Source organism: Saimiri boliviensis, chromosome 9 (genome assembly GCF_048565385.1).
Source record: "Saimiri boliviensis isolate mSaiBol1 chromosome 9, mSaiBol1.pri, whole genome shotgun sequence".
NCBI classification, from domain to species: Eukaryota; Metazoa; Chordata; class Mammalia; order Primates; family Cebidae; genus Saimiri; species Saimiri boliviensis.
Genome location: NC_133457.1, coordinates 122,282,577 through 122,343,524, shown reverse-complemented (window position 1 = coordinate 122,343,524; position 60,948 = coordinate 122,282,577). Strand labels below are relative to the sequence as shown.

Below are 60,948 nucleotides of genomic sequence, written 5' to 3'. Positions count from 1 at the left end.
CCAGCACTTTGGGAGGCCGAGGCGGGTGGATCACGAGGTCGAGAGATCGAGACCATCCTGGTCAACATGGTGAAACCCCGTCTCTACTAAAAATACAAAACATTAGCCGGGCATGGTGGCTCGTGCCTGTAATCCCAGCTACTCAGGAGGCTGAGGCAGGAGAATTGCCTGAACCCAGGAGGCGGAGGTTGCGGTGAGCCGAGATTGCGCCATTGCACTCCAGCCTGGGTAACAAGAGGGAAAATCCGTCAAAAAAAAAAAAAAAAAAAAAAAAAAGAGGTGGTCTAGGCTGAAAGTATAAACTGTTCCAAGAACCTGGATGTTTGGGGACAGACCATAGATAGATGGATAACCGCAGTGAGCTATTATGGGAAGGTGTGGCCAGTGGGCAGCGCAGCCTTCTGTGGTCCAGCTCCTGAAAGGAGCCCCTGTTGGCCACAGACCACTTCGCTGCAGGGACCACTGGGCTGGGCCGGGCACTTCTGCTCTGCCTGTGTTCGTTCTTCAGCATGTGAGCAGGATCCGGGGTGCAGGGTCCTCTGCCCAGCCTCCACTCTGCGGCACATTCCCCGTGGCCATCTCAGCTTGCTTAAGGAGGGGAAAAAGCCAGGTTTCCAGATGGGTGCTTAAAGGTTTTTCTGTTAATGGGGCAGTTGGCAAAAAGGGGGAAAAAGAGAGAAGCCCTGTTTGCTTTGATTCCTGTATCGCCAGCTGTGTTTATTCAGGCCCAGCGAGTGCTGAGCTTTGGACGCTGGGCTGTGAGAGGGTGAGGGGCAGAGTGGCAGCTCTACCCCCAGGGGACCAACTCCTCCCTAGACCTGAATTTTTTTCTTTTCTTTTCTTTTTTTTTTTTTTTGAGATGGAGTCTTGCTCTATCACCCAGGCTGGAGTGCAGTGACATGATCTTAGCCTACTGCAACCTCTGCCTCCCGGCTTCAAGCAATTCGCCTGCCTCAGCCTCCCAAGCAGCTGAGACTACAAGCACACACCACCATGCCTGGCTAATTTATAGTAGAGATAGGGTTTCACCATATTCATATTAGCCATCTGGTCTCGAACTCCTGACCTGGTGATCCACCTGCCTCAGCCTCCCAAAGTACTGGGATTATAGGTATGAGCCACTGCGCCTGGCCGACCTGAATCTTTTCATGTGAAAAATGAAATAGCAGTCCCCATATCACAAGTCAGTGTGAGGACTGAGCCTGCCAGGGCTGACCCCCAGCTCGGAGCTGCCAGTGGTGTTTTTCAAGTGGGCTTTGCAGGGTGGGAGGAGGAGATGCGGCTCTTGGTGCAGACAGATCCATGAGTTCCACACCTAAGGACGGGGCACCTACCAGGCAGCAGGCATGGCACGGCTGTGTGCACTGGGGCTGTCTCCATTTAGGAGAGAAAGGCAGCAGATCTGGAAAGCAGTCTCAGCTCCTGTCCCAGCTCTCTTGTCCTGGTTTATTTTTCTTTTTTTTCTTTTTTGAGACTTAGTCTCCCTTTGTCACCAGGCTGGAGTGCAGCGGTGCACTCTTGGCTCACTGCAACCTCCATGCCCCGAGTTCAACGATCCTCCTACCTCAGCCTCCCAAGCAGCTGGGACTACAGGCATGCACCACCATGCCCAGCTAATTTTTGTATTCTTGCCCTTGTTTCTGAAGGTACCTGCTCCCCAGAGGAAACAGCTCTCCTCCGGTTGGCACCTTAATGCCAGCAGTGAGGTGGGGAATACAGACTGCCTTGCCCTCAGACTGGCAGGAGTGGCCCCTGTGCAGGACACGTGTGAGCAATGACCCTGGAGACGCCAGCACGCCCCCAAGGTCTGTTTTGCCAGGCTGAAGGTGAACCCCTGGTCCTGAACTTCAGCAAGTGAGTGAACAGTGGCCACTGTGATGAATGAGAGTCATTTTCTGCCCCCCACAAAGGGCTGTGACCAAGGCAGGTTAGCAGTGACTGCATTTAAGTAAGGAGATCAGCAAGCTTTGCCTCAGAGGGCAGAGGGCAGGAGCTTCCTTCTAGCAAGTGTGGCCAGGACTCCCACAGCCCCCGACACAGATTCCCAACCGGGGCCAGTCCAGCCCTGAACCTGAAACCCTCTCCTCCCCTGGCCTGACACCATTCGCAGCCCACAGAAGGCTCTGTGGCAGCAAAACTCTTCCTGCATGACACTTGGGTCTATTACAGGAATAGAACCAGGAAGATAAGAAAAACCAGTGTCACCCAGAAACCCCAAATCGGCTGCTTCCAGACTTCCCCCAAGAGTTGTCCCCCAGTGGTCAGGTGGAGCTGCCCCCACCCTCCATTTGGCAAATGGAACATAATTGGGAGAAAAACAGAGCACTCAGAGCATTCATTGATTTCATCTACCCCGATCTTCCACTTCTGAGCGCATTGAAGTTCCTTGAATAACTCAAAGAAGATTGTTGAATTATAGTGTTTGCGTGTGATTCAGAAGCAGAAATTTTTCCAAATGTCTTAGCAAGAAAATGACATCTGAGGGACCATTATGAGTGACTCAGCGGGTGTGGGCAGGCCGCCAGAGGAGCTGAGCTCCACTTTCTTGTACTCTGCCTTGGTGTGTGTTCTCTTACTGGAAAAGAAAGTTCTAGGAGGATGAATAACTACAAGAGGAGAAGGACCAGGAGAACATTGCTGGTTTCCACTTTGCCAGAAGTGTTCATCTTCTCCCCCCACAGCTGAGATGCTCATGGTCCTGAACCAGGCGGACTGGCTGCTCCTCATGCCTGTCTGGCCTCCAAGCCCAGAGAGCAGAAACACCTGGCTGTCCCTCTGGGTACACTGGTAACCAGCAAGCAGGCTGTGGCATCTCTGATTTATAGAAGGAAACACACACACATACACACACCTACCACCACCACCACTTCTCCTGAACTTCTGCAAAGATCTAAAAGGGCTAGACAGGTGGACCTTCTCAGCTGCTGCTTTCCCGTCGCCAAGGTGTGCAGCTAGTGATAAGCAGTGTTCTGTGGCGTGCACAGAGGTAAGCATCAAATGGGTCAGGACCTGGAGCTGAAATCGAACAAAAATATATACTTCTTCAAGCCCAATGTTTGTCCAAGAAATCTCTGATGTATGAGTTTTGAGGGAACTCTGAAAAGCAGAAAATATGGGCCCTGCCCTCCAGGGACTTAGAGGGTGAACGCAGCACTAGCCTCCTGCTCTGTGGGTCTTTACCAGTTGCTCTGCCACCACCAGCTCCCACATGCCCCCCCGTTTAGCCTGCATGACACAACCACCTTCAAGCTGAGTGATGGTTCCCACCACAATGTAGAAGAAGAAACTAAGGCTCAGAGAGGAATTGACATGTTCAAGTCTCAGGATAATGTGGCAGAAGCAGAAACAGATTGCAGGTCTTCAGACACCTATACCCAGGGGTATAATTCAAGGTGTCAAGAGGCAGGCTCGAGGATCCTGGGGTGCTCCTGTCCCCTGTTCCTCACTCAAACTGCATCCTGCAAGCCCTGCTCCCAGATGGGCATCTGCTGCATCTCCTCTCCCCCTTCCCTCCAGCAGCACTCCTCATCCATCACCTATGGCTCTCCCCTCCAGGGCCCTTCCCGTCCCACAGCTGCTCCACTCACATTATCCTTCCCACAGCCACCAGAGGGATCTTACAAACAGAAGTCAGCTCTCATCCACCGCCATCCTGGAAAGCCAGTGGCAACTGGGAGGAAACCCAAACCTCTTACAAAAGGAAAGTCAGTGTGTGCCTTCGGATCTTCTGCAACGCACACACCCCATGATGCAGGGCAGGGAAGCGAGGTCGGGGATGAAGGAGGCCAGCACAGCCCCTGTCAGGTGACAGCAGGGGAGGGCGGGTAGAGGAGGACTTGCCGTGTGAAGCTGGCCTGAGTGCCCACATGGTCCCTGCAGCTTGGAGCCTGAGGCCACCTGTCCGTGGCCTCCGCATGGACTTTCTCTAGTGCATCACACACTTACCGAGCACACTCCCATTCTCAGGCCTCTGCAGACACTCTTCCTTCTGCTGAGTCTCCTTCTAGCACCTTCCATGGTTGTCTCATTATTGAATCCCAGCTCACTGGTCCCAGACCAAACTTCCCCAGAGTCCCTGACCACCACCTTCTCTCCTGTTCCCCATTTTATCTGTTTCCAAGCACTTCCTACCTCCTGAGCATTTTACTTTTCCACATGTTCCCTTATGCAGAAAATGTAAGACCCTGCAGACAGAGACTCTGTTCACTGCCAAATCCCTAGGGAAGAAAACAGTAGCCTACACATTCTAGGTGCTCAACAAACATTTGCTGACAGCCTAACTTTAGAGGGCAAACATTCGATTGGGTATAGTCATTGGTGAGTTCATGGTGGGCTGTGTCTGTTACAGGCTGTGCCGCACAGGGTGTGTCCTGAAGGTGATGGTGATCCTGATGGGGCTGCCCTCATGAATGTCAGCCCAAGGAGCCACATCCACACCCAAGCAAGTGTGGGCCACCAGTCACTGTGCAACTGTCAGAGGCATTTCAACCAGAGCGACTCCATCGTGAATAGAGACTGGGTAAAATAAGGCTGAGACCTACTGGGCTGCATTCCTGGGAGGTTCGGCATTCCAGGATGAGATAGGAGGTTGGCACAAGGTACAGGTCACAAAGACCTTGCTGATGGGCTAACGCCTTTAGTCCCAGCACTGTGGGAGGCCGAGGTGGGTGGATCACCTGAGATCAGGAGTTTGAGATAAGCTTGGCCAACATAGTGAAACCCCATTTCTACTAAAAAAATACAAAAAAATTAGCTGGATGTGGTGACAGGCACCTGTAATCCCAGCGACTCTGGAGGCTAAGGCATGAGAATTGCCTGACTCCAGGAGGCAGAGGTTGCAGTGAGCCAAAATTGCACCATTGCACTCCAGCCTGGATAATAAGAGCAAAACTCCTTCTCAAAAAAAAAAAAAAAAAAAAAGACCTTGCTGATAAAAAGTTGTGATAAAGAAGCCAGCCAAAACCCACCAAATCCAAGTGATGAAAGTGACCTCTGGTTGTCCTCACTGCTCATTATAAGCTAATTATAATGCATTAGCATGGTAAGAGACACTCCTACCAGTGCCATGACAGTTTACAGATGCCATGGCAACATCAGGAAGTGGCCCTGTACGGTCTGAAAAGGGGAGGAACCCTCAGTTCCTGGAATTGCCCACCCCTTTCCAAAGAACTCCTGAATAATCTGCCCCTTGTTTAGTGTATAATCAAGAAGTAACGATGAGTATAGTTAGCTGGGCAGCGCATGCCGCTGCTCTGCCTATGGAGTAGCCATTCTTTTCTTCCTTTGCTTCCCTAATAAACTTGCTTTCACTTTATGTACTTTACCGAATTCTTTCTTTCGTGAGGTCCAAGAACCCTCTCTTGGGGTCTGGATCGGGATCCCCTTTCCCATAACACAAGCAGGCCAGGATGTGATGCAAAGTGGTGCCTGGGGATGGTGACAGGTGGACTGCACACCTGACCCACCCCTGAAGGCCTGCCCTGCAGCGGAATCTGGGTGTTAGCGAGTGCCTCTGACCCACTCACCAAGTGGACCAAGAGCAGCTCCTGCAGCTGGTGAGGGACCCGTTGCGCCCTGCAAAACCAGCCTAGCCCAGCAAGCACTGCCGGCATCCACCCAAACAGATGCCAGTGTCCAGGATGCGGCTAAACTCAGGCATGTGGAACAATAGGAGATGTCTGCAGCTTGCCAGGGTGTGAGCCAGACAATATGACACAAAGGAAGGAGGAAAAAAAGAATTTTAAGGCCCTTCCACAGTCAACTAAAACTCACCTGCGTTCTCCTCCAGGTTGGGAAGGTGGGCGAGCCTGGCCTCTGTGCACTGATCTTTATTAGAATGAGGGGAAAGATCAGCCTTATTTGTAGAAATGAATAGGCTTTTGTGTCTGTGGCCCTGGATAATGTGTTTTCCAGGAGACTTTGCAGGATTAAAAAAAGGTGGGGTCTGGATTTAAACCTGCCACCCAGAAGACTTGTGGTGAGCACACCCAGGCAAACCTGCCATCCAGAGGCTCAGTCTTTTCACCAAGAGAATGGAGTCACAGCATCTGCCTCCCAGCCCCCACCCCCACCTTACAGCATTGTGCAAAGGATCAAATGTGGCTGCAGAGTCCCCTAGAATGCCACTGACTCAGCCCTCGGTCCTCAAGCACCACTGGGAGCAGGAATGACTCAGTTACCTCCAGGAAGGAAAAACCAGGACAGGTGCCCAGCTTTCCAGGCAAAGTGGTTTCAAGGGAGATGCCTCGCTCTCAATACCTACTTGATTCTGCCCCAAGCTGGAAGGTGGCGGCACACTACTGTTTATAAAGAGCTGCTAGAAGCAGCCCAATGCTTGGGCAAGCAGGGCCTCGGAGGTACGAAGGTCCAAGTGCCCTGCCCGGGCCTCCTCGGATCTGGGCCCAGATGAGATGAGTCACTATCCACAAAACCACCTTGCAGGCACCTGCAGCCAAGTCAGAAGGAAGCACACCTTTCAGGTTTCCAAGAGTCCCCAGGCTGCTCTGCAGGTGAATCTGCTTTGAAGAGAGAGACACAGCTCTGGGGCTATACTCAACCCCCAGTAAGAAGTTGCCATCAAAAAACGGCTGGGGATGGCCTGTCTAGCAGATTCCCAGAGTGACCCCTCCTCTTTTTCCAGTTCCAGATACCTCCTGGCTTTATCTGCCTGACTTTCAGAGAGCTCCTCCGGCTAAACCTCCTTCTGGAATCTGAGTGTGGGTGAGTTTGTGGCCACTCCAACCCCACCCTTCAAAGGAATCTGTTTAGAATCTTGCATTGAGTTAAGGAAAAAACCAACAAACAAAAACCCCAAACCCCAAAAAAACACAAAAACCGATTTAGGATCCTCTGCTGCACAATTTTAGGAACCCCCAAAATGACATAGCCAGCCAGCTTCTCGGAGCAGTCTGGTAGCGACATGCATCCACTCGACCAGAGCCAGGTTCAGAGATGAGGAGCCCCACATCCACTTGGTTTTCTGTTTGACCCATCAGAAGGGGCTGAAGGGGTAAGTCTCAGCAGGATCCCTTCCTTCCTTCTTGACCTGCAGATGATGACTTCAAGTGGATGGACTCCCTCCCTCTCTCCCTGCCCTGTTCTTCCATCAGATTCTGAGCTTGAGTTACTTCTATGTGAGGGAAACCCAGAAGCCACAGCTTATCATCTTTGGATGTCCTTTTTCTTACCAGCCTAAAAATACGCTTCCCTTTAACCAACTTTCAATAGGGTAAATCCGGACAGTCCCCTCTTTGGAACTCCCCTGATAAATGAGGCCTTGTGCCAGCGTTCAGGGCAGAACTGTGAATGCTTATTGTCCTCCCTGACCTTCTCACCCCTCCTCCTGACCCTTATCTGTGAGTTTGATTAGCCAGAGGCTGTGGACTGAAAGCGAGTGATGTGCAGGACTTGTGACCAAGCAGGTGCGACTGCTGGCAAATGATGTAGACCCAGGTCACAGTGAACCTTGCGGGGCCCCTTGTTCAGCCCCGCCTTACACTTCTAGACTTGGGACCCATGTTACTGCAGGGGTCATGTGCCTGCCTCGCTGGCCCTGCCTGTCGTGATAGCTTTCACAGGCTGAACCTGCTCGGAGAGTCTCAGGCCATCTTCAGAGCACCCAGCTCTCCCCATGCTGCAGGGAAGAAAAGATTACACTTTGGGTGCCTTTCACCCCGATTCAGGGAAGAGGGCCCAGGACATCACAGCTCAGGCATCAGAGGCCAAGCACAGGGGCCCTCCCCTCTCCAGGCTTCTGTTTCTCATGCTGTAGAATGTGCTGCTGGGCTTCATAGCACCGGATCCTGACTGTCTATCGGTACATGGAGAGAGGGGGCACAATGTCTCTTGCCGCACAATTTTGTGCGTTCTTAGCTTTTCCTTTAGAAGAGGCCAAAAACTGGCTGCTTTGGTAGATGCCACCTGATGACCTAGCAGGGGCAACTGTGTCTGGGTTTCTTCCACACAAGGACCCAGTTCCTGTAGTCAGGACGGCCACAGACTTGACCTGGGAGAAAGAACCCCCCCCCAACCACTGGCAATTCTTTTTCTACTCCTTCTGTGCCAGAGGTTGGGAGGCCTGGCTCCCACCCCCACTGCCAGCTCAACCTGGGGTGCCTGTCCCAGGACGGCCACCCCACGCTGCCTTCCGATGACTGATGGACACTAATGTTTTCCATGAGCAACTTGCCGAAAGAATAGACACATCAGCAGACAGAGCTCCGGGGCCACACTCTGATTCGGTGACTGCTTTTTGGGGAACAAGAACTGAAACTTCTGGGATGACAAAGCAGCTTTCAGCCTGGCTCTCCACTCGGACAGTCATGCAGGGATTCCACAGCCACCTCAGCCCTTCCAGGGATGGTCGTGGAAGCTGCTGGAAGTCAAGAGCTGACTTCCCCTTGCCCACGACGCACCCTCAGAATGTGGTGAGCCCCACCGAGGATGGAGAGAGAGCCAAGCAAGCTCATCTGCAGACCCTGTGCCAAAGGCCCCCAGCAAGGGCCTGTAAGCCTGGCCCAGAATGCCAGGCCTGTTCTTACCAGAGCAGGAGGCCATGCGGGGCTGTGACCCGAGGGCCAAGACAGGCACTCAGAGGGGCGGTGGGGAGAGAGGAGCCCTCCTCCAGTTGCAAAACCACGTCCTGAGGGGTGACTTGTGCTTTTGGTTCCTCATTTAACTGAGAAGAGTTTCGGTCTCAGAAAACCTTTCCAGGCAGCTTTGCAAGTCACATTGCAGAACTCCTGATGCACGAGCCCAGCGGAATTTTCCTTTAGGGGCATTTTCTAGAAGGATCCCTCTTTCCTTCTCTGCAAAAGGGAACCGTTCCCCCGAAAGGGCCTGAGCCTTTGAGAAAGAAAGAGTTTGAAAAGCCAGGCGCAGGCATCTTTCTGCGGCCGCTCCCAGGATCTCTTCCTACGGGGGATGTGAGAATGGGGGCCTCTCTCCAGGGCTCAGGGTCTCGGGAATGCAGGCCAAGGCGGCCCCCAACCCCGAGGCCGGGAACCCCGGCAAATGAGTCCGGCCGGACAGTACCGTGCTGAGAAGGCCACGAGCTCGCGGTGGCCGGCGGCGGGGTCAGGGCTGGGGTCTGCCCGGTGGCCTCGCGCCTGGCCCACGAGTTCACGCGCCCCGGAGCCAGGGCGCTGCTACGGGCGGGGCGGGCGAGGTCACCGGGCGGGGCAGGAGCCGCGATGGGACAGCCCCGCCCCGAGGGAGTGTCCCGGCCGGGCCGCCGCCGCCTTAAGGGCAGAGCGGGGCAGGAGCCGAAGCGCGGGGTCGGCCGGGTGCGGGGCGGGATCCAGGGCGGGAGCCGGCGCGGGATCTGGGACCCGGAGCGGGGTCCAGAGCGGGACCTAGAAGCCGGCGCGGGACCCGAGAGCCGGCGCGGGGCCATGGCGGGGCGCGGGCCGGGCTGGCGGCCGCTGCTGCTGCTCGTGCTGCTGGCGGGCGCCGCGCGGGGCGGCCTCTACTTCCGCCCGGGCCAGACCTGCTACCGGCCCCTGCGCGGGGACCCGCTGGCTCCGCGGGGGCGCAGGTGGGCGCCGGCGGGGAGGCGGCCGGGGGGGACGGGAGGCCTAGCTCCCGGGCGGGCGCGCGCTCTGCCTCCTGGGGGCCCTGCCTCGCCACTAGGCCTTGGAAGGTCAGATCCAGCCGCTTCGTTTTGGGGGTCGCACCTTCTCTTCCATATCCAGGGAGAGCCCTGATGTTTGTGGCCAGAAAGCCAGACCAGCGCCACCTCCTCGGCCTCTGGGGATGGCCCCCATGGCGCAGCATGGCTGGGGGAGCACACCGGTTCCCTCGTTTCAGGGGTGCCCTGCCTCCTTCACATTCTGAGGGCCCTGGGGCCTCCTCCTGTGAGGTGGGCCCACACCCGGCTCACACCTGCTGTCTGTGGCCCCGCTCCCATGCCCTCAGGTGTTGGGAAGGGCGGGAGGGCCCTACCCAGAGCTTCTTGGGCCCACGGCCCGGAACCCGGCCTGGCAGCCCCAGGACTCCCAGCACTGATCTGAGTGGGGATGTTCTCTTCCCAGCACATACCCCCGGCCTCATGAGTACCTGTCGCCAGCGGATCTGCCCAAGAGCTGGGATTGGCGCAACGTGGGTGGTGTGAACTATGCCAGCATCACCAGGAACCAGCACATCCCCCAGTACTGCGGCTCCTGCTGGGCCCACGCCAGCACCAGCTCCATGGCGGGTGAGTGGCCCCCCATTGACTGGGCCAGGAAAGCCCATCCAGGCTGCCTCTTTACAGGCCCAGGCGGCTCAGCCCGAGGTTCCAGCGGCCTGTGAGTCAATGCCAGGTCAGCGTGGGCTGGGGTGCTGAGGCCGCGGGACGCGGGCCTTCGCCCTCTGCCGAGGTGATACAAGCTGGGTCATTCTGGGGCCTTTGGGTGACTGGCAGGACTAGGACCGAAGCGCAGTGACAGGTGGCTGTCAGGTGCCCTCACTCCCCTAAAGCTTGTGACCTCAGACACTGGGATAGATAGAATGCAAAATCACTGAGTCCCCAGGCTGTAATTGAGGATTCAGAGTAAACTGCTTCTTAGCACAGATGAAGGCCTGTCCTGCGCTTGGAATATTGGGTGAGGCTGGCTGGCTACAGCCTATGGCCTAACCTGGCCACGGGCCCCAGCCTGGCAGGTTTCTATGGTAGGCTTTTTGCCGCAGTGGGTTAGGAAGGCTCTCAGCAAAGCGGAAGGGGAAGTTGAGGCCCACCCTATTGATGAGGCTCTGTGCCCTGCTGTGGGAGAGAAGGCAGAAGGGACAGCTGCAAACCAGCCCCAGGCCCACCCCACAGCATTTGGGGAGGACCCTGCCATCCCCTCTCCAGTCACAGCACAGGGTCCAAGAGCCTGGATTTTCTGGAGATGGGACTTGCGTGGGCTGGGGGTGTGGCCCCACGAGGGCTGTTGCCTCCTCCCTGGCCTTGGTCCTCATGGGTCGGGCCTGCTGTACACCCAGGTTGAAAGGACTGACCAGTGTGGCTGCTGCTGTGGGCCAAGGCTGGAGCCACGCACTTTTGTGTGCTCCATCTCACCGACACCCCCTCGATGCCATGATCGCTTTCAGTTTGCAGATGAGGAAACAGGCTCTTTGCAGGGAGAGCGGGAGGCTTGGGCAGAGTGTGAGTGACGGCTGAGATTTGAGCCCGGAAGCCTGGGCTTTGTGCCAGGATGTCAGTGGGCTTTGTCTTGTGAATGAGGGGGTTGGGGTTTGTCTTGCTCTAGGGGTGGGGTCAGGACCCCAGAGCCAGCTAACTGAAGCTGTGGCATCTCCCCCCAGGGGCTGGGACACACTTCTGAGCTTTGGTTCAGAGGTCCCTTGGGTGTGGATGGAGCTGGAAGGTCTAGGAGACCTTGGGCGGGCTGCAGGGTGTGGCTGGGCCTAGAGGCAGAGGGCTGGGCAAAGTTCAGGGGGAGTGCCTAGGCCTTGCAGGGTGGGTGAAGGGGAGGGGAGGATGCAAAGATCACCAGGAGCCTGTGGGGAGCTTGAACGCTGAGAGGCGGTCAGGTGACAAGCTGTGCATCTGTGAAGGACTGTGGGTAGGAAGGAGATGGCTTGAGACGGGGGCGGGACCCTGGCGGGGGTCAGCCCTGCCGCATTTCCCCAGGGGACTCGCTCTCCAGGCAGATGATGCTTCACGCCATCTTCTCCTGAAACTGCTATCATGGCACACCCACGCCCTTGCCTCCTCTTTAACTGAGGAAGAGAAGCCACCGGAGGGGACTTCCACGGGGCCCCAGCCATCTGCCAGCAGAGGTGGCGGGTCCTCCGCTTGTCTTTCCTCCTCTACCCCAGGATAGAACGTCTCGGCCCCTCCCCAAGCCCATCCCCTCCCATGCAGGGAAGCTCTCCCACTGGAAACAGAGGAACACAGAGCCCCCGGCCCCACCCGCCCCACTTCTTGGCTCCCTGGGGAAATATCTGGAGTCCCTCCACTTTCTCTTCTCCATCCTTGGACCCGCTCCAGCCTCAGTCCCACCCCTGCCACTCCACCAGCACTGCTCTTCCCACGGTCACCTGCTGTGAAGCAGGGCCAGGGGCAGTCCTCCTATCTCTCCGAAATGCTTCCTTCTCCTGCACCACACTCCCCAGCCGTTCCTTCCCCTCTCCCCAGCTGTCGTCTTAGAGTTCTGAGTGTCACCTGCTCCAGGACCAACTCTTCACCTGAACTCACCTTGACATCCACCCGTGCACTTGCCTGCTGGCCCGGGCACCTGTCGCCGCCAGCCTCAGCCGTTCAGGTTGGATGGCTCCTTCCACCTCTGTCACCCGAGAGCCCATTTCTTCTCCAGTCCTCCTCGGCTGTCCTTCTGGCTATGTGGGCAAAAGCCTGGACTGGTACCCAGCTCCTCTGTTTTCTGTCCCTTGTATAATTCACGCACAAGTCTTGTCAGTTCTACCTTCGAAGCAGATGCAGAAATCACGCGCCGCCACCATCGCTGCCAGGTCTAAGACATACCGCCCTGCCACCCACTGCCCTCACTGGACTCCTGGCCTCTGCCCTGTTGTCTCCTCTCAGGCAGCCACAGTGAGCCTGTGAAAACTCATCAGATCATATGCTTTGGCGGGAAGCCCTCCAGGATTCCACTCAGATAAAAGACAGAACCCTCTAGCCTTCAGGAGCCTTCACCATCTTCACCATCTGGCTCCTCCCGGTCCCCCTCTAGACCCCCCAACTCCTGCCAGGCACCTCCTCTCTCGCCAGGGTCCTCTGGCTCCCTCCCTCCCTCCTTGGATGTCACCTCAGTGGGGTCTTCCTCGGCCATCTATGCGTGTGACACCCCACTTCCTGAGTCCTCTCCCTGTTGTATCTCTTCATGGCACTGTATGCTTTGCACGGTTAACAGATGCTCCTTGGTTTAACTAGGGTAACATCCCGACAACACCATCGTACGTTGAAAATACCGTGAGTGGATAATGCGTCTGATATACCCAACCTCCTGCACACCGTAGCTTGGCCTCATCTGTGTTAAACGTATTCAGGGAGCTTGTGTTAACCCACAGTTGGGTGTGAGTAGTAAGCCCGTTGCTCGATGGGGCTGGCGGGATGAAGGGTTGAGTCTGGCCGTGGGAGAAGCCTGTGCACACCTCAGCGGGCAGGCTAGGCCCGGCTCAGATGCTTCATTCAGGCGTAGACGGAGAGGCCAGACCTGAAACTGCCCACCCACCCTAGCTCTGCCTCTGGCCCGGGACTGCTGTTGCTGAGTTGGGTTGAGCAGAGAAGGGAGGGGCTCCAAGCAGGCCATGGGACGCCCTGCACTGCCAACGGGAACCCCAGAAGCACAGGCAGGAGGTGCTTTTAGAAGGACTGAGCGACTGCTCTGCTGACTGCTGCCCGGGAGGGGTCGGCTCCGATGAAGGTGGAGAGTGACCATTAGCAGAGAGGAGAGGGGCAGTAGGCGTCGGGCACCGTCTCAAACCATTGAGTAAAGCAGAAAACGGTGACAGTCAGTGGGAGGGGCCGGGGGCTCCCGCTGGTGTTGTGAGACGCGAGTGTGGGGAGTGCAGGTCTGCACAGAGGGGGCATGGCTGGCAAGGGGGTGGGGAGGAGGAAGGCTGGAGGGAGCCTAGTCCTTGGGAGGAACCAGGATGGAACCTGGGTTGGTCAAGTGGGAGGGAACAAACAGCCACCCATTGCTCCAGAAAGAGCATTTGTGGTGCAGAGCTTGGCAGGCCCAGTGGCAGCAGGATGGGGGTCTGCTCTGGGACTTTTCAGTGATGTGTGAAGCAAGGTCACCAGAGTAGGGCCAGTTCCAGAAGGTCCCTGGCTGGGCTACCAGGAGGAGGCCAGGTGGAGGAGCACACTGGGGCAGTGTGAGGGAGTCTGGAAGGTGACACAGGAAACGGAGTGGGGTGTGCAGGCTCAGAGTGGGGTGTGCAGGCTCGGAGTGGGGTGTGCAGGCTCGGAGGGGAGTGTGCAGGTTCGGAGGGGAGTGTGCAGGCTCGGAGGGGGATGTGAAGGCTAGAGGGGGGTGTGCAGGCTCGGTGGGGGTGCAGGCTCGGAGATGGGTGTGCAGACTCAGAGGAGGCTGCTGCGGGCAGAGGGACTCCCTGCTCACTTTGCCCCGGAGGATGGAAGGCGAGGCTGCAGGAGCAGTTCTGACTTGGAGGCGGGGACAGGAGATGAGGCGTGAGGCAGGTGCAGGGGTGCAGGGGTTGTCGCTGTGAAGGCAGGGAGGGTGGAGAGTGAGATGACCCTGAACAAGGGCCTGGATTTCCTTCTCGGATCTGTTTTATTGCATTTGCACATGGGAGGGGAAGCAGGCTGGTCAGAGGTCGCCCTCGGCTCTCCCTGGCTGCACTTGGGATATGTGAGCCCAAGCACCTGGGTGGTGAGGGCATGGTCAGCCAGCTGCTGGGAGCCCTCTGCGACCCCCGGGGCCTTCGGGGCAGGGTCCCTGCTGGCCTTCCCCAGCCCTGGGGACTGCATCTGGCCTGTCACTGGGGTGGCACGGCTCCCTGGGCTATACTCGTTCACAGAGCTGACACCTTGGTCCCTTGTCCACGAGGGCAGGGACAGTTTCTCCTAGCTGGACCGGGACTGGGTGGCTGAGTCTCTGTCCATTGAGCCCTTCATTCAGCCAGCACTTCTCAGTGTCTGCAGGGCCAGATGCTGGTGACCACCTGTCCCAGGCCCTGCTCTCATGGCGTCTGTAGTCAGGAGGTGTGGCAGACAGGACAATGTCCAAAGAAGGCCAGGGAAGGCCTCCCTGTAGAGCGACATGCGAGTGGAGACCTCCATGAAGAGGGAGACACGGGCAGCTGGACATGAGCCGAAGGCCGGCCAGGCTAGGCACGCCTGCATCCCGCCCCAGGCGTCCAGGTCTTCTCGGGGAAGTGGGTGGAGGGTGGGTGGGTGCTGAGCAATGGGTGCTGACTGTTGCAGATCGGATCAACATCAAGAGGAAGGGCGCGTGGCCCTCCACCCTCCTGTCTGTGCAGCATGTCATCGACTGTGGTGACGCTGGCTCCTGTGAAGGGGGCAACGACCTGTCTGTGTGGGAGTACGCCCACCGGCATGGCATCCCTGATGAGACCTGCAACAACTACCAGGCCAAGGACCAGGGTAGGCTGCTGCCCTCGCCCCCACTCCACCCTACCACCCTCCACTTCCTCTTCCACAGGCAGTCGTGGCTGAACGCCCATGACCCCGTGCTCCTCACACTGGTGGGTAGCTGGGGTATCACGGGAGGGCAGAGGTTGTAGCTCCCAGGGGCGCTGGTGCTCTTGACCATGAGGGGTAACATTCCCAGTGCTGGCTCCATCCTCTCCCTGTGGAAGCCTCCTGTGCCAGCTAACTTGCACCCACTGGCGCAGGGGAGCAGAAACTGGAGCCCTGCTGAGGAGCCCAGTGAAAAAGCCTGATGCAGGAGTGGTCTGAGGAGCATCCTTGGCCACGCGTGGTGGCTCAAACCTGTAATCCCAGCACTTTGGGAAGCCGAGGCAGGCAGATCACTTGAGGTCAGGAGTTTGAGACCAGCCCGGCCAACATGGTAAAATCCTGTCCCTACTAAAAACAAAAATTAGCCGGTGTGGTGGCGCATGCCTGGAATCCCAGCTACTTGGGAGGCTGAGGCGGCAGAATCGCTTGACCCCAGGAGATGGAGGTTGCAGTGAGCCAAGATCGCGCCACTGCACTGCAGCCTTGGTGACAGAGTGAGACTCTGTCTCAAAAAAAAAAAAAAAGCATCCCCTTCCTGATGGTGTCTCCAGGCCCTGTGGAATGGCCTTGCTCCTGTGCCCCTGTGGCTGGCCCTGGGTGTGGTGTCTGGGTTCTGACATGCTGGCATTTTGGTGGCTTTTTGGGCCTTTGTAGGGGAGAGTTGTAGGGGGCCTTGTGGAAGGAGGAGTCTATTTTCCAGGAGCAGGTGGGGAGGGGAGCAGCCATTGGCTTGGTTCCTGTTCTGGCGCCCCAAGGTCCAGGTCCTGCACATTCAAGTGCAGCTGAGGCCACAGGGATGCTGCGTGGATGAGCAGACCCCAGCTGGCCTGGAATCCCTGTAGCTGCACATTACTTTCAGGCTGCTCCCTTTGGAAACCGAAGGAGAGAAAAGTCCAGACCCTAACCCCATAATTGGTAGTTTAGTTTTGTTTGTTTGAGAGAGAGTTTCACTCTTATTACCCAGGCTGGAGTGCAATGGCATGATCTCAGCTCACTGCAACCTCCACCTCCCAGGTTCAAACAATTCTCATGCCTCAGCCTCCTGAGTAGCTGGGATTACAGGCATGCACCACCATGCCTGGCTAATTTTGTATTTTTAGTAGAGACGGAGTTTCTCCATGTTGGTCAGGTTGGTCTTGAACTCCCAACCTCAGGTGGTCTGCTCACTTCAGCCTCCCAAAGTGCTGGGATTATAGGCATGAGCCACCGCGCCCGGCCAATTGGTGGTAGTTTTTGTTTTTGTTTTTGTTTTTGTTTTTGTTTTTTGTTTGTTTTGTTTTTTGAGACGAGTTTCCCTCTTGTTACCCAGGCTGGAGTGCAATGGTGCGATCTCGGCTCACCGCAACCTCCGCCTCCTGAGTTCAGGCAATTCTCCTGCCTCAGCCTCCTGAGTAGCTGGGATTACAGGCATGTGCCACCATGCCCAGCTAATTTTTGTTTTTTTAGTAGAGACGGGGTTTCACCATGTTGACCAGGATGGTCTCGATCTCTTGACCTCATGATCCACCCGCCTCAGCCTCCCAAAGTGCTGGGATTACAGGCTTGAGCCACTGCGCCCAGCTGGTGGTAGTTTTAAGCCACCTGACTCAAATCTCCCTCACAACCTGAGCAGATAGCTGGGAAAGCTCAAGGCTGCCTGATGGGCTGTCTCCACCCCTCCCCCAGGCTATGTATATATAGCACCCTGTGCGCGCTGACATGGCAGAGGCGCCTCTGGGTACCACTCTCTGCTAGCAGGGCTCCCTTACTTTGCCTCTCTGGCCTTATTGTTCAGCCAGAAAGAATTCTTCTGGACTGGTCTGGTGAGTCCTTTGGGAAGGGGGACAGATGAAGGCACAGAGGGAAGGGCGTTCAGATGGCTCTGGAAGCAAGAAGCAGGTATCAGGTGGTCTCCAGGGCCACACCCACCCCACTCCACCCCAAACTGCTCTGGGCTGGCTGAGGCCAGGCCCCTCTAACCCACCCAGCCTGATGGAGCTGATGGAGCTCATCAGAAACCTGATTGTGTGACTGGTGACCACGGTGGCCCACACCTGTAATCCCAGCACTTTGAGAAGCTAAGGTGGGCAGATCACTTGAGGCCAGGAATTTGAGACTAACCTGGCCAACATGGTGAAACCCTGTCCCTCCTAAAAATACAAAAAATAGCTGAGCGTACTGGCACGCACCTGTAATCCAAGCTACTCAAGAGGCTGAGGCAGGAGAATGGCTTGAACCTGGTAGGCGGAGGTTGCAGTGAGCCAGGATCATACCACTGAGCTCCAGCCTGGGTGACAGAGAGACACTCTGTCTCCAAAAAAAAACACCTTAATGTGATAAATGGTCTTGTCTTTGTAGTGTGAGCAAATGTGGCCACAAATCCACCATCTTCCCTGGCCCTGGGCACTTGGCATGCAAGGAACAAATTGAACCAGCCTCTCAGCCTCAAGGTGCTCATGGTCCTGCAGGAGGAATCCGGACAGATGTGTAACTATGATGGAGACAGGTCACGCCAAAGCAGTGAATGGCAGGCCGAGGGCCGCCACGTGGGTGAAAAGTAGGAACACAGCAACTCTGAGCCATGCAAAACCAAGAGCTGCACTTTTTCTTTTTTAAAAAAAATAATTTTTTATTTTTCTTTTTTTTCTTTATTTTCTTTCTTTCTTTTTAAAGATGGGGTTTCACCATGATGGCCAGGCTGGTCTTGAACTCCTGACCTCAGGTGATCCACCCATCTCAGCCTCCCAAAGTTCTAGGATTACAGGTGTGGGCCACTGCACCCAGCCAATTTTTAATTTTTCTGTAGAGACGGGGTCTCACTCTTGTCCAGGCTGGTCTCAGCCTCTTGACCTCAAGCCATCCTCCTGCCTTGGCCTCCCAAAGTGCTGGGATTACAGGTGTGAGCCACCACGCCTGTCCTCCTTTTTTTCTTTTTTTTTTTTTTTTGAGATGGACTCTTGCTGTGTCACCCAGGCTGGAGTGCAGTGACACAATCTCAGCTCACTGCAACCTCCACCTCCCAGGTTCAAGAAATTCTCCTGCCTCAGCCGCCTGAGTAGCTGGGACTATAGGTACCCACCACTTCGCCTGGCTAATTTTCCTGCTTTTAGTAGAGACGGAATTTCACCATGTTAGCCAGGTTGTTCTCGAACTCCTGACCTCAGGTGATCCGCCCACCTTGGCCTCCTACAGTGCTGGGATTACAGGTGTGAGCCACCATGCCCAGCCCTCTGTGTCTGTGTGTGTATTTAAGCCTAATTCTTGATAACCTCTTAAGTTGAAATAACAAGAAAATTTAAAAAATTTTTTTTGGTCCCCTCAGCGTGGGCACAGAAGAAAATGCTTTTTCTTGTTTTGTTACCCAATGTATTGGCCTATTTATTCGACAGCCAGCAATAGAATCATTTTATTAAGTGCTAATCATTTGATTACACTCCATTTTCAGCTATAAAGTATTATGGAAAAAGGCGAACTCCTGAGTGCCTACTATGTGCTAATTAATGTCTGTTTCGCTTTTCTTCTTTGCCAAGGGGAAGGGCTTTTCATAACTCCCTGGCAGCTGAAAGAAGAGCGCCATTAAGCAGCACCTAATAGCCAGATGATTTCTGTTCTTAGCTAATGAGTGGCAGACTGCGTGAGAAGAGTGGAGGGTGGGCTTGGCGCGCTTGTCAGTGGGTTAATGAGGAGACGGCCTCATGCTGACATTTTTGCTCTCTCCCAGAGTGTGACAAGTTTAACCAATGTGGGACATGCAATGAATTCAAAGAGTGCCATGCCATCCGAAACTACACCCTCTGGAGAGTGGGAGACTACGGCTCTGTCTCCGGGAGGGAGAAGATGATGACGGAAATCTACGCAAACGGTCCCATCAGGTGAGGAGCGGTCCCACGGGTGAGAGGTCCCGCAGGTGACAGCGCCAGCATGCGCTCATGCAGGTGCACATGGCTACATTCTCCACTCTCCTTCTGGCCCGTTTTTTTTTTTTTACTAGGCCGGAGATAGCCAGCCACATCATTTCCTCTCTAAGAACTTCAGTTTTCTCAGAGGTGAAACTGAGCTGATAGCAAGTCTGCCTTCGAGGACCGTTGTGTGGAATGTGGATGAGACACTCCCCAAACTGTACTGAGGGCGGTGGCGTTGGGGGTAGTTTCACCAGGGAAGGCACTCTGTGAATAACAACTGTTGTTGTTGTTGTTGTTGTTGTTGTTGTTGTTGTTTTGAGACAGAGTCTAGCTCTGTTGCCCAGGCTGGAGTACAATGGCTCAATTTCAGCTCACTGCAACCTCTGCCTCCAGGGTTCCAGCGATTCTCCTGCCTCAGCCTCCTGAGTTAGCTGGGATTACAGGCACTCACCACCATGCCCAGCTAATTTTTCTATTTTTAGTAGAGACAGGATTTCACTGTGTTGGCCAGGCTGGTTTTGAACTCATGGCCTTGTGATCAACCCGCCTTGACCTCACAAAGTTCTGGAATTACAAATGTGAGCTACCCCCTGGCCTACAAAAGAAGTTTATCTAGAATAGTCGGATATGCATTATCTAAGTTGGGTTTGCACAACTGTTTTGCGTTTTGCCGTATCAGATTTTTTTTTTTTTTTTGAGACACACTCACTCTTGTCACCCAGGCTGGAGTGCAGTGGTGTGATCTTGGCTCACTGCAGCCTTGACCACCTGGGTTCAAACAATCCTCCTGCCTCAGCTCCCTCCCCCAAGTAGCTGGGACTACTGGCACACACCACCACACCCAGCTCATTTTTGTATTTTTTGTAGAGGTGGGGTTTTGCCATCTTGCTTAGGCTGGTCTTGAACTCCCGGACTCAAGCAATCTGCCTGCCTTGGTCTCCCAAAGTGCTGGGATTACAGGCGTGAGCCACCATGCCTGGCCATATCAGATTATGTCTAATGATGGCAAATTCTCTCAATTTAAAGTAGTAATTATTTACCTGCTTGCTCTCAGCTGTGGAATAATGGCAACAGAAAGGTTGGCTAACTACACCGGAGGCGTCTATGCCGAATACCACGGCACCACCTTCATAAACCATGTCGTTTCCGTGGCTGGGTGGGGTGTCAGCGATGGGACTGAGTACTGGATTGTCCGGAACTCGTGGGGTGAACCCTGGGTAAGATGTTTTCATTTTCTTATGGTCGTTCCTAGAAAAAGCATCCTGGTACTCCTCTCGCTTGAATGGTTCTGTTGACTTTTAGTTAAAAACCGTGGCCTTGACAGAGGGTTCCTTGCTGCAGCTGTCTCAGCCACTGAGTGAGTGGCTTTAGGGGCCAGACCCTTCTCTGTCCTGTACATGTTGGGTGCTCAGCAGCAACCCTGGCCCTCCACCCTAGATGACTCCCCGCAATCCCAGTGTGACCAAAACTGTGTCCAGATGCTGCCTGGTGCCCTGGGGAAGTCCCTGTGAGCTCCGCTGGAGGAGCTCTGCCACCCTCTTCCTTTACAACCAGCTCATTCGTTTTCCTATCATGGCTTTTGGGCCCCCCCTAAGTAATACTGGGTAGGTTTTTCAAAAATACTCTTGAGTTGGGCCAAAAATCCAGGAGAGAGAAATTAACTAGCAGACCTAGTCTTAGTCATTCAGTTTAAGACACAGAAACTCATTATTTCGAAATGGGGGAAAGCGGCTCCTGTGGAAGTGAGGAAATCCCACAGGTTTTACTAGGTGGCTACTAGTAGGGGCAGCAGCAGCTGGAGGAGTCATCGCTCTACAGCCAGCATGTTTTGTTAGATGATTCACTGTTGGCATAGAGGGCCCTCATGTTAAACGTTAACCAAGTGAAATATTTCACAAAAGGTATTTCAGAACAGGGGTCATGGGAAAGCTGAGGGGCAGCTGAGTGGGTTGTCCGGATGCCCCAGGCTGGGCTGAGGAATGGAGGCAGAAAGCAGCAGGCAGGTGGCTGAGAGCAGCAGGGGCAGCAGGGGCAGCAGGGGTCGGGGGAAGGGGATGGCTGCTAACGGGCTGATGGGCAATCACACTTCTCACAGGGCGAGAGAGGCTGGTTGAGGATCGTGACCAGCACCTATAAGGATGGCAAGGGCACCAGTTACAACCTCGGCATTGAGAAGTACTGTACATTTGGGGACCCCATTGTTTAAGGCCATGTCACTGGAAGAGGAGTTTTTTAAAGAGGCATCGTGAGCCATGAGAGGATCCTGTGATTATGTGCGCGAGGCTGGCCGGCAGGAATGGGGACTACCGACTATCGATTTTGGACGGCTGGGATTTAGAAGGAGCGCCTGTCCACATGAGGCCAACGTGGTACTGGCTGAGAGTGCATTCCTGAGCTGAAAACGGGATGACTTGGAACACTGGCACAGGACAGCTCCGCCTCACAGTAGCTGCAGGACAGGAAATGATAGGAGCTCACTTTTCTTCAGTAGAGGGCCTGATATTTTGTGTTTGCCAATTGTGGCCAACGATATGGCATTTAAGAGGTAGAACAGACTTATCACCGGTTCTCATGTCACTTTGGAATCAGTCTACAGCTGAAAAGTACCTTGGTGGGGGAGGGAGGAAGGGAGATGGCGGTTTCAGATCGCCCCAGAAATGAATAAAGTATCTGGCTCCACACAAGACTGAGGCTGACCGTGCCTTATTCACACACAAAACCAAGGTCACATCAGGACCCAATCCATCCCAGCAGAAAGGCTGTTGAAAAATTTATTTATTATTTGTTCTTAGCAAATTGAGACAATTACAATAAAACATCAACTGGGTTCCTGTGAGAAAACTTGAGGTCAGCTTTGAAAGGAGTCCGTGAGTGTCTGAGCTCCCAGCTGCCCGTGGCTGATGACTGGATCCGTCCTGAGGGGTAATGGGAGTCCAGTGCCTGCCTTGAGGGAAATGAACACTGAAACTGGAACTTAGGAGCAGTACTGGATTGACAGCAGAAGAGGGACTGTCCGTAGAGCAGTTTCACACTGAAGCTGCCACCATTTCCCTTTGTGAAGAAGTCATCCACCTCTCCCAGCAGCGCCCATTTCCAAAACGCTGCCCACACTGCTTAAAACAACAGCTTCTTGAACGGGTTTTTCCACAACTGGTTCTGGAATGTTCTGCTTCAGCTCTGGAGGATGCTCTCAATTAGTTCACCATGATGAAGTTAGATTTGCAGTGAGCTTTAACGAGGAAAATATTGACTGCATTAGAAACGGGAAGCAGAACATGACATTTTCTTTTTTCTTTTTTTGAGATGGAGTCTCGGTCTGTGACCCAGGCTGGAGTGCAATGGCACGATCCCAGCTCACTGCAACCTCCACCTCCTGGGTTCAAGCGATTCTCCTGCCTCAGCCTCCCAAGTAGCTGGGATTAGGTATGTGCCACCATACCCAGCTAATTTTGTATTTTTAGTGGAGACAGGGTTTCTCCATGTTGGTCAAGCTGGTCTCAAAATCCCTACCTTATGTGATCTGCCCGCCTCGGCCTCCCAAAGTGCTGGGATTACAGGTGTGAGCCACGGCGCCCAGCTGCCATTTTCTATTGCAGCAAAGGGCTGGGCAGTGGGCCTCACCTATGAACTCCGCCACAGGGTCATGCTCTCCTTCGGTTTTGATGGTGCCTGCGATACTATCGTTCTCCAGGATAGGGAGGAAAAGCTGCACGAAGTCAGAGGTATAAGGAGGAGCAATGACGTCCAGCACCTGCATGGGGGAGCATGGGGTGACTTCTTCCGCACAAGCAGTGCAGGGCGTACGCTGACATAACGGCGAAATGGCAATCAGTTTAGAAAATACCCCTCCCCCTGCCGCCCGGCTTCCCCGGTGACACCACCAGTCTCCAACATTAAGACACCCAGGGTGGTAATGGAGGGAAAGTGTGTAATACAGCTCCTGCAGGCAGGAGGTGCTTTTTGGTAAATGGGTATCTGTCATTGTCACCACCACATCCAAAAGCACAGTTCTCAGTTAGGTACAAAATGAACTAAATTAAGCCAAAGGGCTAGTATAAACAGTAGGAAACATGAAACCAACGGTGCATTGCTGACCTCAGTGACAAAATAGCGAATGAGTGAAATGTCAGTGTCCAGCTTCTCCAGACACTTTCGGATGTAACTGACAACAGGAAGTACATAACCTCGACTCAGCAGGTGAACCATCCTGTCCAGCAGGGTCTTCTTCAACTCAAGCTGCAGAAGAAGGGGGACAGGGAGCTGGGTAGAGGGGTCCTCCCCAGCCCCCTGGTGACCCCACGGGCCCCGCTCACCTGCTCCATCACGTCCAGCTGGGAGTGCTCAGTCTCAAAAAGCTTAATAAGCAGCTGCAGGACCTGGGGGTGCAGGAGCTGGTGGCAGGTGCTGATCTACAAACAGGCCAGAGGGAGCTTCGCTGAGCAGTGTGGTCACGCTCGGCACACCGAGAAACTGGGCACTGTCACAGCCACCAAAAAGAGCTTATCGCTGAGGAGGAAGGTCCTGACACCCAAGCCAGGGCCCTCAGCTTCCAGTAACATTTGATTAAGATATCTCTGCAGTCAATGAATCGAGGTCCTCAAGCGGAAAATCCTCATTTAGGACAGAAATAACTGTTTTTGAAAAGAATATCCCTAAACTCGCCAAATAGATGCAATGTTCATGCCAAAGTAAACAGCATGAGACAGAGCCAGTGTACGCTGTGAACAGCCCCCCGCCCTCTTACCTCATCCAGCAATGCCAGGTGGACAGGGGTGTGGTCAGTCTGCAACTGAAAGTACCTTGGTTCTGATACAGTCCAATCCACCCACTTCAGCACACCCATTGCTACCACTGGAAACCTATAGTTAAGGCAGAATGCTTCCTTTACAAAACAATTTAAGACACAAAATATACTAGAAAAGCATTAAAGGAAGGTTAAAAACAAACTCAAATGACTCCATCATTCACCCTTCAATAAACCCTCCCTCCCTTTTTTTTTTTTTTGAGACAGGGTCTCACTCTGTCACCCAGGCTGGAGTACAGTGGCACACTCAGGGCTCACTGCAGCCTCCCAAGTACCTGGGACTACAGATGTGTGCCACCATGTCTAGCTAATTTTTTGTAGAGAGAAGGTCCCCCATGTTGTTGAGGCTTGTCTCGAATTCCTGGGCTCGAGTGCTTTTCTTGCCTTGGCCTCCCAGAGTGCTGGGATTCCAAGCGAGAGCAACCATGCCAGACCTAGGCTCTGCTTAGTAGCGAACAGTGTGAATGGACTGGCAGCCACTCCAGTGTGCGGTGTGAGAAGCAGAGTTCAATTCCCTGCTCACTTTAAAGCACTTGTTTAAAGGAGACCATTAATGCACAACCCTCAGTGAGTGTGGTGGACTGGGTTAAAGTTTACCTTTATTTAGCAAACTCTTTCTCCATCCTTAGTATAAATTATTAGGGGAAAGACATGCCTAAGAGCTAACACACTATTTCTAGGACACATCTATTTACATAATGGGCATGATCACATAAATCATTTCTCTCGAAGCAATACTTTGTGGGTATAACTTTACCTATAGACCCTTCAAATCAATTTTTGTTAACTCTGGTCTGTCAGTTACTTAGTCAAAGTTGTGAGGATTTACTCAACAGACTTCTGGCAAATAAACACCTGAAAATTACTCATGCTGCTAAAAGTGTTTAAAGTTCCCTACATACTATTTAAAAATGAAAAAATAAATAAAATGATTGGGTCTCTCTGAAGCTTTTGTTACTTCAGCTTTCAATATGAAAACTCCATCCACCTCCTCCCCAAAGGACTGATTTAAGAAGTAAGTTTCGTTTTCCTTACCGAATACACTGATAAAGTGTGCTCAATTCCGCCACTAGTTCAGAGGCCCCTTTGTTCTCGTTGCAACACAGATTGTGAACAGTTTCGACAGCTTTCGACGTTGACTTCAGCTCATCTTTATTGATGCTCACTCGCTTGTTCTGAAAACACACACACACAAGCTGGTGAGCCTGACAGGGCTATCTGCCGGCTGTCGCGGTGTTCTGGTGTCGGCCACTTCTTGCAAATCACTTTCCCGATCTCTCCTTAAGTTGGGAGTCAATTTAACTGTCAAACTTCACAGTCACACAGTGTACAGAAACTTAAAAGCAGTGAGGCTAGTGTCTTGTCTATGTTTTATGGAAATCAGTTTCATTTCTTTAGTCACATTTCAAATTATAGTTTGCAGAGTATTAGAGAAGCATACACATTTTCTTGAGACATTCAGCAGTTTCTCTATGCCGAAACAGAAGAAAAGACGTGCCTGATAATAGAGAGGCCCAAGATTTCTTGCAGCCAAAATTCCCCAATAATATCAAAGCAGAGGAGGACATTTGTCTCCAAAAACAAATTCCACAAATTCCCAGAACTGGTAGTACCTTCTTCCAGGTCTCAACCACGCTTGCTGCATAAGCCAAGATGTGGATGTATTTGTGCTTGTGGTCCTGGTTGATCCGAGCCCCCGGTTTAAAGAGTGACTGCATGAACAGGTCCAGGAAGGCTGGCACGCGGATCTGAGGAGAAGCACACGCCCAGTTCGGGATGGCAGGCGTTGAGGGCACTGCTCGCCCACCTACCCTTAGGGCTCCCTACATGGCAGGAGCCTAACAGGCAGAGAATGTGACTGAGGAAGGACCAGGACAATGATGGATTTGCATTCACAGCCTTCAGAGAATCAGACAAGCATAGACCTTTCAAAGTAACCTGACCAGTTGGCATTAGGGGTCCTTGAGAACAACTTACGAGTTCAACAGGAGGAGGGTCCATGCTCGTGAACATCTTGAACAGGACGGTGATGTCGGCAGGGTTCAGGGCTCCTTTGGACAGCATGGCCCCCAGAGCCTGGCAGGCCCTGGGGTAGGAGGCAGCCGTGCCCAAGGCTAGTGTGATCTGACTGGCATCGTGACCTCTTGATGAGAAAAATCAGAGGCAGCTTACTAACAAGGCAGCTTCTTTTTTCTGTTCATTTTTACGCATTTAATACTTTGCATTGTTGGGGTCTCTGTTTTTCTGTCATTCACGAGTATACTGACTGACAGGAAAACAACATTTACAACACTGGGAAAGTGATTCAAATACAGCTTGCTGACTCTGTAATAAAGGAGTCACTTTAAATACTTATGAAAACTCTAGTGGTAGCAGAAAATGAAGCTAATATGAGCTCATTCTGTACTGTAAGATATGGACTACACCGTAACAACCAGATTGCTGAGCAACTCTTGCAGGACTGATGTTATCTGTTACTTATGAATCCCAGTGTAAGAAAACCCAGGTCCATAAATCCAGCAAAGTGAAGAATAATCAAGTACTTTACAAAACAGTCCTCAAAGTAGCACTTTAGAAAGCCAGCTCTTCATGTATACCAAAAACAACTCTAACTTCTCCAGCTCTGCTGGATAAAAGGAAGGTTTTTTTTTTTTTTTTTTTCTGTTGTTTCATTTTGGTTTTGTTGAGACAGAGTTTTGCTCTTGTTGCCAGGCTGGAGTGCAATGGCACGATCTCGGCTCACCGCAACCTCTCCCTCCCAGGTTCAGGCGATTCTCCTGCCTCAGCCACTCAAGTAACTGGGATTACAGGCATGCGCCACCATACCTGGCTAATTTTTTTTCTTTTTCTTTTTTTTTTCTTTAAATAGAGACATGGTTTGTCCATGTCCATCAGGCTGGCCTTGAACGCCTGACCTCAGGTGATCTGTTGGCATCAGCCTCCCAAAGTGCTGGGATTACAGGTGTGAGCCACTGTGCCTGGCTAAGAGGAAGTGTATCTATATGTTGAACAGAAGGAGCTAGCAGCTTTGACTATGGAACAAGGGCCATGGGAAGGGTTTCATGGGGAGCACTAGGGAGGGAGGGGTGAGCAGAAACAGGGCCTCTCACTTCTCCTGAGCAAAGCGCTGCACTTCCTGGGCGATCCTGCGGACAGCGGAGCCCCCCTGCTCCTCCTGGGCCAGCACGGACATCATGGCCTGGGCAAACAGGTACGTGTGCTCCCCATGGCACACCATCTTCTGAAAGATTGCAGGGAGAGAGGGTGTGGGGTTCACTATTCTAGCACCAACAAGCGGACGAGAGCCAAGCCTCTACTGTGGTCAAGCCTGGGAGTTAGCATCCCGGAAGGTGCCCTCAGAAATGGAGATTCTCTCTAGGGAAGGAGCAACTCGTGCTTGAAAATCAAGACCCAAAGCAGCTTCCTTCTAATCTGCGGTTCATAAAGAAAGAACTTACCGCAAACTCAGGGAGATTTTTTTCAAGGTTTTCTTCTCCTCCATCTAAAATTGTAGCTAGAGAGGTCCGGAGCACTCTCGAGAACACCTCTAGTTGCTGGCATGCTGTGGACACGCTGGTGATCTCCCCCTGGTACCCTGCATCAGAAATAAGCTAGCACACAAAAACAAGAAGTCAAAGGGGCGGCAAGCAGTGGCCTCCACGGGACGCTGGCCTGTCAGTGTCAAGGCGAGGTGGAGTAAGTGTGCGCTGGCCATGGGGCTCAGGCCTTCGCTCCGCCCCCACCTTGCTACCACCTCGGTCTGTGCCCCGGGCTGACCACCTCTCCATCGTTTCTGCGTATGCAAGAGGAAGACCAACCAGGCACGCTTAAAGCTCCTCTCAAAACACAGAACTCTGTGTGTCCCTTTTCTTTTTCAATGTAAGGCTTATGAAAATAAAACAATAAAGATGTTTATCAAAAAAGCAAATATGAACTGCCAAAGGAAACAGACCATCAACCAAAAATAACCCTCATTCATAAACACTTTCCACTTTCTTCAACTCTAGAACTCTTCCTACCTTAACAGTAAAGTTCAGCATCAAACAGTCTGGATGGGCTTCAGCCAGCTTGTAAAAAAGGTCCCGCCAAGTGGTGTGTGCGATCATCTGTTCCAGCCACGCTGGGGTCTGCCAATAAACACACAAACAATAAGATAGGAGGAGGCCCCGCTGTTACTTGGGTGGAGATTCTGCTGTACAAACGATCGCAGGAGATCAGTCCTGAGGGACTCCCCATGGGCATCTAGTTCTGGGGGAAGCAGACCCAGAGCTGGCCACGGCCAAACAGTTGGCCGAGTGACAGGAAGGCCCCTGGATGCCCACTCAGTTTTCAGAAGATCGGACTCTCACAGGAGGGTAGTGAAAATCACTTCTTAGGAGACACTGAAAACTGCGCAGAGCTGACTTGCACACACAGGGTACTCATGCTGCCCCAGCTGTACGCCCTCAGCAAGAGAAAGAGGCCATTTAAATGGCACAGGTGGTCTGGCCCATCACCACATGAAATAGCCAGAAAAACATTTTCTCGGCTCTCCTGTGTGATGGGTGGCCTCAAGGGCTGTGCTCCGAACCTGCCATCCTGTTTGTGCCAAGACCAGCTCCCCAAGCCTGCTCCCAACCACAGACAGAATGCAGCTGGGCCTCAAAAGCAGGCCTGTTCCGGAGATGTGGGCTCCCAGAATGGGCGCCTGTGGCTTGAAGACTCCCCAATGATATGGCTGGAACTTTCCGGAAACTGCATGCAGCCTAACATTCTTCTTACCAACCCTCATTCCTTCTCTTGCCCTCAAGGGTCAGACCTGCATCACAGCTCCCCCAGCCTTACCCCATCTTCCCTCACAGTCACTACCCCATAATCTCCTGCAGGCCTAGCCCTGTCTTGGGCATCTGCTTCTTGGAGGAACCAAACACATTCACCATACCACTCCAAGGGCTATGCCCTGGAGTCAGCCTGAGAAGGGCAGTGGTGGGTACGAGCTGTTCCTTCTCTTGACCTCAGCACCTGTGTGCCTCTCATATGCAAGCATATCATGACCCTGGGTACAAAGGACAATTCTGACTAGATGGGACTTCTGTCTCACACTGATTTTAGTACCCAACTCTGCCATTACTTACATGATATGCCATACTCCAGTGTATACCGGGAATCTGCAAAAGACCCTAAGGCCTAGTTACTGGACAAAGAAAAACAATTTCTCACCTCTCCTTCTTCAGTAAAAATAGAATCTGCTTTGCGGGGGTCAAAATGTTTGATCAACAAACTCTTCAAGTGATTTTCCACAGTTTCCTGAACCTGCACTGGCTCAACACCTGAAAGAGAATGAACTCAACTAGACAATGGCAAGCTCTCAATTCACTGTGCGACTTAGAAAGCAAACGGTCAAAAGTCTCTATGTAAATCAAATACCATAGAATTGCTTCCGACCACTTATGAACGTCAGATTTTGGAACTCTTTAAAAAAGTTATTAATGATATTCAATGATAAGACCTAAAATGCAGCACAGAACAAAATATACAAGGCTGGTCCACCCTTGACTTCATGGAAAGGACAGAACAGTCTGTACAGCCTTGCTAAGGATAAAGACAAATGGCCCCAGCAGACAGGTAGGAGGATGGAAAAACATCCCTTCGCAGTCAGGAGAGAGCAGATGCCAGCCAGGAAAGACACACTTTATCTAATCACCGGGACGGCAGTGCGTCCACGAGGTTCCAGACAGCATGTACCTCGGTGATGTCATCTGCACCTGGCTCCGTGGATTTACAGTAAGGCTCTACTTTGATCATATTAGCTAAAAGCCATAATCATAGCCAGTCCTAAATTATCCATCATTTACTACTTGCTGTAATAGATGTCTTGAAAATGACATACTGAACATACACTGTATAATCCTGTAATTCTACAACATGGTAGGCGAAACAGCTCAATGAGAATCAGTTCACAGCCTACCAGTAAACCTCAATTATTGAATCAAAGATAAGAGGCAAGCAGATAAAAATGAGTAAGATAAAGATAAAAATGAGTAAGAAGTTCCACTCTTTCTTACACAAGTCTCAGAAACCAGGAAAACAAAGAAGGTAACGTATCAGTGTTCTAAGAACACAAAGGTCTATTTTTAAAAAGGTGGGGGTGACTAGGCAGGACAGTGGCCACCCACAAAGCACCTGTCTGAATGAGCCACTCAGCCAGCAGGTTCACAGTCTGGGCCACAGCGGTGTAGTTTTCAGATAAGAGCTGGATAACATTCTCTGGAGACCCTCCTGCCTGAAAATACCTAGGGAAAGGAACAAAGTGGCAGTTACACCACAATGAATGGAAGTGAGCCTGGGCTGGAGAACAGGAAGGGGAGGAAGGAGGAAGAGAATGAGGTTTCAACATTCTTAAAGCGGCAAGGGGGCTGGGTGTGGTGGCGCACACGTGTCATCCCAGCACTCTGGGAGGCCAAGGTGGGAGAATCACATGAGCCTAGGAGTTCAAGACCAGTCTGGACGACCTAAGAAGCTCTATTCAAAAAAATAAAAAATAAAAAAAAGCCAGGCATGATGGCACATGCCTGTGGTGGCCACCTCAAGAGGCTGAGGTGGGAGAACTGCTTGATTTCGGGAGGTTGAAGCTGCAGTAAGTGGTGATTGTGCCACTGAAACAGAGCAAGACTCTATCTCTAAAAAAAAAAAAAGTGGCGGACCCCCCCTTGAAGCCTTTAGTTCCAGTTCACATGACTCTTGCTTTACATAGCACCTTCTGAACGTATTACAAAACTTTCTCCAAATTACCCCCAGCCTTCTCTCAATACAAACACCTTTCTCACATACCTCTTCAGGGTGTTAAAGATGGAGGGTTCCATGATATAATCCCGGGTGGAAAATTTATGCAGGCATTCTTGCTGAACCTCTGCATCATCTTCTCCTTCTCCAGAATCATCCTCCTGCTGTTGGAAAATGCCAGGAGCCAGGATATTTTTTCGTTAATATAAATATCCGAATCTCACCTTAAATCTGTAGAAGGCTGCCCATTTTGAAGGTATTCTACACACATTATTTCATTTGCCTTTCATGACAGTTTCATGAAATGGGCCGGACAGGTAGCGAGTGGCTAAGAAAATGGGATCCAGGATCACACTGAGTAGTTGTGCACAGCTCCTCCCTGGCAAACTGCGTTCCATGGTCACACAAGTTACCCAACCTCTCTAAGCGTTCGTTTCCTCCTCTGTTAAGTGAAGATAATAATAACACCTATTCCCACTTGGCTGCTGTGAGGATTCCATGAGCTAATTTTTGGAAGAGCCCAGCATAATCCCTGACATTCAGTAACGGAACAATAGGTAGTAAACTATTATGATTATTGTTTTCACTCTTATTTCATACATGTCATTTAAGACTAACAACCTGAATTCCTGAAAGCGTGAGCCATCACTTACCATTAGGAAGTAAAGATCACTAACTCGCCTGGTATCAGCACTCCTGGCTGGAATCCGGTCCCAATTCTATGTGGAAGTAACCTCAGGCCTGTCACTCAATCTAAGGGCAAGGCAGGCTTCTTCACCTGCTGATAACCATGGAGGATGGAATGAGTGATCCCAAACCCTGCCCAAACTTTAACACTGCCACCCTAACTAACAAGCAGATGCTGTTTGAACCTTCAGTCTACACTGTGCTCATCAACCAAGGAACCCAAGAAAATATAAGACAAGGCTTTTTCCATCAAAGAAGTTCACAAACTAAGGAGAAACAGACCTCCATGCAACCTACTCTAATATAATGAAGCAAGAACTGGACCAGGGGTCAGCAAATTCGGGTCATGACACAGAGCCAAATCCAGCCCTCTCCTATTTTTGCAAATAGTTTTATGGAACACAACCACACCCACTCTTTTACAGATTGTCTACGATTGCTTTCCCCCAGTAAGGGCAGAGTTGAGTAGTTAAGACAGACATGTACAGCCTAAATTATTTGCTCTCTGGCCTTTTTCAGAAAAGTATGCTCACTCCTGATCTGGACTAAGATCCTAAAAGCAGTACTTTGGGAGCAGACAGAACCCAATGACTTCCCAGTAGAGACTGAAGAGTCTTTTCTCAGACCAGATTTGTGTGGAAAACGCTGAGCCCCTAAGAGTGTGACACAGGCTTCACCCCAGCCTCATTCCCATGTGTCCGTCCTCTTGGGCCTCCATCCTGGGTTCTCACCCGCCTCTTCCGCCACCATCTACCTGCTCATAAATCTAGAATCGGCCTGGATCTCTCTCCATCTCTCCTCCCTTGAGCTCCAGACTCCGGTATCCAACATCCCATTCTCATTTCCATTCAGATATCTCACAAGTACCCAGACTCCACACGTCCAAAACTGACATCTTTTCCCTGGAAACAGATCTTCTTCCTACAACCTATATTTTAGGAAAGGATTCCATTATCTATTTACCTGTTACCCTCAAGCCTGAAAATCATGCTCAGCTTCTCTCCCTCGCCCCACCCCCACATCCTGTCACAAAGACCTGTCAATTCTATCTCCCCATGTCTATCCAAGGTGGTCCTTCTTTCCACATTTGCCTCTGCCCTTCCTTACTTTTTGCATGCTTGCAGTGGCAACATTCCCCTAAAGTCTCAGTCTCATTCCTTCCTTTCAGTCATCTTTCACACGGAAGCCACAGTGATCTCTGTAAGCCACATTTCTCCTCCTTAAAGGTTCCCATCCCCTTCAGGAAAAAACACCCAAGCTCTAGCATGACTGTGCCCTTCCCACCTGCTCCTGTCTGTTCTGACTCCTCGCCACTTCCCATTTACAAATGGCAGCCAGACTAATCTATTTGCATTTCTGTAGCTCTTAGTTTCCATCATCCAGACTGAACATCACAGTGGCCTCCTTTTACACATCTTCCTGCCTTCCACTATGTATGGAACATGGCATCAAGTGAACAGAATTTGAGTCACCAACTATCTTTTTTGTTTTGTTTTGTTTTGTTTTGTTTTTGAGACGGAGTTTCGCTCTTATTACCCAGGCTGGAGTGCAATGGCACGATCTCGGCTCACCGCAACCTCTGCCTCCCGGGTTCAGGCAATTCTCCTGCCTCAGCCTCCTGAGTAGCTGGGATTACAGGCACGCACCACCACGCCCAGCTAGTTTTTTTTTTTTTATTTTTAGTAGAGACGGGGTTTCACCATGTTGACCAGGATGGTCTCGATCTCTCGACCTCGTGATCCACCCGCCTCGGCCTCCCAAAGTGCTGGGATTACAGGCTTGAGCCACCGCGCCCTGCCATCAACTATCTTTTAAAATCCAGTTCTTGCCACCCTCCTAACACCTTTCCTAACTTTCTGTCCCTCGTCCAAGTGGAGTCACAGAATAAAAATGAAATGAACATCTGGTCCACTCTCCTCATCAATGAGAGCCTATTGGTGTCAATGGGATAAATTAGGATCATGATCAAAATTCTCCAAACATGGGACCGAGCGTGGTGGCTCGTGCCTGTAATCCCAGCACTTTGGGAGGCTGAGGCAGGTGGATCATGAGGTCAGAAGTTCAAGACCAGCCTGGCCAATATGGTGAAACCCCATCTCTACTAAAAACTACAAAAATTAGCCAGGCATGGTGGTGCGAGCCTGTAGTCCCAGCTACTAGGGAGGCTGAGGCAGGAGAATCGCTGGAACCTGGGAGATGGAGTTGCAGTGAGCAGAGATTGCGCCACTGTACTCTAGCCTGGGCAAGAGCAAGACTCGTCTCAAAAGAAAAAAAAAAACAAATTCCCCAGACAGGAGACTCCCCAATCTTCCATCAGCAGGGTCTAGGCCTGACTGCGTAAGCTTGGGCAAGTAACTCATGTGCTCAGTCTATACAGTGAAGGCACTGATTAGACGGCCCTTACATGCCCCAGTTCTAACAGTTTTTGACTCAAGGGCTCAAGGTAAGGCTGGGCATGGTGGCTCAAGCCTATATCCCAGCACTTCGGGAGGCTGAGGCAGGCAAACTACTTGAGGCCAGGAGTTTGAGACCAGCCTTGCCAACATGGTGAAAGCCCATCTCTACTGAAAATACAAAAATTAGCCTGTAATCCCAGCTACTCAGAAAATCACTTGAACCCGGGAGGCAGAGGTTTCAGTAAGCCAAGATGACACCACTGCACTCCAGCCTGGGCAACAGAGTGAGAGACTGTCTGAAAAAAAATAAAAAAAGAGAGAGAGAAAAAGGCTTGGTGTGGTGGCTCACGCCTGTAATCCTAGCACTTTGGGAGGCCGAGGCAGGCAGATCACCTGAGGTCAGGAGATCAAGATCAGCCTGGCCAACATGGTGAAACCCTGTCCCTACTAAAATACAGAAATTAGTTGGACATGATGGCGGGTGCCTGTAATCCCAGCTTCTAGGGAGGCTGAGACCAGTGAATCGCTTGAACCCAGTAGACAGTGGCTGCAGTGAGCCGTGATCGTGCCACTGCACTCCAGCCTGGGCAGCCGAGCGAGACTCCATCTCAAAAAAAAAAAAAAAAAAGAAGAAAGAAAGAAGTCTCAAGATGATATACAAGATGCCCCAAACACCAACCCACCACTAAGCTAATTCACACCCTCTCATCTGGACCACTTCGGTGGTCAGCAATTTGATGAAGCCACAATAGAGGCAAATGACATGGGTTTGGGTCCCCTCTCCTTCCTTTATTAGTTTCATGACTTTGGGTAGGTCATTAAGTCTTTCCATCTCACTTTCTTCACTTACCAGATAAGCAGAGTAACACACCCAACTCAGAATCTTGAGTGTGGAAGGTGATAATGCATGAAGCACATGGCCCAGGCTCTCAGCCACATCTGACTCTCTATCCACTCCACCCCAAGCCTCCAACGCTGTGAAATGATCCAACGTGCAAATCTACTCTTATCACCCCCTGCCCCGAACTCCTGAACAAGCCATTCAGCTGCTCTTCAAGGACTGACCTCCTGCCACTGCTTCTACCAGGCAGCTAACCTCGCAGGCCTCCTTTCAGTTCCAGAAACACATGGCCTGTCTTGTTACTTGACACCACAGCTCCGAAGCCGTCATCACACCACCATTCATGTTCATCGAAGTAAGCCCACTGCATCCTTCATTCCCTCAAAATACCAGTTCAAAATGTACCAAATATGCCCATTGTTGATTCTTTTTAAAAAATGCAAGTTCCCGGGCCAGGCACGTGGGTCACACCTGTAATCTCAGCACTTTGGGAGGCCGAGGTGGGTGGATCACGAGGTCAAGAGATCGAGACCATCCTGGTCAACATGGTGAAACCCCGTCTCTACTAAAAATACAAAAAATTAGCTGGGCATGGTGGCACGTGCCTGTAATCCCAGCTACTCAGGAGGCTGAGGCAGGAGAATTGCTTGAACCCAGGAGGCGGAGGTTGCGGTGAGCCGAGATCGCGCCATTGCACTCCAGCCTGGGTAACAAGAGCGAAACTCCGTCTCAAAAAAAAAAAAAAAAAAAAATGCAAGTTCCCGGGCCAGGCACATGGGTCACACCTGTAATCCCAGCACTTTGGGAGGCCGAAGTGGGTGGATCACCTGAGATCCGGACTTCGAGGCCAGCCTGGCCAACATGGTGAAACCCCCTCTCCACTCAAGATTTTAAAAATTAGCTGAGTGTGGTGGTGGGCGCCTGTAATCCCAGCTACTTGGGAGGCTGAGGGAATCGCTGGAACCCGGGAGGCAAAGGTTGCAGTGAGCCGCGATTGCGCCATTACACTCCAGCCTGGGCAACAAGAGTGAAACTCTGCCTCAGAAAAGAAAAATGCAAGTTCCCAGGCTCCCGTGCAGATCAACTGTCTCCAGGGCGGGACCTGAGAAGCTGCATTTCAATAATGCGCCGCAGGTGGGTTTTAAGATTAGAAAAAGGTGGGGACAAACCAGCAGACTAGAACTGCCTTCCCTGGCTCTGCAGGCCCTGTCGTCAGGGGAGAATACAGTGATCCCTCCTGGGCTTCCACTCCAAACTCTGGAAGGTCAAGACCAGAAGATCCTTTTCATTATTTTGCTCAAAGACAGATGAAATCGGCCAGAGGTGCTGAAGAGTAGTTTATAAAACAGTGAAACTTATGTAGAAATGCCCAAAGTTCTACTTTTCCCCCACGATGCTGGTGTGAAGTTTTCCTTTTATTTTTGTTTAAAACTGTCTGGGCTCCGAGCCCAACCCTCCACCTTAGTATTAGTGTCCCGCCCGCCGTGGGGGTCGCAGGGCCGGCGCTGGGCCTGGCCGGAACGAGGGGTCACTGGGGGCTTCGGGCTGCCCCGCTCCAGAGCCACCGCCGCCTCGTCCCCGCCCCCCTGTCCTGCAGGCGAAGACGCGGGAACCCCGGCGGCAGCGCTGCGGGACCCCGGGCTGGCGGGGGCGGGGCGGGCTGTGTAGAACCACACGGTGACCGCGCAGGCTGTGCGCGCGCACACACCCCGCACGCCCGCGGCCTCGCGCCGCTCGGGCTTGTGGGGAGCGGAGCCGGCCCGCGGGCGGCGGAGACGAACGATCCTCTCCGGGGAGCGCCCGATGCTCCGCCTTACCTGGCCGCCGTCAGCCTCGTCGCCCGACTCGGCCGCGCTCCCGAAGTAGTCCTCGTCCATGATGGCTCCCGGCGCGGCCCCCGCCATGCTCTCCCGCGAGCGAGCGTGGCGCATGCGCGAGGCGAGGACGGGCGAGCGGGCGCACGCACGGCCCCGTGGCCCCGCCCCCCGCGGCCGCGCGCGCGGCCCGGGCTGGAGGCGGGGCCCGGAGGAAGGGGCGGGACCTGGAAGAGGGGCCGAGCCGCCGGCGCCCCGCTAGGAACAAAGGGGACCGGGCGAAAGGAACGTCCCCCCAGTCGATTTCTGAGCGCTGCTAGGGTGGGCCGGGGGCTCCTGCAGAGAGGTTTCCTGCTGGACTCTGCACGGTCTCACCCCGGCTGCACCAGCCCTGCCAGCGCTAGTTTCCTCATCGGACAGCTTTTGGGAGTGTCTAGGACCCACGAAAGTCTTTTAATTTCTTGTATTTTTGGAAAAAAGTACTAAACGCGGCAGGGCGTGGGGGCTCACGCCTGTAATCCCAGCCCTTTGGGAGGTCCCGGAGGGCGGATCACTTGAGATCAGGAGTTCGAGACCAGCCTGGCCAACATGGTGAAAGTCCGTCTCTACTCAAAATACAAAAATTAGCCAGGCGTGGTGACGGGCGTCTGCAATCCCAGCTACTCGGGAGACTGAGGCAGGAGAATCGCTTGAACCCGAGAGGCGGAGGTTGCAGTGAGCCAAGATCGCACCGCTGTACTCCAGCCTGGGCAACAGAGTGAAACTGTGTCTCAAAAAAAAAAAAAAAAGAGAGAGAGAGAGAGAAAAGAGAAAGTACTAAATGCAGTGGAAAGTAGCATTTAAATTTTTTTTTAATGGAGGAAAGGCCCACAAAGCAAAAGTGTCCAGAGCCCACAAAAATCTCTGAAGAAAGGACCTCCCTGGTAGTTGCCAAAGGGAGCAGGTGACGCTGTTGTGAAGCCCGCAGCACGATTCCTGTGTGAAGTAGGGAGTAAGAACATGACAGCCTCCTGATAATCACGAAAAGGTTTTTGCTGGCTGTTGGGTGTGCATGTTTTTTAAATTTTAAATTTGGTACATGTGCAGGTTTTGTTACATTGGTATGTTGCGTAATGCTTCTAATAATCCCTTCGCCAAAGTGGTGAACATGGTACCAGATAGGCAGTTTTTCAACCTTTGCCCGCACCCCCCACGCCGCCACCCCGCCCCATCCCCCACACCTTCTGCCTTTTGGAATCCCCTGGGTCTGTTGGTCCCATCTTTGTGTCCAAATCGTGGAAGAATTTAAGCAGGGTGATTAATGCCATCAGATCTGGATACTTTAAAAGATAATCCCCATGGCTGACCGCTGTGGCTCACACCTGTAATCCCAGCACTCTGGGAGGCTAAGGTGGGAGGATTGCCTGAGGCAAGAGTTTGAGAGATGTTGCCTGGGCAACATAGAGAGACATCCCCATCCCCTCAGCCAGGTATGGCGACGCATGCCTGCAGTCCTAGCAGCTCGGGAGGCTGAGGCAGGAAGACAGCTTCCGCCCGAGAGCTTGAGGTTACATTAAGCGATGGTTGTGCCATTTCAGCCTGTGTGACAAAGTAAGACCCTGTCTATAAACAAAAAAAAAAGAAAGGTAAGGCCCATGTCAGCAAGGAAAGGGTATTAAAAGAGCTCCAGAATATTAATAATAGTAAGCATTTATGGAGGGCTTATCAGGGAATATGTTTATTCAGCAAATGTTTATTGAGTGTCCTCTAAGTGCTCGACTCTGTGCTGTTCCCTGGAGCTCAGTGGTGAACAAATCGGACATGATCCTTGCCCGGTAGAGCCTGCATTCTACTGAAGGAGCTGAAAGCGGGGCTAGGGGGACACAAATAAAATAAGGACAGAGGTGATCAGTGCCAGTATTCTGTGATAATAGGAGAGACCTTCCTGGGGAGAACAGAGATGGCCGCTGAGAAACTGACATTTGAACTGAGAGTCATGTGATGAAAGGGCCAAGCAAGCTAAGACCCAGGCGAGAGCATTTCCAGAGAGCAGAACTGCCAGGGCAAAGGCCAGCCATGTGTTCTTGGAACAGAGAGGCCACTGAGACTGGCACCAGGCAAGCCAAGGAGAAATGTAGATGAGGTAGGCAGGGCAGGCAGGGCCAGATCTCAAGAGGGAGTTAGGTCTGTGTTAACTGAGGGCCATCTTTAAGGATTTAATGTAATAAGGTATGCCAAGCGCTGAGCAGAGAGCTTGCACATGGTAGGTGCTCAGCGAGTATGCATCATCATGAGGAGGAGGAAACGTTTGGATTTTTTTTTGGTTTGCTTGCTCTGAGCGTGTGAAGGGACATTTCTGAGTTTTCAAAGCCATTATCTCCTAGCTGAGGAGACCCTACAGAAGGGAGTGAGAAGGTGAGATGGTAAATTAAAAGATATGAGCAGGAGGCTGAGAAGCAGCTGCAGCTAGCTGCTGTGAAGTTGGAGTCAAGTCCAGAGGATAAAACAGCCTTGCAAGTGGGAGCTGGGGACAAGGAGCGGGGGCAGGGAAGATGCTTCTGTAACTCCCAGCTTGTGTGCCTGCACATGGCCCACGGCTGAGACAGGGAACCCAGGAGGAGGGCAGGTTTCTGCAAGGGACGATAATGAGTTCAGATTGGGTGTGCTGAATTAGAGGTGCCAACAGAACACCCATGCGGAGATGTCTTGCAGGTGGTTGGAGGTGGAAGTCTGCAGCTCCGATTCAGTGGATCGAGCTCTAGCTTCTATTCAGAAGATTAAAGTGTATTAAGTTAATGAGTACCCCTGCTGATGGCTTGTTTCAGGGTTCATTTTCACTTGCTTTCTCAAAATGTTGGAAAGAATAGATGGCCGTTAAACTCCTACCTCTCCTCTTAGATTTTTTAAAAAATAGTGCCTGAATTGAAAGCAGACAAATTAATGCATGTATAACTAATTGTGCAGAATTGGGGATTATTCAAGTCACTTCTCCTTCAACTAAAAGGTTGGTTAATCCATTTAATAATAAATGGATTAACAAGCAACCCATAATGAAAGCATTACATTCAGTCTATAAGTTGCAATGATTTGAAAGTAATTGGGTCTATAGGTCTTGCCTCCTGAGATATTGTGAATCTGTTGTTTTTTTCGAAGTCTTGTCTAGATTGTCCAAATCAGCTTGCATTGCTTAAAATAAATACTCCTAAAGTCATTTAATATATTTTCCTGTTTAAGAATTCTCAGCTGGGTGCAGTGGCTCACGCCTATAATCCCAGCACTTTGGGAGGCTGAGGCGGGTGGATCACTTGAGGTCAGGAGTTCGAGACCAGCCCGGCCAACATGGTGAAACCCCATCTCTACTAAAAATACAAAAATTAGCTGGGTGTGGTGGTGAGCATCTGTAGTCCCAGCTACTTGGGAGGCTGAGGCAAGAGAAATGCTTGAACTCAGGAGACAGAGGTTGCAGTGAAGCAATCACACTGCTGCATTCCAGCCTGGGCCACACAGCAAGACTCTCTCTCAAAAAAAAAAAAAAAAGAAAAAAAGAAAAAAAACAGGAAGAATTATTCTGAAGGAGAATTTTTATGAAAATTCAAAGTTGGTTTCACTGACTCCATTGAAGAAATACTCAGTGCCTATGAGGTGTCATGTGCTGGGATATAGCTGAATCAGAGACACAGTTCGTCTGGTACTAACAGCAGAAAAGGAGAAAAGAGAAACTGTCTCCAGTGATTTTTTTTTTTAAATGCAGTGACTTCTGAAGGAGGGCAAGGAATTCCTTTCCAGGGAAATTATGTTTACATTTTAAAAAATTATTATTAGAATCGGGGTCTCACCATGTTGCCCAGGCTGGAGTGCAGTCGCTATTCACAGGCGTGATCCCACTACTGATCAGCACAGGAGTTTTGACCTGCTCCATGTCTGACCTGGGCCAGTTCACCCCTCTGTAGGCAATCTGGTGGTCCCCCGGGACCATACTGATGTCGAACTTAGTGCGGACACCCGACGGCAGAGCGCACTGCAGTGCAGAGCTCCTGGGCTCAAGCGGTCCTCCCACCTCAGCCTCCCGAGTAGCTGGGACTAGAGGCCCGTGCCACCATGCCCGGCGGAGATTATGTTTAAGCTGAGACTCATGAATTGAATCTGGAGAACAAAGAGACTAGGGTACAGTGGAGAAAATAAGAAATGACAGTAAAGAAAATGGCAGGAGCACAGACATCAAAAGGAGAGAGAGAGTAAGTGGGAAAGAGAGAGAGGCCAGGCCAGAGAAAGTAAAGAGAGAGAGGGGGTCCAGAGTTCGGGGAGGAGAGAGAGAGAGAGAGAGAGAGAGAGAGAGGCCAGTCCAGAGACAGTAAGGGAGAGAGAGAGGGGGGCCAGGGTTGGGCGGGAGAGAGAGAGAGAGAGAGAGAGAGAGAGAGAGAGAGAGAGAGAGAATGTGAAGGGGGGGGCACACCAGAGAGCAAGAAAGGGAGAGAGAGATGGGGGCCAAGCCAAAGAGAGAGAGAGAGAGTAAGGGAAAGGAGGGGGCAGGCCAGAGAGAAAGAGAGAGAGAGAGAGAGAGAGAGGCCAGGCCAGAGAGGTAGGCAGGAGCCAGATGGCCTAGAAACATGCAGAGTTTGGACTCTAAGTCTCAGAGTAATGGGTAGCCATAGAAGGCTTTTAAACCCAAGAGTGGCATGGTCAGATGAGTTTGCAGCTCTTTCAGGCTGCCCTATGGAGAAAAGATCTGAGGGGAGCAAAGTAGAGCCTGGGAGAGCAGCTAGGATGCCATTGATGAGACATCCACATCCAGGTGAGACTTGATGGTCACTGCGATGAACTGAACACATTTGGAAGAGGCTTAGAAAGCCAGCTCGATTGCAGTTTGAAAGGTCTTACCCGATGAGTGTATAATGAATACCCCAATCCTTAAATCTTTCATCTTCTATTCCTGTTTCAACCCACTCCTGTCTGTCTTCTGTCTCTTTCAGGCCACTGCCATCATTTCCTCCATAGCCAAAGAGCATTTCTCTGTCTTCATTCTATTTGATCTCTCAGCAGTTACTGACACCAGTGGTAGCTCTGACCCTTTCGAAATGCAGAGCTCTGCTTCCTCTGTACTTCCTCCTTCCTCTGTGGCACAGTGCTCTCCTGGCTTTCCTTCCACCCTGTCACCTGTTTCTTCTTGGACTTCCTTCCTGTTCTCCCTCTTGTTCTGTAGCTATTGCAGTTCCTCAGGACTCAGACCTGGATCTCTTCTCTACTTCCACTCTCTTTCTGAAGGATCTTATTTAGCCCACATCTTTAAAACCATCTGTGTGCTGAGAATTCTTATAGTTATCTCCAGCTCTCATGTCTTCCCTGATTTCCAGACTTGGGTCTTTAACTGATCTAACTGCCCCTTAACCTCATCTTTGGGTGTTCCATGGGCATCTCAAGCATCTCCATGAGCAACACAAATGTCATCTTTTTCTTCTGTCTTCTCCTTGCAGGACCTGGGGCCACCAGCTCCTTAGTTACCAACACCAGACACCTAGAAATCATTAATAACTTCTGTCCCCATGACTCCTATTCAGCCCAAGACAAATTCTGCATCAGATCCACTTGAAAAATCTACTTCCAATCTACCCGCTTGCTCCATCATTATGCCACTGTCTTAGTTCAGGCTTTTACCAGCTCTCACCTGGGTGGCTGTGATAGCCACAGACTGATCTGACTCATCTTTCTTTTTTTATTTTATTTTATTTTATTTTATTGCATTTTAGGTTTTGGGGTACATGTGATGAACATGCAAGATTGTTGCATAGGTACACACTTGGCAGTGTGGTTTGCTGCCTTCCGTCCCCTCACCTGTATCTGTCATTTCTCCCCATGCTATCTCTTCCCACCTCCCCACCCTCCCGCCCCTCCCCCATTTCCCCCCAACGGACCCCAGTGTGTAGTGCTCCCCTCCCTGTGTCCATGTGTTCTCATTGTTCAACACCCACCTATGAGTGAGAATACTGACTCATCTTTCTATTCTCTATTACAGTTTCTTCTCCAAACAGCAGTGTGATGGTTTACAAAATACATCCACAATGTTTTTAATACTCCTGTCTTCAAGAGATGGAGCTTAATGTCCTCCCTCTTGAGTGTGGGCTGCAACTTAGTGATTTACTTCTAATGAATAGAATCAGGCAGTGACAGTGGACCAGCTCACAAAAAGACGCTTTATGGGCCAGGTCGTAAAAAGACACTGAGACTTCCATTTTGGCCACACTCTCTGAGATCACTCGCTTTGGAGGAAGCCAGATGTCACACTGTGAGAAGCCTGATGGAGAAGCCCATGGTGAGGAACTGAGGCCTCCTACAGCAGTTAAGTAAGTGCACTTGGATGTGGATTCTCGTTTCAGTCAAGTCACAGCTGACAAACTGCTTACACCTTCATGAGAGACCCTGAGTCAGAACCACCCAGCTAAATTGCTTCCAAATTTTCTACAGAAACTATGACATAATAAATGTATGTTGTTGTAAGTAAATCAATTTGGGGTAATTTTTTCTGTGCAGCAGTAATGAACTAATAGGAGCATCTAAAGCAGTCTTTTAAAACACAAACCAGATTATGTTTCTCCTCTGCTTAATACAACTCAGTGGCTTCTCATTTCTTCTGAAAAAACAAAAACAAAAACAGAAACATTTTCTCATGTCTGACATGACAACAGACTGAGGTCAACAAATCCTGCCTCTTAAAGGCCACATTGATACTGGACAAAACTATCAAAAATAACCACTGCAGGCCTCTGGAAATAATAGACCAAAGGCGTACAGCAAATGGAGAAGCATTTATTAATTAAAATTACTAAACTTTAAGTAAGAACACTGTGAGTCTGTAACATTTTGGCCTGTGCACTTACTTATTCTTGAAAGCAACAAGGGAAATGCGATTAATGACTTGACTGCTCATCAGAAAAAAATGGAGGCCAAAGGTAGTGCAAGGACATATTCAAAATGCTAGAATAAAGCAAACTGTCAACCAACAATTTTATATCCAGTAAATATCAAAATAAAGGCAAAATAAATACATTCCCAGATAAAGATGGAAAGAATTTGTTGCCAATGACCTGATATTAAATAAAAAGAAATACTAAAGGAAATTCTTCACGCTGAAAGTAACTCTGGATAGTAACTTCAGCTCACAAAAAGAGATAAAGAATATCAGAAACGGTAAATATTAAAGTCTATAAAGAGACTCTAGTTCTCTTGAGTTTTTAAAAATATATAATATTAAATAAAGCAATCATCATAACACTGTACTATTGTATTTATAATAGCAAAAGGATGAGGATGAAGGGGAGTGAGATATAGTGGAGTGAGGTTTCTTTTCTTTCTTTCTTTTTTTTTTTTTTTTTTGAGACTGAGTTTTGCTTTTTTGCCCAAGCTGGAGTGAAGTGGCATGATCTCGGCTCACTACAACCTCTGTCCCACTGGGTTCAAGCTATTCTCCTGCCTCAGACTCCTGAATAGTTGGGATTATAGGTGACTGCCATCACGCCTGGCTAATTTTTCTATTTTCAGTAGAGACGGGGTTTCACCATGTTGGCCAGGCTGCTCTCAAACTCCTGACCTCAGGTGATTCACCCACCTCGGCCTCCCAAGGCGCTGGGATTATAGGCGTAAGCCACCGCACCCAGCTGAGGTTTCTATATTTTACTGAAATTAAGTAAATTTGACAGACTGTGCTAAATTAAGATGTGCATTATAATCCCTAGAACACTTACTAATGAAGAAACTAAAATAAAGTAAAAAATAAAATCAACACACTTAACATAAAATAAGGCAGTAAAGCAGACCAGAAGAGACAGGAGACAAATATAAAACAAATAGCAAAATGGCAGCATACATCCAAGCATATCTGGAATTTTATTAAATGTGAATAGACTAAATACCTCAAAAGACAGAGATAGTCATAGTGGATGAAAAAGCAAGACCCCATCCATATGCTGTCTATAATAGAAACACCATAGATTTAAAGACACAGATAGATGGGAAGCAAACGGAAGGAAAAAATTTATGCCATGAAAACAGTAACCATAAGAGAATTGAAGTTTCTTTCTTTCTTTTTTCTTTCTTTTCTTTTCTTTCTTTCTTTTTTTTTTTTTTTTTTGAGATGATGAGATGAAGTCTCACTCTATCACCAGGCTGGAGTGCAGTGACACGATCTCAGCTCACTGCAACCTCTGCCTCCCAGGTTCAAGCGATTCTCCTGCCTCAGCCTTCTGAGTAGCTGGGCCTACAAGTGCCTGCTACCATACCCAGCTAATTTTGTGTATTTTAGTAGAGATGGGGTTTCATCATGTTGGCCAGGATGGTCTTCATCTCCTGACCTCGTGATCTACCTGCCTCTGCCTCCCAAAGTGCTGGGATTATGGGGGTGAGCCACCGCACCCGACGAGAGTTGAAGTTTCTATATTAATATAAGAGAAAATAGAATTTAAGACTTTGTTTACTTATTATTATTATTTAGAGATGGAGTCTTGCTCTGTTGCCTAGGCTAGAATGCAGTGGTGGCACCATAGCTCACTGCAACCTTCAACTCCTGGACTCAAATGATCCTCTTGTCTCAGTCTCCTGAATAGGTGCGACTACAGGTGCATGTCACTACACCTGGTGAAAATCACTATATTTTTGAGAAGCTTTGCCGCCTTGAAGACAAGTTTGCAGTATCACTTGGGGAACATCTGAATGAAGCTGTTCTTGAACTGTGAAGCTGCTACCAGAGTGGAGAGCAGAGCAAATCCCTCACCAGTGGCTGAGAGCAGCGTGGCTGGGAGCAGCGTGGCTAGAGAAAACAACATCAGGTAGTCGTTTTGAAGTGACCCCAGGGGCAGGCGGGAGGAACAGGAAAGGAAGAAAGCCAACACAAAGGTGCTATGCTGAGCTGGTTACGACTGGGGGCCATATTCTTGCAGGACCTTTGGAGGAACCATTGAAAATATGCCTCAAAATTGCTCACTGAAGGACAGAAGGGGACACATTTACCTACCCCTGGCTTTTGTTCTCTATTGGTCAAGCATTGCCCTAGGGGCATTATCCTCCCCACTCTGCCAGGTTGCCCAAGTGCACGTGTCTTGCAGATTTCTGCAGTTGTCACATATCACAGTGTCCTAGGAGTCCTGGGACAGGAAAGAAAAAGTAAGAGGTGCAGCGGACACAGGAGCAGCCAAGTCTCACTTGAGCAAAGTTGGTGGCTTTAGTAGTGCCTGGAGTGAAAGGTGAGCCAAGAACAGGTGCACTGGTGACAAGAGGTGTCCAGTTCATCACCTTTGGAGCATATAAGGGTTCCAGACTGTTATTTTCATTCATTCATTCATTCATTCATTTTTGAGACAGATTCTCACTCTCTCACCCAGGCTGAGTGCAGTGGTGTGATCATGGCTCACAGCATCCTTGATCTCCCAGGCTCAAGCAATCCTTATACCTCCACACCCCCAAGTAGCTAGAGCTACAGGCATGTACCACCATGCCTGGCTAATTTCTGTATTTTTTGTAGATATGGGGTTTTGGCATGTTGCCCAGGCTGGTCTCAAACTCCTGGACACAAGTGATTCTCCTGCCTCAGCCTTCCAAAGTGGTGGGAATACAGGCATGAGCCTGGCCTCAAACTGTCATCCTGAAATAGAGAACTGAAAAGAAAAGAATCCCACTTCTGTAGTCCATACTTTAAGGCAACCAAGGCTAGATGTGGTGGCTCACACCTATAATCCCAACACTTCGGGAAGCCATGGCGGCTGGATCATGACGTCAGGAGATTGAGACCATCTTGGCTAATATGGTGAAGCCTGTCTCTACTAAAAATACAAAAAGCTAGCCAGGCATTGTGGCACACACCTGTAGTTCCAGCTACTCAGGAGGCTGAGGCAGGAGAATCACTTGAACCTGGGAGGTGGAGGTTGCAATGAGCTGAGATCACGCCACTGCACTCCAGCACTCCAGCCTGGGTGACAGAGTGAGACTCCATCTCTAAAAAGAAAAAAAAAAAAGGCAACCAGATAGTGGATGAGGAAAAGTTCTTTTCTTTTTAGAACAGAAGTTGGCAAACTATGGCCCATGGACCAAATCTGGTTTGCAGCCTGTTTCTGTAGTGCCTACTGTCTAGGAAGATTTTTACATTTTTAAAGGGCAATAAAAAAGAAAAAGATTCAACAGACTATATATGTGGTTCATCCGACCTAAAATATTTACTATCTAGCACTTTACAGAAAAAGTGAGCCCACTCACTTTAGAAAGAATTCTAGCTAATCAATTCAGAAGGAATGACAGATGGATAATGGATACTGAAGAAGAAACAGATCCCAGCAATGGTGATCAATATCTGCTAAAGCCTCAGGCAGGAACCTGACGGGAAGCCCGAAAATGAGGCCCAGGTGAGACACCTGAAATCTTTCTTCAGGATCAGGAAAAGAGAGGCCAGAAGCCTTGCTTTCTCCCATCTTGATGCTGAGGGAATGCCCACCACCTGTGAGGTCGCTCACCTGCACACTCCAGCAGGGGAGAGGAGGTTTCTAGATCTATACCAGCCGACGAGGTCAGACAGAGGAGCCTGTGGAAGGACCCTGCAGAGATGCCACATAAGGTCTGAGATGCGGGGAACTCTAGGCAACACAGGGCTCCATTTCTTAAAATAATAATAATAATAAAAAGCTACAAGGGGGAAAAAAGAGGAGGAATTTCTAGACTGAAGGAGTCTGCAGAGACACAGCCACTGAGTGCAGTGAGTGATGCTTGTTTGGATCCTGATTTGAAGCCAATTTTTCATGGTTTTTTTTTTTTTTTTTTTTTCATTTTTATTGAGGTAAGATATACATATGTAATTTACTCTCTTTACCGTTTTTTAAAATAAATTTTTTTGCTCGTATTCCTTATTAACCCAAATCAAAAATGGTCAATACCCCTTTGCCACATCTAAGTGTACAGTTTAGTGGTGATAAATATATTTCTATTCTTTTTTCCCTTTATTCCTCCGTCCCCGCTCCCTTCCAGCCTCTGGTGACCACCATTCTACTCTCTCTCCATGGGAGCCACACTTTTAGCTCCCACGTCTAAGTGAGAATATGTGATATTTGTCTTTCTGTGACTGGCTTATTTCGCTTTACATAATAGCCTCCAGTTCCATGCATGTTGCTGCAAGTGACAGAATCTTTTATTTTTTTCCCTCCATCTGCTGCCCAGGCTGGAGTGCAGTGGCGCAATCGTGGCTCATTGAAGCCTCGAACTCCCAGGCTCAAGCAGTCCTCCCCCTCAGACTCCAAAGTAGCTGGGACTACAGGCACACACCATCACACCTGGCTTTTTTTTTTTTTTTTTTTTTTTTTTTTTTTTTTTTTTTTTTTTTTTTCCAGTAGAGATGAGGGTCTCCCTATGTTGTCCAGGCTGGTCTTGCCCCAGGAGATCCTCCTGCCTCTGCCTCCCAAAGTGCTGGAATTACAAGTGTAAGCCACCACTTCTGGCTTTTTTTATTCCATTATATATATGTACTACATTCTCTATTCATTGGTTGATGCACACTTCAGTTGATTCCGTATCTTGGCTATCGTGAATAGTGCTGCAATCAACATGGGAGTACAGATATCTCTTTGATATATTGATTTCCTTTCCTTTGAATATATACACAGTAGTGGAATTGTTGGATCACTTGGTAGTTTTATTTTTAGGTTTTTGAGAAACCTTTATACTGTTCCCCATAGGGGTTATACCAGTCAACACTCCTATCAACAGTGTTCAAGGGTTCCCCTTTCTCCACATCCTCACCTGCATCTGTTACTGTTTCTTGCGACACAAGCCATTTTAACTGGGGTAAAATGATACTGCATTATGGTTTTTATTTGCATTTCTCTGGTGATTAGTGATGTTGAACATTTTTTCATATAACTGTTAGCCATTTGTATGGCTTCTGTTGAGCAATGTCTATTCTAATCTTTTGCCCATTTAAAAATCAGATTATTTGTTTTGTTTGTTTGTTTCGCTGTTGAGTTGTTTGAGCTTATATTTTCTGGTTATGAATCTCTTGTCAAGCAGGTAGTCTGCAAATAATTCCTGCCATTCTGTGAGGTGTCTCTTCATTTTGTTATTTCCTTTGCTTTTTAGCTTAATGTAATCCTAGCTGTCTATTTTCACTTGCTTCCGTTGTTTGTACTTTTGAGGTCTTACACACAAAAATCTTTGCTTGCCTGAGACTGATGTCTTGGAGCATTTTCCCAGTGTTCTCTTCTAGTAGTTTCATAACTTCAGGTGTTACATTGAAATCTTAATCCATTTTGATTTGATTTTTTGTGTATGGTGAGTGATGGGGGTTTAGTTTCATTCTTCTTCATATGGTTTATCCAGTTTTCCCAGCAGCTTTTGTTGAAAAGACTATCCTTTTCCCATTGTATGTTCTTGGTAATTTGGTCAAAGATAAATTGGATATGAATGTGTGGACCAATATCTGGGTTCTCTGTTCTATTGGTATGTGTCTGTTTTTATGCCAGTACCATGCTGTTTTGGTTACTATAGCTTTACCAAAACAGAAAATAATATATTTTAAAGTTGGTGGTATGCTGCCTCCAGCTTTGTTCTTTTTGCTCAGGATTGCTTTGGTTATACAGAGTCTTTTGGGGTTCTATACAAATTTTAGGATTTTTTTTTTCTATTTCTGTTAATTTCATTGGTATTTTTGATAGGTATTGCATTGAATCTGTAAATTGCTTTGGATAGTATTGTCATTTTAATACTACTAATTCTTTCAATCCATAAGCATAGAATACCTTTTCACTTTTTTGTGTTCCTTCTTCTATTTTTTTCATCAGAGTTTTATAGTTTTCCTCGTATAGATCTTTCACTTCTTTAGTTAGATTGATTCCTAGATATTTAATATTCATTGTAGCTATTATAAATGGGATTGCTTTCTTGATTTTTTTTTTTACAGATTGTTCACTATTGACATAAGTGCTACCGACTTTTGTATGTTGATGTTGATCCTACAAATTTACTAAATGTGTTTATTAGTTCTAACGGGTGTTTTGGTGGAATCTTTAGGTAATTCTAGGTATAAGATCATGTTGTTTGTCAACAAGGCTAGTTTGAGTCCTTCCTTCCAATTTGGATACCTTTATTTCTTTCTTTTGCCCAATTGTTCTGGTCCAGATTTTCAATTTTTGAGACAACTAGAGGAATATGAACGTTAATTGACGATGTTGATGGTATTAAGGAGTGTTTAGCATGATAATTGGCATTATGATTAAGTTTTTAATACTTCTTTTGATATATATCAGGAGTATTTCAGAGGAAGTGACAGAATATTTGGGATTTGCTTTAAGATAATCCAGTGGAGGGTGAATGCACAGATGAAACATGATTGCCTGTTTGTTGTTAATTGTTGAAAATGAGTGATGCGTACAGAACGTTTTTTTAAAGTACAATTTTTCTACTTTTGTTTGTTTTAAATTTTTTGTCATATATATTTTTTCCTAACGAGTCCTCATGGAGGATTTTCAAGCTCAGATTGGAGAAAGGCTGCTTTCACCTTCATTGTAGGGCTGGTTGGACCTCAATCTGAAGGTCCTCCTGCCATGCTTCCTGGCAGGACGCAGACGAGGCCCCAGACAGAGAGGATGAGGGCATTCCATAGAAAGAAGCAAAAGGGAGCAGAGAAGACAGAGGACAAGTGTCCCAAGTCCCTGGGTCCAGTCCTTCCAGAGGCTACCATGACTCTGTCCTTCCTGCTCAGGGGAGCTGGTTCATTGCCTCCCACTTGCCCTTTTTTCTGTTTCACTTCAGGTCATTGAATTTCAAGACTCATCAATGAAAAAGGTCCTGACTATTACAGGGATCAGGTGTGGCCTGGGAGTCAGGGTCACATAGCAGAAAGTAAGGCAATGTCTCTGGACAGGTGCCCTGAAGGGAGGTTTGGGCAAGGTGGCCCCTTACGGTGTCTGTACCTGGGTGCCAAGCACAGAGGGCCCCTTGGGAGGGACCATCCGCTCCTGCCTTCCCTGAGAACTACCTGTTCCCCGACCCTTTCTAAAGGGACGGTGCCAGCTTCTGTGTCAGCATTCCATGCCCTGATCTCACCTGGCCATGGCAGATTGGACTGAGGGACACCTGCCCCAAGCCTGGGCAATTAAGTTTTCTTTTCCAGGTATTGAAACTGGGACCAAAGATGGTAGTTCAGAGATGTTGGTGGCTGCAGCAAAGAGATGCTGCAGGGTTGGAGCTGGGGAGTCAGACACGGCTGAGCTGCAGCACTGAGGGGTCATGTGGTTCCCCAGAGACACCACAGTGCATTATTCTGACTTACTAGGTACTGATTCTTCATGAATGTCTGCATTTCTGACCATTGTTGCCACGAGGTCCCATTCGTTTTTCTCCAATTAATTCCTCTTTTAGCTTGAATGTATCCTAAGATTCTAAGAAAGTTTTAGAACAATCTCACTTGTGCTGTTTTCACTGTTATTTCACTCTTTGTAACATAATTTCAATGTCTTTTACCTTTACATTCAGCTTTGTTGATGGAAATTAATTAGTAGTAATTTTATGCTATGTTACATTCACCTGATCCTATTGATAAATACTACTGAGTGGCTTGGGGACTCTTTAAATGAAGTTTTCAATTTGTCACTTCTTGCTGGGTTGGTAAGGAAATTTGAATTCAAGAACTAGGCTAGGCGTGGTGGCTCACGTCTGTAACCCCAGCACTTTGAGAGGCTGAGGCAGATGAGTCACCTGAGGTCAGGAGTTCAAGACCAGCTTGGCCAACATGGTGAAACCCTGTCTCTACTAAATTTAAAAAATTAGCCAGATGTGGTGGTGAGCATCTGTAATCCCAGCTACTTGGGAGGCTGAGGCAGGAGAACTGCTTGAACCCGAGAAGTGGAGGTTGCAGTTAGATGAGATTGCGCCACTGCACTGCACTCCAGCCTGGGTGACAAAGCAAGACTGTCTCAAAAAAACAAAAAACAAAAAACAAAAACAGAAGTGCCAGGTTTGGTGGCTTATACCTGTAATCTCAGCACTTTGGTAGGCTGAGGCAGGCAGATCACCTGAGGTCAGGAGTTCAAGACCAGCCTGGCCAACATGATGAAACCCTGTCTCTACTAAAAATGCAAAAATTAGCAGTGCATGGTGGCTTGTACCTGTAATCCTAGCTATTCGGGAGGCTGAGGCAGGAGAATCCCTTGAACCAGGGAGGTGGAGGTTGCAGTGAGCCAAGATTGTGCCATTGCACTCCAGCCTGGGTGACAGAGTGAGACTCTGTCTCAAAAAGAAAAAAAGAAAATGATAGTAACCTAAGAAAATAGAGAATTTATCACAAATTCCGTCTTTGTGGAAACAAAGACAGGTGGGCAGGGAAAAGCAGGAGCACGGTCAGGACTCTCCTCATTCCAAATCTGCTGCTCTCTCCTCTCAACAGACTAATGTCCCAAGCATTTTAGTTTACATAACAGGAAGTATCAACAGCTCCTATATTCAAACCCCCACCAGTCAATAAGTTATTCAGGTGAAGACTGAAAGCCAGTAGCACAGTGGATCACACCTATCATCTTAGGTACTTGAGAGGCGGAGGCAGAGGTGGGAGGATCACCTGAGCCCAGGAGCTTGAGGCTGCAGAGAGCTATGATCACACCACTGCACTCTAGCCTGGGCAATGGAGCAAGAACCTGTCTCTAAAAAACAAAAAATAGGCAACATTCTAGCTTTAAGTCCAGTATCATGAGTTAGAGACTCTGATAACTAACCTAAAAGAAGGGTCTATTCCTGGATCAAGAAAATGTGGCCTGGGGCAAGAAAGGACTACCCGGGGAAAAAAGCTGGGCTTGGTGGTGCGTGCCTGTAATCCCAGCTACTCGGGAGGCTGAGGCAGGAGAATCGCTTGAACCGAGGAGGCGGAGGTTGCAGTGAGCTGAGATCGCACCATTGTACTCCAGCCTGGGCAACTACAGCAAAACTCCATCTCAAAAAAAAAAAAAAAAAAAAAAAAAGATAAAAAGGTTTGACAGGAATTTGCCTCAAAATAATTACATAGGGAGTGTTAGGTAAGTACTAAATCAAACGCAGATGGCATAGATTGGCTGAACTGATAATTACTGAAGCTTTATTATTGTTACTAATTTTCTATGTTTGAAATTTCCCACAATAAAATTAGCTAAAAAGTAAAAATGTCCAGAAGTAGACTTCAGGCAAGTTTGATACAGCAACTGAATGACATCATCAAGAACCTGCCCACCTCACTTCTCTCCTCTCCTCTCCTGCTCTGCTCCTCCCCTCCCTGTCGCTCTCCCCTCTTTTTCTGCAGTATTGATATCACCTTCTGGCTTCATGTAATGTGCCCCCAGCAGGTCTAAAACCCCCTTTCAGTTTGGCAAAAGGTAGCACTGACCAGGTGCAGTGGCTCATGTCTGTAATCCCAGCACTTCAGGAGGCTGAGGTGGGTGAATCGCTTGAGCTCAGGAGTTCAAAAATAGCCTGAGCAACAAGGTAAGGCCCCATCTCTCCAAAAAAAAAGAAAAGAAAAAAAAGAAAAAAAAATTAGCTGGATGTGGTGGTGCACACCTGTGAGCCCAGCTACTGGGGAGGCTGAGGCTGCAGTGAGCTGAGGTTACGCCACTGCACTCCAGCCTTGGTGACAGAGCAAGACCCTAACTGAAAAGAAAAAAAAAGGACTGTTTCAGTTTACCAAGGTAAAAACCCTATGTCATTCTTCCTTGGGGAAGAGAGTGCCCTGTTGGCTCTAAAAGAAGGAAAAAGAAACTTCCCTTTTCCAGGAGGTCTGAGCATAATTCTTCTGTCAGGCCCCGATGGGGCCGCACACCCATCCTGAACCAGTCGCTCCATTCCTGTTGTTGAAATACACTGATGGGGAAGAGTGATTTTCTTATGGAAATGAGAGGCTACAGAAGGAGGGGAAATGGATCCTGAACAGCAATCCACAAATAACCCTAAAAACTGCCCCCATGGCCAGATAGATCGGTCCAGAGTAGACATTTGACCCATCCTGCCACAGTCAAATTCCTTCCTTACCAAGATATTGAAGTTGGAGAATAGCCTTACCTTTGTGTTGTGGGCATGGGAGTATGTGGACTGCCTGAAGCCATCTTCCCTGGTGTGCAGGGAAAGCCTGCTGGCCATTAGAGAAGATGCCAACTAAGAGCAAGAAGCTGAAGTAATACACACAGGACGAGGCAGGTTCCTAATGTCTTGTTTGAGTTTCACCATGTTGGTCAGACTGCTCTCAGATGATCCACCTGCCTTGGCCTCCAAAGTGCTGGGATTCCAGGTGTGAGTGACTGTGCCCGGCCTCATTTTTGGAGATTTTTATTGAGATATCCTCAAGCTGAAAGGTTCTTTCCTCAGTTGTAGCCAGTCTTCTAATAAGACCATCAAGGGCATTTTTTTCTGTTACCGTGATTTTGATCTCTAGCATTTCTTTTTGAGTCTTTCATAGAATTTCTAACTCTCTGCTCACATTGCCCATCTGCTCTTACATGATGTATACTGTGTCGACTGGTGCCCTTCACACATTAATCATGATTCTTTTTGGTTTTTTTTTTTTTAATTTTTAATTTTGAGATGGAGTCTTGCTCTGTTACCCAGGCTGGAATGCAGTGGCATGATCTCGGCTCACTGCAACCTCCACCTCCCAGCTTCAATCGCTTCTCCTGCCTAAGCCTCCCGAGTAGCTGGGACCATAGGCATGCACCACCATGCCCAGCTAGAGTGGGATCTTAAGCAATGTATTTTTTTAAGTGAGACTTATAGCTCACATTTGTAATCCCAGCACTTTGGGAGGTCCAGAGGGGCAGATCACCTGAGGCTGGGAGTTCAATCATGATTCTTTTAGATTTCTGGTCTGATCATCCAACATCCTTACCACATATGAGTCTGGTTTCAATGCTTGCTCTGTGTCTTCAAACTGAGTTTTTGTTTTGTTTTTGTTTTTTGCCTTTTAGTATATCTTGTAATTTTTTCTTGGTTACTGGACATGATGTACTAGATAAACGGAACTGTTGTAAATAGGCCTTTAGGCACGTGTTGGTGAGGTGTAGGGCCGATGACGAGGCCTCAGTCTCTCAGTGAGCCTGTGTTCTCAGACTGTGAGGTCACAAGTGCTTCTCAGTCCCTGTCTCCTCTGAGGTGAGTTAGAACAGCCAGAGTGGGCTGGAGTTGGGGAATTCTGCATGTGGAAGGCTGGAGCCAGCTAGATTTTGAGTTTTTTATTTATTTATTTTTGCTCGGGTCAGTTAGGTTCTGATAAAGGCCCAGCAGGTTAGGCTCTGGATAGTTTCTCCTGTTGACAGACCTTGTTAAAAAGAACAGGATGCCCTGGTATATTTCAAAATGGTTCCTTTTCCTGTCCCATTGCCAGGAGCATGAGGGGATTTTTCTCTGACATTCACTGTAAGGACCCAGCAGCTCTCCTGGAGGTCAGACACAGAAGTGAGGCGGGGTGGTCGGGGGGAGGCGCTGATGACTGGGTCCCCCTGGCATTTTTACCTCTTAGATTTGTTCACATGGAGCCCCCAGCAATTCCTGAGTGTCCTTGGCCTCTTTCCTTTTCTTTCTGTAATGGACGCCAGCCAGATTCTCCTAGAACCCTTGATCAGCCTAGCACATGCATATCCCAGCTTCTGAGGTCTCTGCTTCTAATGGCTTGCACTTGGGATCGTCTTCAGTCTGTATTGGGTTACTGATGCCATCTCCCAAGAACTCCCCAAGAGCAGAGACACTGGAAAGTTTATGTGTCCTTGGGGCAGAGTTCTTAGCCAATGACTGACAGGCGAAGGAGTATGAAAACCAACCTCAATGCGGGACCAACTCTGAAGTGTAATTTATGCTCTAGAGATACCTAGAGGATCACGATGAAGTGGGATTTTGCAAGATATAACACCTCACCTCACTAATCAGCTTCTCCTGGGAGTAAACTATTATTTGCACATGAATTATCATCTCAGAGTCTGCTTGAGGAAGAACCTGACCTGACAGTCATGCTTACACTTCATAGTGTATATATATTCATTCAGGCTCTTTGAGCTATAAGAAGTAGAAAACCAAGTATTCGCTAATATATCTGGGAAGTCTGTGGGCTGACCCAGCTTCATGCATGAATAGGTCCAGAAACTCAAACAAGACATTAGGAACCTGCCTCGTCCTGTGTGTATTACTTCAGCTTCTTGCTCTTAGTTGGCATCTTCTCTAATGGCCAGCAGGCTTTCCCTGCACACCAGGGAAGATGGCTTCAGGCAGTCCACATACTCCCATGCCCACAACACAAAGGTAAGGCTATTCTCCAACTTCAATATCTTGGTAAGGAAGGAATTTGACTGTGGCAGGATGGGTCAAATGTCTACTCTGGACTGATCTATCTGGCCATGGGGGCAGTTTTTAGGGTTATTTGTGGATTGCTGTTCAGGATCCATTTCCCCTCCTTCTGTAGCCTCTCATTTCCATAAGAAAATCACTCTTCCCCATCAGTGTATTTCAACAACAGGAATGGAGCGACTGGTTCAGGATGGGTGTGCGGCCCCATCGGGGCCTGACAGAAGAATTATGCTCAGACCTCCTGGAAAAGGGAAGTTTCTTTTTCCTTCTTTTAGAGCCAACAGGGCACTCTCTTCCCCAAGGAAGAATGACATAGGGTTTTTACCTTGGTAAACTGAAACAGTCCTTTTTTTTTCTTTTCAGTTAGGGTCTTGCTCTGTCACCAAGGCTGGAGTGCAGTGGCGTAACCTCAGCTCACTGCAGCCTCAGCCTCCCCAGTAGCTGGGCTCACAGGTGTGCACCACCACATCCAGCTAATTTTTTTTTCTTTTTTTTCTTTTTTTCTTTTTTTTTTTTTTTTTTTTTGGAGAGATGGGGCCTTACCTTGTTGCTCAGGCTATTTTTGAACTCCTGAGCTCAAGCGATTCACCCACCTCGGCCTCCTGAAGTGCTGGGATTACAGACATGAGCCACTGCACCTGGTCAGTGCTACCTTTTGCCAAACTGAAAGGGGATTTTAGACCTGCTGGGGGCACATTATATGAAGCCAGAAGGTGATATCAATACTGCAGAAAAAGAGGGGAGAGCGACAGGGAGGGGAGGAGCAGAGCAGGAGAGGAGAGGAGAGAAGTGAGGTGGGCAGGTTCTTGATGATGTCATTCAGTTGCTGTATCAAACTTGCCTGAAGTCTACTTCTGGACATTTTTACTTTTTAGCTAATTTTATTGTGGGAAATTTCAAACATAGAAAATTAGTAACAATAATAAAGCTTCAGTAATTATCAGTTCAGCCAATCTATGCCATCTGCGTTTGATTTAGTACTTACTAACCCTCCCTATGTAATTATTTTGAGGCAAATTTCTATCAAACCTTTTTATCTTTTTTTTTTTTTTTTTTTTTTTTTTTTTTTTTTTTTTTTTGAGATGGAGTTTTGCTGTAGTTGCCCAGGCTGGAGTACAATGGTGCGATCTCAGCTCACTGCAACCTCCGCCTCCTGGGTTCAAGCAATTCTCCTGCTTTAGCCTCCCAAGTAGCTGGGATTATAGGCATGCACCACCACGCCCAACTACTTTTCTGTATTTTTAGTAGAAATGGGGTTTTTCCATGTTGGTCAGGCTGGTCTGGAACTCCCAACCTCAGGTGATCTGCCCACCTCGGCCTCTCAAAGTGCTGGAATGACAGCATGAGCCACCATGCCCAGCCTCCTCTTCATCTTAAAATAAGTCAAATAAGTATTTAAAACACACAACATGAGACATTACACATAATATGTAATATTAACCATGATGCATATGATGTCAACTATGATATTATAATACCTAATAAAATCATTTCTTTTTGTTTTTTGAGATGGAGTCTCACTCTGTCACCCAAGCTGGAATGCAGTAGCACTATCTCAGTTCACTGCAACCTCTGTCTCCTGGGTTCAAGCAATTCTCGTGCCTCAGCCTCCCAAGTAGCTGGGAATACAGGCACCCCACCACCAAGCCCAGCCAATTTTTAGTAGAGATGGGGTTTATCATGTTGGCCAGGCTGGTCTTAAACTCCTGACCTCAAGTTATCCTCCCACCTCAGCCTCCCAAAGTGCTGAGATTATAGGTGTGAGCCACCATGCCCAGCCGAGAATAATTTCTTAATATTGTCAAATATCTAATCAGTGCTACATTTCCCACATTTTTCTTCAACGTTTATGTCCTTTGGATGGGTAATTTCCATTTATCTTTTTTCTGCCATCTCGAATATGTGTTTAAGCCCATCTAGTCAGATTTTAATTTCAGTTATTATGCTTCAGAGCCCTAGAATGTCCCCCCGACATAGCTTCTATTTCTCTATTGTGACTTCCTATCAGCCTATTGATTTATACCATATTTTCCTTTAATTACTTGAACATTTTCTATCTTCTTGGAGGTCTTTTTGTGCTATATCCAACACCTGAATTCAATCAGATTCAGTTTCATTGGCTGTCTTGTTTTCTGGGTATTTTTCGTGGTTGTTGTTCTGCTTTGTTTTGAAGGTTTTGGGGGCACGTTTGATAATCTTGGGTTGGAAATTGGACATTGGAAATGATACAGTGTGGACTCTGGATTTTGTTGTGTTTTTCTGAGGCTCATTGTCTTGTTGTCCTAATAGGCAATTAACTTACCTGGATTCAAATTACCAAGTTTTTTCCCCCGTAATGTTTAGCACCTGCCACCTCTGTCCTGTCCTGCAAGTTTCTCACTGCTGCTGTTTCAGCCTGGACCCCGGGCGTCTCCCTTGTGCCTGCTTAACTTGATGATTAGCCAGGATGAAGCTCAGCATTTCTGTGGCTTCTGGTTTGTGCAGGTTCCTGCCTAATTTCCAGCTGCTCTGTGGGCTTTAGGGTCTGTCTTATGATATTGTACACCTGTAAGAGAAGACTTCAGTGGTTGGTCATTCAGTCTGTGTATGGCTGGGGAATGGACTCAGAAGGAACAAGAAACAGAAAGCAAACTCCCAGACCTCACCTCCTGCACAGCTTATTCTTCAAGAGAAGATTTCTCCTTGATCTCTGCCTCCTTTTTCACCAGGACTCTGAGGTTTCCCCAGTACCTGCATGGCTTATTTTCCAGCCAGGGAACTGGGCAGAGTTTACGTTCATAATTTGTCTTACTTCTTCTGTGAGTCTTTCACTGGCAGTATTTGCTGTTAAAATTCCCAGCTGCGTGCTGGGCACAGTGACTTATACTTGTAATTCCAGTAATTTGGGAGGCTGAGGCAAGTGGATCACCTACGGTCAGGAGTTCGAGACCAGCCTGACCAATATGGTGAAACCTCGTATCTACTAAAAATAACTAAATTAGATGGGCATGGTGGTGTGCACCTGTAGTCCCAGCTACTCAGGAGGCTGAGGCTGGAGAAATGCTTGAACATGGAAGGTAGAGGTTGCAGTGAGCTGAGATCGCACCACTGCACTCCAGCCTGGGCGACAGAGCAAGACTTGGTCTCAAAAAAAAAAAAAAAAAAAAATCCCGGCTATTTTTCTCCACTTGAACTCTGATTGATAATTCCTTGAAATGATAAGGCTGTGGTTTCACCACAGATTTTCACAGTAGCTTTGGAGGTTGAGGAATAAGGTCAGGTCAGAAAGCTACAAATGTGCAATTTTTGCCACTTCCAGTTGTGTTTTATATTAAATTCTCCTCCAGTTTCTGCCTGGTTTTGGACATTTCCAGTGTCTTTAAATAGTAGGGCTTTGTTGTTGTTTTACACAGTTTTTACATTTGTTACATAAGGGAGGGTTTGCCTGCACACTGTGCTCCTCTGTCCTGGACTCATTCACTGGTTTGAGTGTGCATCAGTATGTCTTTCCTCAATTAATTATTATGAGGGCCAAAAGATAATTTTCTAATTTCACCGTGTCTTCTGTATGTCATCATTGGCTTTCTATTGTCAGCAAGACCTCCCTTTTCCCTTGTCTGTTTATACTAGTGAGGAGTCATTATTATTATTGTTGTTGTTGTTGTTGTTATTTTTGAGGCAGAGTCTCACTCTGTCGCCCAGCCTGGAGTACAGGGGTGTGATCTCAGCTTGCTGCACCCTTGGCCTCCCAGGTTCAAGCAATTCTCCTGCTTCAGCCTCCCGAGTAGCTGGGACTACAGGCACGCACCACCATGCCCAGCTAATTTTTGTATTTTTAGTAGAGACAGGGTTTCACCTTGTCGGCCAGGCTGGTCTCGAACTCCTGCCCTCAGGTGATCCACCCGCCTCGGCATCCCAAAGTGCTTGGATTACAGGCGTGAACCACCATGCCCAGCCTCATATTATTATTTTTATAATTATCCATTTTTTATATTGAAATTAGCCCAAGTGGGAAGACTTTCAAGCTAGTTTCTGTGTCATCTAAATATGCCTCCATCTTCTTTGGAACTTCCTTACTTTCTGGTACAACAAAGTGTTCCAGGCTCCCTGACCCAGCCCTCTGGTATCATAACACCAGGAACATTGTTGATTATCATTATGAAATTTTACTTATTGTATATGCTGTAGGAGCCCTGATTCGTTTTTGGGGCAGATAGCATTTAGAATCTGAGATACAATCACTAGGTCTGCTCATTGGCACAGCTCTTTCAGTATCTGAACTTAAACACACACAAGTGATTACATAATATATATGTATACTACAGTCACGTGCTACATGACATTTGGGTCATCGGTGGACTGCATAGATGACAGTCCTTAAGATTATAATGGAGCTAAAAAATTCCCCTTGCCTAATAACCTCATGGCTGTTAGAAAGTTGTAGCACAAGGCATTCCTCATGTGTTTGTGGTGACGCTGGCATAAACTTACTATACCACCACTCATATAAAATGATAGCACATACAATATATAATACTAAATCATGCTCATAAAGAGCAATGTTGTTGGTTTATGTATTTACTATGCTATATGTTTTAAAAGTTTTGTTTATTTATTTTGAGACACAGTTTGACTCTTGTTGCCCAGGCTGGAGTGCAATGGCTTCATCTTAGCTCACTGCAACCTGCACTTCCCAGGTTCAGGTGATTCTCCTGCCTCAGCCTCCCCAGTAGCTGAGATTACAAGTGCCCGCCACCATGACTGGCTAATTTTTTTTTTTTTTTTTTTTTTTTTTTTTGTATTTTTAGTAGAGACAGGATTTCACCATATTGCCCAGGCTGGTCCTGAACTTCTGACCTCAGGTAATCCACCTACCTTGGTCTCCCAAAGTGCTGGGATTACAGGCATGAGCCACCATGCTGGCCTCTATTATACTTGTTATCATTATTTTAGAGTCTACTACTTCCACTGATAAAAAAAAAAAAAGTTAACTGCAAAACAGCCCCAGGCAGTTTCTTCTACAGAGATTCCAGAAGAAGGTATTATTATCATAGGAGATGACGGCTCCATGCCTGTTTTGGACCCTAAAGACCTTCCAGGGAGACAAGACGTGGAGGCGGAACAGTGATATTCATAATGTGTGTGTTTGTGTCTTCGTTTTTACTTTAAGTGTGTCTTAGTTTTTAACAAAAAAGTTTAAGAAGTTAAAAAAGTAAAAAGAGAAGAACACTTACAGAATAAAGATATAAAGAAAGAAAATATTTTATATGGCTGTACAATGTGTTTGCATTTTAAGCTGAGTGTTATTACAAAAGAATCAAAAAGTTA

At 49.0% G+C, this 60,948-nt stretch overlaps 2 protein-coding genes across 2 annotated transcripts; one reads left to right on the top strand and one right to left on the bottom strand.

Annotated features, from left to right (window-relative positions):
- The first annotated feature begins 9,225 nt into the window (after window positions 1–9,225).
- Window positions 9,226–21,731, top strand: CTSZ (cathepsin Z). Its single transcript, XM_039479278.2, has 6 exons — window positions 9,226–9,535; window positions 10,032–10,195; window positions 14,891–15,070; window positions 18,867–19,017; window positions 20,102–20,264; window positions 21,143–21,731. The coding sequence occupies exons 1-6, from the start codon at window positions 9,393–9,395 to the stop codon at window positions 21,251–21,253; spliced, it is 912 nt and encodes a 303-aa protein (XP_039335212.1). The 5' UTR covers window positions 9,226–9,392; the 3' UTR covers window positions 21,254–21,731.
- Window positions 21,732–21,804: 73 nt separating this feature from the next.
- On the bottom strand, window positions 21,805–36,479 carry NELFCD (negative elongation factor complex member C/D). Its single transcript, XM_039479277.2, has 15 exons — window positions 36,355–36,479; window positions 30,662–30,777; window positions 30,014–30,123; window positions 29,051–29,160; window positions 27,871–27,978; window positions 27,310–27,462; window positions 26,962–27,092; window positions 25,829–25,994; window positions 25,465–25,599; window positions 24,887–25,026; window positions 23,792–23,906; window positions 23,361–23,456; window positions 23,143–23,283; window positions 22,669–22,798; window positions 21,805–22,276 (listed from the first exon to the last, which is right to left on the bottom strand). The coding sequence occupies exons 1-15, from the start codon at window positions 36,466–36,468 to the stop codon at window positions 22,242–22,244; spliced, it is 1,800 nt and encodes a 599-aa protein (XP_039335211.1). The 5' UTR covers window positions 36,469–36,479; the 3' UTR covers window positions 21,805–22,241.
- Between the last annotated feature and the right edge of the window lie 24,469 nt (window positions 36,480–60,948).

Bases quoted from the DNA above. Each gene is read 5' to 3' on its own strand.
- NELFCD (XM_039479277.2), bottom strand. From the start codon at position 36,468: ATGCGCCACGCTCGCTCGCGGGAGAGCATGGCGGGGGCCGCGCCGGGA. The intron at 27,093-27,309 runs GTAAGTTCTTTC...GCAATCTTTCAG, and splicing joins AAAATCTCCCTGAGTTTGCG to AAGATGGTGTGCCATGGGGA. The intron at 25,600-25,828 runs GTAAGTTGTTCT...GCTTCTCCTCAG, and splicing joins ACCCTCCTCCTGTTGAACTC to ATCCGCGTGCCAGCCTTCCT.
- CTSZ (XM_039479278.2), top strand. From the start codon at position 9,393: ATGGCGGGGCGCGGGCCGGGCTGGCGGCCGCTGCTGCTGCTCGTGCTG. The intron at 9,536-10,031 runs GTGGGCGCCGGC...TTCTCTTCCCAG, and splicing joins CTGGCTCCGCGGGGGCGCAG to CACATACCCCCGGCCTCATG. The intron at 10,196-14,890 runs GTGAGTGGCCCC...TGACTGTTGCAG, and splicing joins CAGCACCAGCTCCATGGCGG to ATCGGATCAACATCAAGAGG.